The sequence below is a fragment of the Daphnia magna genome, linkage group LG8, assembly GCF_020631705.1.
Source record: "Daphnia magna isolate NIES linkage group LG8, ASM2063170v1.1, whole genome shotgun sequence".
Taxonomy (NCBI): Eukaryota; Metazoa; Arthropoda; class Branchiopoda; order Diplostraca; family Daphniidae; genus Daphnia; species Daphnia magna.
This window is the reverse complement of record NC_059189.1, coordinates 7,366,167-7,438,255: the sequence shown is the minus strand read 5'-3', so window position 1 is coordinate 7,438,255 and position 72,089 is coordinate 7,366,167. Positions and strand designations below refer to the sequence as shown.

General features: G+C 35.9%; 2 protein-coding genes and 1 pseudogene across 2 annotated transcripts; 2 read left to right on the top strand and 1 right to left on the bottom strand.

Annotated features, from left to right (window-relative positions):
- Positions 1 to 32,632: 32,632 nt before the first annotated feature.
- LOC116935017 lies at positions 32,633 to 40,532 on the bottom strand. The gene is made up of 4 exons (XM_045177981.1): positions 40,207 to 40,532; positions 38,279 to 38,814; positions 34,880 to 37,785; positions 32,633 to 34,756 (listed from the first exon to the last, which is right to left on the bottom strand). The coding sequence occupies exons 1-4, from the start codon at positions 40,530 to 40,532 to the stop codon at positions 32,633 to 32,635; spliced, it is 5,892 nt and encodes a 1,963-aa protein (XP_045033916.1).
- Positions 40,533 to 46,267: 5,735 nt separating this feature from the next.
- Positions 46,268 to 47,459, top strand: LOC116935387 (annotated as a pseudogene).
- Positions 47,460 to 57,723: 10,264 nt separating this feature from the next.
- Positions 57,724 to 61,801, top strand: LOC123475375. The gene is made up of 3 exons (XM_045177980.1): positions 57,724 to 58,083; positions 58,149 to 60,882; positions 60,945 to 61,801. The coding sequence occupies exons 1-3, from the start codon at positions 57,724 to 57,726 to the stop codon at positions 61,799 to 61,801; spliced, it is 3,951 nt and encodes a 1,316-aa protein (XP_045033915.1).
- The last annotated feature ends 10,288 nt before the right edge of the window (positions 61,802 to 72,089 follow it).

Sequence of the window (72,089 nt, the reverse complement as noted above, 5' to 3'; positions counted from 1 at the left end):
AAAGGTTAAGCCTTGCTGGCGGCAGGTTGAACCCTTTTCAGGTAGTCGAACCTTTTCACAGGTAGAAAAAAAGCACGTGACGCCGTCCAACCAATGGCAGCGTGCGCCTACACGACCTTGAACGGACAAACAAACAGACAGATACACACAAAAAACTCCGCCCACAAAGAACCCTTGCTGCTTTATAGAGTGAGTGATACTTCTACATGTAAACAGAATCAAATATACTTGTATTCAATGTGAATACACTGTTATACCATCAGTTTTTACTTCTATATTTAAACAAGATCAAATATACTTGTACTCAATGTGAATACTCTGTTATATTATGAGTTTATACTTCTACATGTAAAGAGAATCAAATAAACTTGTATTCAATGTAGATACACTGTTATACCATGAGTTTTTACTTCTATATTTAAACAAGATCAAATATACTTGTATTCAATGTAAATACTCTGTTATATTATGAGTTTATACTTCTACATGTAAACAGAATCAAATATACATGTATTCAATGTGAATACACTGTAATACCATGAGTTTTTACTTCTATATGTAAACAGGATCAAATATACTTGTATTCAATGTGAATACACTGTTATACCATGAGTTTTTACTTCTTTATGTAAAAAGGATCAAATATACTTGTATTCAATGTGAATAAACTGTTATATTATGAGTTAATACTTCTACATGTAAACAGAATCAAATAAACTTGTATTTAATGTGAATACACTGTTATATTATGAGTTTATACTTCTACATGTAAACATAATCAAATATACTTGTATTCAATGTGAATACACTGTGACACCATGAGTTAATATTTCTACATGTAAACAGAATCAAATATACTTGTATTCAATGTGAATACACTGTGATACCATGAGTTTATATTTCTACATGTAAACAGAATCCAATATACTTGTATTCAATGTGAATACACTGTGATACCATGAGTTTTTAATTCGATATGTAAACAGGATCAAATATACTTGTATTCAATGTGAATACACTGTTATATTATGAAATTATACTTCTACATTGAAACAGAATCAAATATACTTGTATTAAATGTGAATACACTGTTATATTATGAGTTTATACTTCTACATGTAAACAGAATCAAATATAATTGTATTCAATGTGAATACACTGTGATACCACGTTTTTTAACTTCTATATGTAAACAAAATCAAATATACTTGTATTCAATGTGAATACACTGTTATATGATGAGTTTATACTTCTACATGTAAACATAATCAAATATTCTTGTATTCAATGTGAATACACTGTGATACCATGAGTTTATATTTCTACATGTAAACAGAATCAAATATACTTGTATTCAATATGAATACACTGTGATACCATGAGTTTTTGATTCTATATGTAAACAGGATCAAATATACTTGTATTCAATGTGAATACACTCTTATATTATGAGTTTATACTTCTACATGTAAACAGAATCAAATATACTTGTATTCAATATGAATACACTGTGATACCACGTTTTTTAATTTCTATATGTAAACAGAATCAAATATACTTGTATTCAATGTGAATACACTATTATATTATTAGTTTATACTTCTACATGTAAACATAATCAAATATACTTGTATTAATGTGAATACAATGTGAAACCATGAGTTTATATTTCTACATGTAAACAGAATCAAATATACTTGTATTCAATGTGAATACACTGTTATATTATTAGTTTATACTTCGACATGTAAACAGAATCAAATATACTTGTATTCAATGGGAATACACTGTGATACCATGAGTTATTACTTCTATACGTAAACAGGATCAAATATACTTGTATTCAATGTGAATACACTGTTATATTATGATTTTATACTTCTACATGTAAACAGAATCAAATATACTTGTATTCAATGTGAACACACTGTGATACCATTAGTTTTTACCTCTATATGTAAACAAGATCAAATATACTTGTATTCAATGTGAATACACTGTGATACCATGAGTTTTAACTTCAACATGTAAACACGATCAAATATACTTGTATTCAATGTGAATGCACTGTTATATTATGAGTTTATACTTCTACATGTAAAAAGAATCAAATATACTTGTATTCAATGTGAATACACTGTTATATTGTGACGAAGGAAACCAACGATGAATTGCAGAGAGATCGGAACTGTGTATTTGAACTGTTCAAGCGAACGAACTAAAGACAACTACCAGGAAAACGCGCCTTTCCAATCGAGTACGTCCCTATTTAAGGGAACGGACGTCTAGGGGACGCGGGAAGTATGGTACCGAGATGGTCACGTAGATAATTTCCATGTGACCTTCGGGGGTAAAGGGTTACCAGGAGAAACTAGGCACGCTTATGCGTGGGTCTACAGATGGTCAAGTAGATAGTTCTACTTGACCTTAACAGAGTGAAAGCGGAAGGGTAAAGCTCGGTGGGGACGTTCCACGAGGAAGTCGTTAGCACGTGAATGCCCTTTCCCTCCTCGTGACAGATCCCCCCCGTTTGAAGGCAATCGCCCTCGATTGGTACGTTCTAGTTTTCGTATAATCGCACAACAAGGGAGGTAATTAAGTACTGCACTGGTGTTGATTTTAAAGTTCCACATCTTGGGAATGGATGAAGTTTTCTCCGGCCGGATCGGAATTTCGGCGTCGTGGGTGGTAGTTGGTCGTTTCGTATATTCCCATGTTGTTCTTTAGATGAATATTCAACCGTTGAGCGAGGCGTAGTGTGAATCCTGCTAGGCCACCTATCGCTAGGCTCGTAAAAATGAAAGCTACTATCCATTCAAACGGATAAGTAGCGTTGTTGCAATTTGTTGAAAGGGGGGAGTCTAGAAGTTTCATTATTTGATTGTGTGTCATAGCGGCTGTTGATTGCAATTTTTCCTGTTGGAGCAAGTGTTTGCTCACCTGATTGAAATGAGAAGTATTTAATGAAGGGAATTGAACGACTGTTGCCGTTTTTGGCTTGTAATGTTTTGTCGGAATTCCGCAAAGTCGGGCATTTTGATTGATACGGCGGCTGCCGTGGAGCTACCCTCCAGACTTGCGGGGAATATCCAATCCTCCGTGCGTGCTGTACAACCCGGTGGCACCTCAAAGTAGCCTATGGCTGGTAGCTGGAGGCGTTGTGGTGGTAAGTGTTTACTATCTGGTGGGCACGAAAAAACGACGTCATGCGGGCCTGACGTCGAAAATGCCCAACGATTTTGTCCTAAGTACGCTATCTCCGGGCCATTCCACTGTGTGAATTGCGTTTGGCAGCAGGCGTTTGCTTGTGTTTCGTCGTTTGTGAATAAGGCAATGGCACATGACTTCTTTTTCCCTCTTTTGGCAAATCCAGTATGAAATTTGCAAAGTTGTTTATCTAACTGGCGACAGTTAAGCATTTCGAGATCTGATAGTTCGATGAATGTATCTAGATCTGGTGATACTGCTAAATATTCTGGTAAATTGGTAAAACGCACTCCGTGCGTGCCGTTAGCTGTTGGTTTAGAAAGTTTGATGATTTGGAATAAATTAAACTGTTGAGCATGGTCGTAAATGGGGATCTCAATAAATAGGCGGAATTTATTGTGGATTGCTGCTACTGATACCCGTGCTTCCCGGTATATTACCCAAAGTTCTTCTGAAGGTATCGTCCATCCGAGGGGTAAATTATTGTTGATCTCTTTTATTACCCGTTGTAGTTCCGTGGGCGGAAACATCTGTGGGGATATGTGGCCACTTGCTAAAGTTGATAAGCCGATTTCCCAATCTTCGATTTGCTGTTGAAGCCAACGTATGACATGTTCTATCGTGTCAAATGTGGCGTCTAATTCTGCGAAGTATTGTTCCTGTTGTATGTGGACCAATTCGTAAGATTGAATGTAATCTAGAATGTAATCTACCCTCTTGTTTAAGATGGCGGACTGTTGTTGTAGCTCTTGTAGCAGAACTAGGTTCTCTCGTGTTAACTGTAAAGTTTCATTTACAATCGACGCGTGTTTATCCAAAACATGTATGATTTCTCTGTTTTGCTTCCCCATTGTTTCAATTTTGTTGTGGAGATCTAATAAATCTGCCTGCGTTGTGACCCCGAATAGCCATTTAAGCATACTACCGCCTGCGTCTAGTACTCCTCTCTTCGGTCTCCCTGCTCCTGAAAGGGTTAGTGCACATGTCGTGAGCCTTGACTTGGAATTGTTCACGGCCCTGCTCAATAATAGCACTTTTTTATCTATTTTATCCGCCGCCATGAAGCTGGTTGTGTCTCTCCAAGCCGTATGTGCGTCCATTTTTTCGAAATTCGCTCCATCTTTTCTGTGTTTGGCAGCTAATGAGGACATTTCCTCAAGGTGTTTTTCTACTATTACGATTGCTTCTTCTGCGACTTGTAATAACACATCTGCCACGATAGTCCATGAAGATTCACTGATTGAAATCCCAGGTTGATCCTTGAAGAGCACGGTGTCTCTTATCATGATTGCAGTAGAGCTGTCCATAATACCTAGTATCATGAGGGATAGAAAGTAAATCATTCCGGCCATAAAAAAGCTAGGTCTTCGGCGTATCCGCGGTGGTAGTTCGGTGGTCGTCTTCTGATTATTATCGTATAATTTCACGACATCTTGTTGGTTTTTCTGTTGCGTCGTGTTACTTGGTTGACTTTTTTGTGAATTAGAACATTCTTTTACTTCAACCCCTTCCTTTTGTACTTGGGGCTGGACCTGCGTCTCGGCCGACTGATGGCCTGTGATTTCTTGATGTGGCCTATTGTTTTTCTCTGCTTCTGTTTGGCTGTTAGTATCGTTTCGCCAGTTTTCGATTTCTTTGAAAGGTTTCATGCTGACTACATGAACGATGTCGGACTTGGTTTTCTCGTTCACCAATTTCACTTCATAGTTTACCGGAGATGTCTGGCGTACCACGATAAATGGGCCAACCCATCTACGGAGGAGTTTGTCTGACTTTCCTTTCTTCCTTATGGGTTTGTAGACTAACCCTTTGTCTCCTTTCTGGAATGTGACGTCTCGATGGTTTGCGTCGTAATCTCGTTTTTGTTTCTCCTGAACTTGACTCAGCCGTGTTCTCACGATGCTTCTGGCTGCCGGTATGGTTTGCCATTTCTCCGGGAGGATGGCGTGTCCTACTGACAATGTTTTCTTTGCCAATAATCCGGCGGACGGGGTAAAAAGGGCAGCCACTGGGAATGATGTGCATGGTCTGGTTGCCACTGGAATGACTGATAAGGTCGGAATCATGTGGCTGGTAGCCGCGACTACGCTACACTTGTGAAGACGGGAATTGTCCTGGGGATGTATTTCCTTGAAGGGTAATTCACCCAGAGTTACCAAGGTGGCATCTCCGGTGTAATCGATCTGTAGCTTCCCGAATTGTTTTAAAAAGTCATTTCCCAACAGTAAGTCGATGCCTTCCATTGCCATGATAACTGCCGTTCCTGCTGCCCATCTCCCTTTATGAGTGATGGTTATGAGTGCTGCCCCCAACGGAGAAGCCCTGGTTCCGTTAGCTAATATTATAGTTGGTCCTGACCATTGCTCCAGGCAGAATGGGGTTTGTTTTAATAAGTCTGGCGATAAGACACTTACTGCTGCTCCTGTGTCAACGACCGCCATTGTTGGAATATTCCCACACAAAACTGGTTCCCTTATTAGTCGAGACACCTCTGACAACAAGATAGGGAAAACCTTGTCAGTCCCGTTACTGGTCGATACTGTTTCCCCGTCGTTTCGTAGTCCTGACTTTGTTTTTGCGATTTGATTCTCCGTGCGATCTGGAAGGTTTACATTATTTACTTGCACCCACGGCGAATCTGTCGTGGTTGTCTCGCCCATGGCTGCTTCTGTTGAAATATGATTTACTGGCCATTGTCGGTCTTGCATCTCGCCTATGCCTGCTTCCGTTGACATATGATTTACAGGCCAATGTTGTTCTTGCGTTCTTTGCCTGCCAAACTCCGGACGTCCGCCTGGATATTGCTGTGGGGGGCTCCGTTGTTGATTTTGAGGTTGAGTAGCGCCCTTAAACAGCGAGGATGCCGGATTCTGGAAGCATCTGTAGTCCAAGTGTCCTACTTTGGAACAGAATCCGCAAATGTATCTTCCTTCGGTTGTTCTTCCATTCTTTCCTGAGCCGTTCCAGTGTCCCTGGCGCGGTCTCGACGGCGCTGAGTGGTTAGTCGGACCTGAAGATAACTGTAGCTGCTTGATGGTATGATTCAGTTGTTGGAGTATGCTCACGATTTCTGGTGTCATCGCCGCTGGTTGTGTGTTATTACCCGCGTTACTGAGTGTTGGCTCTTTGGAGACTGCTAGTATGGACTGTGACCAGACTTTCTGGTTGGCCAACATAGTGGCTTCCATGTGTAATTTTGCGAGATCCAAGAAATCTGCTGTAGAAGCTGGTTTTTGGGGGTAGATTTTTTGTAGCAACGAAGGTTTCAATCCCCGGTATAGGTATTCTAGCTGTTGTTCTTGCGACATGTTTGGATTTACTAGTCGGCACATATTTACGATGTCATAAAAGTATGACACCACGTCTTCTTCATTTCCTTGCGTTCGCTGTCGTAGCTTAGCTTCTTGTAACAGGGAAAAGTTCGCTTGTTGAAAGGCTGCTGAAAATTGTGTTTTGATCCCTGATTCTGCTGGTAAATGCGGCAGTGTGGGGTCAGTTGGGTCTGGTCGTGCTGGTAAATCCTCCCAATGGTTCGGATGAGTATTCACAAGAAACCATTTACGGGCTGGTCCTTCTAGATACATCACAAAATTTCTTGCTTGATCAGCATCTGTCCACCGATTATACGCTGCTGCAAGCTCAAATCGTTCTATCCAATCCACCACATCTTCTTCAGGCGATGCCGAAAAAACGGGGGGTGCAATGAACTTCTGAACGCTCGCCGCCATGGTTGTCAATGGAAGTATATGTAGAGGGGGCCGTAGTGGAGTTCTGATAATTGATGAATCGTTGTCGGAGTCTGCTGATAAACTATCTGAAGAATCCTCGTCGGTATCTTGTTGTATTGTCAACGACACTTCTTTTGAGCAAACAGCACCAGAAGAAGACGGTGGCCGAGGTGTGGACAGTTCAACGGTGTGCTCCCTACTCGTACCCGCTTCTACAAGTTGCGAAGGATGGGGTGATAGAAAAAGTTCAGGGTGTAGCCTTCGACTGGGAGTCCGTCCACACGTTGGATATCGCGAAGAGCGTTTTTTTATTTCACTCATGTGTAACACACCTCACCAAATCATAAATGTCGGAGATACCACTTCACCCAGTTCACGAAAAGTACGCACGAGGAAAATGCACGGGGAACTACGTAGTTTTTACTGATGGGGAATGCAAAGTACACCAAAGAATATTGGTAGGGGAGACAACGTTCCGTTTCGTTAAGAAACTAGAAATTATGGAAAAGAACAAAGTACACCAAACGAGCGAAATATAGATGAGGAAGAACGGATAACGGTTCAAAAAAAAATATGAACGGGGCTCAGAGCAAAACGACTTAAAACGGGGTAAAAAAGACGAACGGGGCTCAACGAAAGACGATTTTCAACGGGGTAAAATGGAATACGGGTTGGTTAAAAAATACGAACGGGGCTCACGAAAAACGATTTAAACGGGGTAAAAAAGACGAACGTGGCTCAACGAAAGATGATTTAAAACGGGATAAACGGAATACGGGTTGGGTAAGAAATACGAACGGGGTTCAACGAAATACGATTAAAACGAGGTAAAAAAAACAAACAAAAACAGTATGCTGCGAGAAAAAAGGGGGGGGGGGAAAGGGCAAAACGAAACTAGAATCAAAATAAGAAGACCGGACAAGAAAGCTGATGAGAATGTGAAGTTCCCAATAAAAGGTAAAAGAAAAAGAAAAAGGAGAAAATTACAAAAACAATTGCGACCTGCGTCTCCACCACTTGTGACGAAGGAAACCAACGATGAATTGCAGAGAGATCGGAACTGTGTATTTGAACTGTTCAAGCGAACGAACTAAAGACAACTACCAGGAAAACGCGCCTTTCCAATCGAGTACGTCCCTATTTAAGGGAACGGACGTCTAGGGGACGCGGGAAGTATGGTACCGAGATGGTCACGTAGATAATTTCCATGTGACCTTCGGGGGTAAAGGGTTACCAGGAGAAACTAGGCACGCTTATGCGTGGGTCTACAGATGGTCAAGTAGATAGTTCTACTTGACCTTAACAGAGTGAAAGCGGAAGGGTAAAGCTCGGTGGGGACGTTCCACGAGGAAGTCGTTAGCACGTGAATGCCCTTTCCCTCCTCGTGACAATATTATGAGTTTTTACTTCTATATGTAAACAGGATCAAATAATCCTGTATTCAATGTGAATACACTGTTATATTATGAGTTTATACTTCTAAGTATAAACAGAATCAAATATACTTGTATTCAATGTGAACACACTGTTATATTATGAGTTTTTACTTCTATATGTAAACAGGATCAAATATACTTGAATTCAATGTGAATACACTGTTATATTATGAGTTTATACTTCTATATGTAAACAGAATCAAATATACTTGTATTCAATGTGAATACACTGTTATACCATGAGTTTTTACTTCTATATGGAAACAGGATCAAATATAGTTGTATTCAATGTGAATACACTATTATATTATGAGTTTATACTTCTACATTTAAACAGAATCAAATATACTTGTATTCAATGTGAATACACTGTTATATTATGAGTTTATACTTCTACATGTAAACAGAATCAAATATACTTGTATTCAATGTGAATACACTGTTATATTAGGAGTCTATACTTCTACATGTAAACAGATTCCAATATACTTGTATTCAATGTGAATACACTGTTATACCATGAGTTTTTACTTCTATATGTAAACAAGATAAAATATACTTGTATTTAATATGAATACACTGTTATATTATGAGTTTATACTTCTACATGTAAACAGAATCAAATATACTTGTATTTAATGTGGAAACACTGTTTTATTATGAGTTTATACTTCTACGTGTAACAGAATCAAATATACTTGTATTCAATGTGAGTACACTGTTATACCATGAGTTTTTACTTCTATATGTAAACCGGATCAAATATACTTGTATTCAATGGAATACACTGTTATATTATGAGTTTATACTTCTACATGTAAACAGAATCAAATATACTTGTATTCAATGTGGAAACACTGTTTTATTATGAGTTTATACTTCTACGTGTAACAGAATCAAATATACTTGTATTCAATGTGAGTACACTGTTATACCATGAGTTTTTACTTCTATATGTAAACCGGATCAAATATACTTGTATTCAATGGAATACACTGTTATATTATGAGTTTATACTTCTACATGTAAACAGAATCAAATATACTTGTATTCAATGTAAATACACTGTTATACCATAAGTTTTTACTTCTACATTCATGCTTGCAAGTTTCTTTAGCAGGCATATGGGTCTATATCCTTTCATTTTGTTTGGACGGAAGGAATACTATGGTGCCTACCATACCCTCGTTTTCTTTCCATTCTTCTCTTCCTCTACGTTTCAGTTAATTTTCCTACATTTAATGTTGCACCTTTTTCGCGGGTTGAAAAGAAAGAGAAATAGGAATAGCATAAAGAGGTACGGTAGGCACCAAAGTATCCCCTCCATCAAAAAGAAATAGAAGGATATATACTGATTAGCCTGCTAAAGAAACTTCCAAGCATGACTGTATATGTAAACAGGATCAAATATATTTGTATTCAATGTGAATACACTGTTATATTATGAGTTTATACTTCTACATGTAAACAGAATCAAATATACTAGTATCCAATGTGAATACACTGTTATACCATGAGTTTTTACTTCTTTATTTAAACAAGATGAAATATACTTGTATTCAATGTGAATACACTGTTATATTATAAGTTTATACTTCTACATGTAAACAGAATCAAATATACTTGTATTCAATGTGAAAACACTGTTTTATAATGAGTTTTTACTTCTATATGTAAACAGGATCAAATACACTTGTATTCAATGTGAATACAATGTTATATTATGAGTTTATACTTCTACATATAAACAGAATCAAATATACTTGTATTTAATGTGAACACACTGTTATACCATGAGTTTTTACTTCTATATGTTAACAGGATCAAATATACTTGTATTCAATGTGAATACACTGTTTTATTATGAGTTTATACTTCTACATGTAAACAGAATCAAATATACATGTATTCAATGTGAATACACTGTAATACCATGAGTTTTTACTTCTATTTGTAAACAGGATCAAATATACTTGTATTCAATGTGAATACACTGTTATACCATGAGTTTTTACTTCTTTATGTAAAAAGGATCAAATATACTTGTATTCAATGTGAATAAACTGTTATATTGTGAGTTTATACTTCTACATGTAAACAGAATCAAATATACTTGTATTCAATGTGAATACACTGTTATATTATGAGTTTATACTTTTATATGTGAACAGGATCAAATATACTTGTGTTCAATGTTAATACACTGTTATACCATGAGTTTTTACTTCTATATGTAAACAGGTTAAAATATACTTGTATTCAATGTGGATGCACTGTTATATTATGAGTTTATACTTCTACATGAAAACAGAATCAAATAAACTTGTATTCAATGTGAAAACACTGTGATACCACGAGTTTTTACTTCTATTTGTAAACAGGATCCAATATACTTGTATTCAATTTGAATACACTGTGATACCATGAGTTTTCACTTCTATTCGTAAACAGGATCAAATATAATTGTATTCATAGTGAATACACTGTGATACCACGTGTTTTTACTTCTATATGTAAACAGGATAAATATACTTGTATTCAATGTGAATACACTGTGATACCATGAGTTTATACTTCTACATGTAAACAGGATCAAATATACTTGTATTTAATGTAAATACACTGTTATATTATGAGTTTATACTTCTACATGTAAACAGAATCAAATATACTTGTATTCAATGTGAATACACTGTAATACCATTAATTTTTACTTCTATATGTAAACGGGATCAGATATACTTGTATTCAATGTGAATACACTGTTATATTATGAGTTTATACTTCTACTTGAAAACAGAATCAAATATACTTGTATTCAATGTGAATACAATGTTTTACCATAAGTTTATACTTCTACATGTAAACAGAATCAAATATACTTGTATTCAATGTGAATACACTGTTATACCATGAGTTTTTACGTTTTTATTTAAACAGGATGAAATATACTTGTATTCAATGTGAATACACTGTTATATTATGAGTTTATAGTTCTACATGTAAACAGAATCAAATATACTTGTATTCAATGTGAATACACTGTTATATTATGAGTTTTTACTTCTATATGTAAACAGGATCAAATAATCCTGTATTCAATGTGAATACACTGTTATATTATGAGTTTATACTTCTAAGTATAAACAGAATCAAATATACTTGTATTCAATGTGAACACACTGTTATACTATGAGTTTTTACTTCTATATTTAAACAAGATCAAATATACTTGTATTCAATGTGAATACTCTGTTATATTATAAGTTTATACTTCTACATGTAAAGAGAATCAATTATACTTGTATTCAATGTAGATACACTGTTATACCATGAGTTTTTACTTCTATATTTAAACCGGATCAAATATACTTGTATTCAATGTGAATACACTGTTATTTTATGAGTTTATACTTCTACATGTAAACAGAATAAAATATACTTGTATTCAATGTGAATACAAAGTTATACCATGAATTTTTACTTCTATATGTAAACGGGATCAAACATACTTGTATTCAACGTGAATACACTGTTATATTATTAGTTTTTACTTCTACATGTAAATAGAATCAAATATACTTGTATTCAATGTTAATACACTGTTATACCATGAGTTTTTACTTCTATATGTAAACAGGATCCAATATACTTGTATTCAATTTGAATACACTGTGATACCATGAGTTTTCATTTCTATTCGTAAACAGGATCAAATATAATTGTATTCATAGTGAATACACTGTGATACCACGTGTTTTTACTTCTATATATAAACAGGATAAATATACTTGTATTCAATGTGAATACACTGTGATACCATGAGTTTTTACTTCTATATTTAAACCGGATCAAATATACTTGTATTCAATGTGAATACACTGTTATTTTATGATTTTATACTTCTACATGTAAACAGGATCAAATATACTTGTATTCAATGTGAATACACTATTATATTATGAGTTGATACTTCTACATGTAAACAGAATCAATATACTTGTATTCAATGTAAATACACTGTGATTCCATTAGTTTTTACTTCTATATGTAAACAGGATCAAATATACTTGTATTCAATGTGAATACACTGTTATATTATAAGTTTATACTTTTAAATGTAAACAGAATCAAATATATTGGTATTCAATGTGAACACACTGTTATATTATGAGTTTATACTTCTACATGTAAACAGAATCAAATATACTTGTATTCAATGTAAATACCCTGTGTTACCACGTGTTTTAACTTCTATATGTAAACAGGATAAAATATACTTGTATTCAATGTCAATACACTGTTATATTATGAGTTTATACTTCTAAATGTAAACAGAATCAAATATACTTGTATTCAATGTGAACAAACTGTGATACCATTAGTTTTTACCTCTATATGTAAACAGGATCAAATATACTTGTATTCAATGTGAATACACTGTGATACCATGAGTTTTAACTTCAACATGTAAACACGATCAAATATACTTGTATTCAATGTGAATACACTGTTATATTATGAGTTTATTCTTCTACATGTAAACAGAATCAAATATACTTGTATTCAATGTGAATACACTGTAATACCACGAGTTTATACTTCTATATGTAAATAGGATCAAATATATTTGTATTCAATGTGAATAGAAAGTTATACCATGAATTTTTACTTCTATATGTAAACGGGATCAAATATACTTGTATTCAATGTGAATACACTGTTATACCATTAGTTTTTACTTCTATATGTAAACAGGATCAAATATACTTGTATTCAATGTGAATACACTGTTATATTATGAGTTTATACTTCTACATGAAAAGAGAATCAAATATACTTGTATTCAATGTGAATACACTGTTATACCATGAGTTTTTACGTTTTTTTTTAAACAGGATGAAATATACTTGTATTCAATGGGAATACACTGTTACATTATGAGTTTATACTTCTACATGTAAACAGAATCAAATATACTTGTATTTAATGTGAATACACTGTTATATTATGAGTTTTTACTTCTATATGTAAACAGGATCAAATAATCCTGTATTCAATGTGAATACACTGTTATATTATGAGTTTATACTTCTAAGTATAAACAGAATCAAATATACTTGTATTTAATGTGAATACTCTGTTATATTATGAGTTTATACTTCTACATGTAAAGAGAATCAAATATACTTGTATTCAATGTAGATACAATTTTATACCATGAGTTTTTACTTCTATATTTAAACAAGATCAAATATACTTGTATTCAATGTGAATACTCTGTTATATTATGAGTTTATACTTCTACATGTAAACAGAATCAAATATAATTGTATTCAATGTGAATACACTGTGATACCACGTTTTTTAACTTCTATATGTAAACAAAATCAAATATACTTGTATTCAATGTGAATACACTGTTATATTATGAGTTTATACTTCTACATGTAAACATAATCAAATATACTTGTATTCAATGTGAATACACTGTGATACCATGAGTTTATATTTCTACATGTAAACAGAATCAAATATACTTGTATTCAATATGAATACACTGTGATACCATGAGTTTTTGATTCTATATGTAAACAGGATCAAATATACTTGTATTCAATGTGAATACACTCTTATATTATGAGTTTATACTTCTACATGTAAACATTATCAAATATACTTGTATTCAATGTGAACACATTGTTTTATTATGAGTTTATACTTCTACATGTAAACAGAATCAAATATACTTGTATTCAATAATGAATACACTGTGATACCATGAGTTATTACTTCTATATGTAAACAGGATCAAATATACTTGTATTCAATGTGAATACACTCTTATATTATGAGTTGTTTACTTCTACATGTAAACAGAATCAAATATACTTGTATTCAATGTGAACAGATTGTTTTATTATGAGTTTATACTTCTACATGTAAACAGAATCAAATATACTTGTATTCAATATGAATACACTGTGATACCACGTTTTTTAACTTCTATATGTAAACAGAATCAAATATACTTGTATTCAATGTGAATACAGTATTATATTATGAGTTTATACTTCTACATGTAAACATAATCAAATATACTAGTATTAATGTGAATACAATGTGAAACCATAAGTTTATATTTCTACATGTAAACAGAATCAAATATACTTGTATTCAATGTGAATACACTGTTATATTATTAGTTTATACTTCGACATGTAAACAGAATCAAATATACTTGTATTCAATGGGAATACACTGTGATACCATGAGTTATTACTTCTATATGTAAACAGGATCAAATATACTTGTATTCAATGTGAACACACTGTGATACCATTAGTTTTTACTTCTATATGTAAACAGGATCAAATATACTTCTATTTAATGTGAATACACTGTGATACCATGAGTTTTAACTTCAACATGTAAACACGATCAAATATACTTGTATTCAATGTGAATACACTGTTATATTATGTGTTTATACTTCTACATGTAAACAGAATCAATTATACTTGTATTCAATGTGAATACACTGTTATATTAGGAGTTTATACTTCTACATGTAAACAGATTCAAATATACTTGTATTCAATGTGAATACACCGTTATACTATGAGTTAATACTTCTACATGTAAACAGAATCAAATATACTTGTATTCAATGTAATAACACTATTATATTATGCTTTATACTTCTACATGTAAACAGAATCAAATAAACTTGTATTCAATGTGAAAACACTGTTATACCACGAGTTTTTACTTCTATATGTAATCAGGATCCAATATACTTGTATTCAATTTGAATACACTGTGATGCCATGAGTTTTCACTTCTATACGTAAACAGGAGCAAATATAATTGTATTCATAGTGAATACACTGTGATACCACGTGTTTTTACTTCTATATGTAAACAGGATAAATATACTTGTATTCAATGTGAATACACTGTGATACCATGAGTTTATACTTCTACATGTAAACAGGATCAAATATACTTGTATTTAATGTGAATACACTGTTATATTATGATTTTATACTTCTACATGTAAACAGAATCAAATATACTTGTATTCAATGTGAATACACTGTTATACCATGAGTTTTTACTTCTATATGTAAATAGGATCCAATATACTTGTATTCAATTTGAATACACTGTGATACCATGAGTTTTCATTTCTATTCGTAAACAGGATCAAATATAATTGTATTCATAGTGAATACACTGTGATACCACGTGTTTTTACTTCTATATGTAAACAGGATAAATATACTTGTATTCAATGTGAATACACTGTGATACCATGAGTTTATACTTCTACATGTAAACAGGATCAAATATACTTGTATTCAATGTGAATACACTGTTATATTATGAGTTTATACTTCTACATGTAAACAGAATCAAATATCCTTGTATTCAATGTGAATACACTGTTATATTAGGAGATTATACTTCTTCATGTAAACAGAATCAAATATACTTGTATTCAATGTGAATACACTTTTATACCAGGAGTTTTTACTTCTATATGTAAACAAGATAAAATATACTTGTATTCAATGTGAATAAACTGTTATATTATGAGTTTATACTTCTACATGTAAACAGAATCAAATATACTTGTATTCAATGTGAAATACTGTTTTATTATGAGTTTATACTTCTACGTGTAAACAGAATCAAATATACTTGTATTCAATGTGAGTACACTGGTATACCATGAGTTTTTACTTCTATATGTAAACAGGATGAAATATACTTGTATTCAATGTGAATGCACTGTTATATTATGAGTTTATACTTCTACATGTAAGAAGAATCAAATATACTTGTATTCAATGTGAATACACTGTTATACCATGAGTTTTTACTTCTATATGTAAACCGGATCAAATATACTTGTAATCAATTTGAATACACTGTTATATTATGAGTTTATACTTCTACATGTAAACAGAATCAAATATACTTGTATTCAATATAAATACACTATTATACCATAAGTTTTTACTTCTATATGTAAACAGGATCAAATATACTTGTATTCAATATGAATACACTGTTGTGTTATGAGTTTATACTTCTACATGTAAACAGAATCAAATATACTTGTATTCAATGTGAATACACTGGTATACCATTATTTTTTACTTCTATATTTAAACAGAATTAAATATACCTGAATTCAATGTAAATACACTGTGATACCATGAGTTTTAACTTCTACATGTAAACTGTATCAAATATACTTGTATTCAATGTGAATACACTGTTATATTATGAGTTTATACTTCTACATGTAAACAGGATCAAATATACTTGTATTCAAGGTGAATACACTGTTATATTATGAGTTTATACTTCTACATGTACACAGAATCAAATATACCTGTATTCAATGTGAAAACACTGTGATACCATGAATTTTAACTTCTTTATGTAAACAGGATCAAATATACTTGTATTCAATGTGAATACACTGTGATACCATGAGTTTTTACATCTATATGTAAACAGGATCAAATATACTTGTATTCAATGTGAATACACTGTTATATTATGAGTTTACACTTCTACATGTAAACAGAATCAAATATACTTGTATTCAATGTGAATACACTGTTATACCATGAGTTTTTACTTATATATGTAAACAGAATCAAATATACCTGTATTCAATGTGAATACACTGTGATACCATGAGTTTTAACTTCTATATGTAAACAGGATCAAATATACTTGTATTCAATGTGAATACACTGTTATACCATGAGTTTTTACTTCTATATGTAAACAGAATCAAATATACCTGTATTCAATGTGAATATACTGTGATACCATGAGTTTTAACTTCTTTATGTAAACAGAATCAAATATACTTGTATTCAATGTGAATACACTGTGATACCATGAGTTTTTACTTCTATATGTATACAGGATCAAATATACTTGTATTCAATGTGAATTGTTTGTTATATTATGAGATTATACTTCCACATGTAAACAGAATCAAATATACTTGTATTCAATGTGAAAACACTGTTATATTATGAGTTTATACTTCTACATGTAAACAGAATCAAATATAGTTGTATTCAATGTGAATACACTGTTTTACCATGAGTTTTTACTTCTATATGTAAACAGAATCAAATATACTTGTATTCAATGTGAATACACTGTGATACCATGAGTTTTTACTTCTATATGTATACAGGATCAAATATACTTGTATTCAATGTGAATTCACTGTTATATTATGAGATTATACTTCTACATGTAAACAGAATCAAATATACTTGTATTCAATGTGAAATCACTGTTATACCATGAGTTTTCACTTCTATATGTAAACAGGATCAAATATACTTGTATTCAATGTGAATACACTTTTATATTATGAGTTTATACTTCTACATGTAAACAGAATCAAATATACTTGTATTCAATGTGAATACACTGTTATATTATGAGTTTATACTTCTACATGTAAACAGAATCAAATATACTTGTATTCAATGTGAATACACTGTTATACCATGAGTTTTTACTTCTATATGTGAACAGAATCAATTTTACTTGTATTCAATGTGAATACACTGTTATATTATGAGAATTACTTCTAAATGTAAACAGGATCAAATATACTTGTATTCAATGTGAATACACTGTTATACCACGAGTTTTTACTTCTATTTGTAAACAGGATCAAATATACTTGTAATCAATGTGAATACACTGTTATATTATGAGTTTATACTTCTACATGTAAACAGAATCAACTATACTTGTATTCAATGTGAATACACTGTTACATTTTGAGTTTATACTTCTACAAGTAAACAGAATCAAATATACCTGTATTCAATGTGAATACACTGTGATAACATGAGTTTTAACTTCTTTATGTAAACAGGATAAATATACTTGTATTCAATGTGAATACACTGTGATACCATGAGTTTTTAAATCTATATGTAAACAGGATCAAATATACTTGTATTCAATGTGAATACACTGTGATACCATGTGTTTTTCTTTTTTGTGTAAACAGGATCAAATATACTTGTATTCAATGTGAATACACTGTTATACTATGAGTTTTTACTTCTATATGTAAACAGAATCAAATATACCTGTATTCAATGTGAATATACTGTGATACCATGAGTTTTAACTTCTATATGTAAACAGAATCAAATATACTTGTATTCAATGTGAATACACTGTGATACCATGAGTTTTTACTTCTATATGTATACAGGATCAAATATACTTGTATTCAATGTGAATTGTTTGTTATATTATGAGATTATACTTCTACATGTAAACAGAATCAAATATACTTGTATTCAATGTGAAAACACTGTTATATTATGAGTTTATACTTCTACATGTAAACAGAATCAAATATACTTGTATTCAATGTGAATACACTGTTTTACCATGAGTTTTTACTTCTATATGTAAACAGAATCAAATATACTTGTATTCAATGTGAATACACTGGGATACCATGAGTTTTTACTTCTATATGTATACAGGATCAAAATACTTGTATTCAATGTGAATTCACTGTTATATTATGAGATTATACTTCTACATGTAAACAGAATCAAATATACTTGTATTCAATGTGAAATCACTGTTATACCATGAGTTTTCACTTCTATATGTAAACAGGATCAAATATACTTGTATTCAATGTGAATACACTTTTATATTATGAGTTTATACTTCTACATGTAAACAGAATCAAATATACTTGTATTCAATGTGAATACACTGTTATATTATGAGTTTATACTTCTACATGTAAACAGAATCAAATATACTTGTATTCAATGTGAATACACTGTTATACCATGAGTTTTTACTTCTATATGTGAACAGAATCAATTTTACTTGTATTCAATGTGAATACACTGTTATATTATGAGAATTACTTCTAAATGTAAACAGGATCAAATATACTTGTATTCAATGTGAATACACTGTTATACCACGAGTTTTTACTTCTATTTGTAAACAGGATCAAATATACTTGTAATCAATGTGAATACACTTTTATATTATGAGTTTATACTTCTACATGTAAACAGAATCAAATATACTTGTATTCAATGTGAATACACTGTTATATTATGAGTTTATACTTCTACATGTAAACAGAATCAAATATACTTGTATTCAATGTGAATACACTGTTATACCATGAGTTTTTACTTCTATATGTGAACAGAATCAATTTTACTTGTATTCAATGTGAATACACTGTTATATTATGAGAATTACTTCTAAATGTAAACAGGATCAAATATACTTGTATTCAATGTGAATACACTGTTATACCACGAGTTTTTACTTCTATTTGTAAACAGGATCAAATATACTTGTAATCAATGTGAATACACTGTTATATTATGAGTTTATACTTCTACATGTAAACAGAATCCAAATATACTTGTATTCAATGTGAATACACTGTTATATTTTGAGTTTATACTTCTACAAGTAAACAGAATCAAATATACCTGTATTCAATGTGAATACACTGTGATAACATGAGTTTTAACTTCTTTATGTAAACAGGATCAAATTTACTTGTATTCAATGTGAATACACTGTTATACCATGAGTTTTTACTTCTATATGTAAACAGAATCAAATATACCTGTATTCAATGTGAATATACTGTGATACCATGAGTTTTAACTTCTATATGTAAACAGAATCAAATATACTTGTATTCAATGTGAATACACTGTGATACCATGAGTTTTTACTTCTATATGTATACAGGATCAAATATACTTGTATTCAATGTGAATTGTTTGTTATATTATGAGATTATACTTCTACATGTAAACAGAATCAAATATACTTGTATTCAATGTGAAAACACTGTTATATTATGAGTTTATACTTCTACATGTAAACAGAATCAAATATACTTGTATTCAATGTGAATACACTGTTTTACCATGAGTTTTTACTTCTATATGTAAACAGAATCAAATATACTTGTATTCAATGTGAATACACTGTGATACCATGAGTTTTTACTTCTATATGTATACAGGATCAAATATACTTGTATTCAATGTGAATTCACTGTTATATTATGAGATTATACTTCTACATGTAAACAGAATCAAATATACTTGTATTCAATGTGAAATCACTGTTATACCATGAGTTTTCACTTCTATATGTAAACAGGATCAAATAAACTTGTATTCAATGTGAATACACTTTTATATTATGAGTTTATACTTCTACATGTAAACAGAATCAAATATACTTGTATTCAATGTGAATACACTGTTATATTATGAGTTTATACTTCTACATGTAAACAGAATCAAATATACTTGTATTCAATGTGAATACACTGTTATACCATGAGTTTTTACTTCTATATGTGAACAAAATCAATTTTACTTGTATTCAATGTGAATACACTGTTATATTATGAGAATTACTTCTAAATGTAAACAGGATCAAATATACTTGTATTCAATGTGAATACACTGTTATACCACGAGTTTTTACTTCTATTTGTAAACAGGATCAAATATACTTGTAATCAATGTGAATACACTTTTAGATTATGAGTTTATACTTCTACATGTAAACAGAATCAAATATACTTGTATTCAATGTGAATACACTGTTATATTATGAGTTTATACTTCTACATGTAAACAGAATCAAATATACTTGTATTCAATGTGAATACACTGTTATACCATGAGTTTTTACTTCTATATGTGAACAGAATCAATTTTACTTGTATTCAATGTGAATACACTGTTATATTATGAGAATTACTTCTAAATGTAAACAGGATCAAATATACTTGTATTCAATGTGAATACACTGTTATACCACGAGTTTTTACTTCTATTTGTAAACAGGATCAAATATACTTGTAATCAATGTGAATACACTGTTATATTATGAGTTTATACTTCTACATGTAAACAGAATCAAATATACTTGTATTCAATGTGAATACACTGTTATATTTTGAGTTTATACTTCTACAAGTAAACAGAATCAAATATACCTGTATTCAATGTGAATACACTGTGATAACATGAGTTTTAACTTCTTTATGTAAACAGGATCAAATATACTTGTATTCAATGTGAATACACTGTTATACCATGAGTTTTTACTTCTATATGTAAACAGAATCAAATATACCTGTATTCAATGTGAATATACTGTGATACCATGAGTTTTAACTTCTATATGTAAACAGAATCAAATATACTTGTATTCAATGTGAATACACTGTGATACCATGAGTTTTTACTTCTATATGTATACAGGATCAAATATACTTGTATTCAATGTGAATTGTTTGTTATATTATGAGATTATACTTCTACATGTAAACAGAATCAAATATACTTGTATTCAATGTGAAAACACTGTTATATTATGAGTTTATACTTCTACATGTAAACAGAATCAAATATACTTGTATTCAATGTGAATACACTGTTTTACCATGAGTTTTTACTTCTATATGTAAACAGAATCAAATATACTTGTATTCAATGTGAATACACTGTGATACCATGAGTTTTTACTTCTATATGTATACAGGATCAAATATACTTGTATTCAATGTGAATTCACTGTTATATTATGAGATTATACTTCTACATGTAAACAGAATCAAATATACTTGTATTCAATGTGAAATCACTGTTATACCATGAGTTTTCACTTCTATATGTAAACAGGATCAAATAAACTTGTATTCAATGTGAATACACTTTTATATTATGAGTTTATACTTCTACATGTAAACAGAATCAAATATACTTGTATTCAATGTGAATACACTGTTATATTATGAGTTTATACTTCTACATGTAAACAGAATCAAATATACTTGTATTCAATGTGAATACACTGTTATACCATGAGTTTTTACTTCTATATGTGAACAGAATCAATTTTACTTGTATTCAATGTGAATACACTGTTATATTATGAGAATTACTTCTAAATGTAAACAGGATCAAATATACTTGTATTCAATGTGAATACACTGTTATACCACGAGTTTTTACTTCTATTTGTAAACAGGATCAAATATACTTGTAATCAATGTGAATACACTGTTATATTATGAAATTATACTTCTACATGTAAACAGAATCAAATATACTTGTATTCAATGTGAAAACACTGAGTTTTTACTTCTATATGTAAACAGGATCAAATATACTTGTATTCAATGTGAATACACTTTTATATTATGAGTTTATACTTCTACATGTAAAAAGAATCAAATATACTTGTATTCAATGTGAATACACTGTTATTTTATGAGTTTATACTTCTACATGTAAACAGAATCAAATATACATGTATTCAATGTGAATACACTGTTATACCATGAGTTTTTACTTCTATATGTGAACAGAATCAAATATACTTGTATTCATGGTGAATACACTGTTATATTATGAGTTTATACTTCTACATGTAAACAGAATCAAATATACTTGTATTCAATGTGAATACACTGTTATATTTTGAGTTTATACTTCTACATGTAAACAGAATCAAATATACCTGTATTCAATGTGAATACACTGTGATACCATGAGTTTTAACTTCTATATGTAAACAGGATCAAATATACGGATAAAGTCTATTTTACCCGACCAAAGTATACTGTATTGTTACTTTACTTTTACTGAATTCAGAGAAGCAAGTATACTGAACTGATCTGTATCTACTTGTAAACTGAATAAATGTTCTGCCTAAATTCCAATGTTGCCAACTGTTGAAATGCAATGTTGCCGTCATTAATTGGTAATATAGATTAAATACGTATATAGATATCGCAAAATATTTGTATGGAGTCATTACTCTGCTAGCTCAATGGTATAGCACTGGAATGTTAAGTGAAAGGATCTAGGTTCAAATCTAGTTGTTGAATGTAAATTTATTATTTTATGTTTAGTATTCAGTATATTTAATTGGTTATTAAGTTGATAAAGTGATTCTAGTATTTACTTTATTAGTATTACGACATTTTAAAAAGTATTGTTTAGTTAAGTATTGTAGGTCTTTGATAATTAAGTTAGAATTTTTTTTACTATACTTAATTAATTAATATTTAGGGGTGTGTTGTTACTTAATATTAGTATTGATTCAGGTATGGCTACTAATGTATCTATTTTCATGAGTTCCTCAAGTGATATTATTAAGAGTAATAGTGAAATGCTTGAAAAGTTTTATTTCAAATGCAAAAAAAGGAAATCCAGTTCAAAATCTAAAATACCATTTGATAAACTGTGTTGGACATCTTTTACCATAACAATGATTTGTTCTCTGCTTACTCCAATGGATTTGTACAAATACTTAGTGGAAATTGGATTTATTGATACCAGTGTGTCTTCGTATTGTCTTCAGTGTTCTGGGCAACTAACATTGGTAATTATTTACAATAAGCTATGTACTAAGATATTAGTTGTATTATTTACATTTATTAATAGATTCCTTCTACTACTGTCATTGATGGTTGCCAACTGAAATGTAATAATAGAATTGGAGTTAATGGTAGTTTTAACAAAACAAAGTTGTGTTCTAAAAAATTTACTATTAGAAGATATTCTTGGTTTCACAAATCTCATCTAACGATTCATGAGATCTTAACACTAACGTATTATTGGTGGAGTGAAATTTTTCAGAAGTATGTGGAAAATGATTTGGATTTAGGTATGTTATTTTTGTTTTATGTAGGTAACTATGTGTTAATTTACTGTGCCACCTATGTGTTACCTAATATGATTATACTGTACTGTTATTTTTTACTTTACTATACTATAATATACTATACTATACTATACTATACTATACTGTACTGTACTGTACTGTACTATACTATACTATACTGTACTGTACTGTACTATAACATACTATACTATACTATATTATACTATTTTTTTTTTTTATTTATTTTGAGGAGCTGCTCAAGCTATGGAGTTTGGCCCCGGATGACTCTGATTACAATTTATACTGGGTTTTGGATACATTTTCCTTTGGTTGGGAGGGATAGTCGTTTCGATCGGATAATGAAGGTGCATAATGCATTAAAAACTTTTTTGGATTTGTGAAACGTAGGGAGTGGGGGAGGCCAGTGGCTGAACTCTGAGGTACACAAGGAGATCAGTGTGGTACGAGTAAGAGCATATATAGGACAATCAAATATAAAATTCTGGACGGATTCTGAAGGAAATGTACATATACACGCTGGCGAGGTTACTTTTTTTAGAAGATATTGGTGGGCATTTAAAAGACTGTGACCCGTTAGGATTTGTATGACTTGGTGTGGAAGGTTGTGGATTTTAAGCTGAATGAAACAGGTCGGGAAGGGGAAAAACGAGCGAGTTGTGTCGCCTTGAAGAGAATCTATCCACTCACTCCTCCATGCTTGTTCTAGCGTACTTCTTATTGTGTATTTTATGTGTGACGGGCGTCTACTTCTCGGCGGATCAGAAGAAGCTAGATTGACGATGACTGCCTGGGTGTGGGTCGCGATGGATTGTAGGGCGCTTGGTGAAAAGAATTCCAGTTTGGATAGGAGGTGACGTCTCAGAGTGATTTCCGTAACTCTTAAGTCGGCCGGCATGGTTTCGGCTAGGACGGAGAGTGCTCCGGTGTCAGCCGTTTGGAACGAACTCGAGATGAGAATGTTGAATTGTCGCTCAATCGATCGTAATTTCTTTCGACCTAGTATACTAGGTCGAATAGGTAGGATAGTATACTATACTATACTATACTATACTATACTATACTATACTATACGATATCATACGATACTATACTATACTATTTGTAAATATTTTTTTTCTTAGCTCATGGAACTCCCATTGATTGGTACAATTTTTTCCGTGAAGTTTCGGAAGATGTAGTAATTAACACCGATGTCATTTTGAATTTTAAAATGTATTATTACTATACTTTTCTTATATGACTGAAATATAATTAGCAGAAGTAATTGAAATCGGCATTGTAATTTTTGTAAATAATTTATTAAAAAAAATAGAAATATATATAAGAAGTATTTTCTACTCCGTGGGACTGCCATCTAGCGATTTACAGGCATGGAGGAAAACTACACACCCGCAAGAGGCTCTCCTATCGGGTGGGAAAAAACAAAATTAATATAACACCCTGTCATTTGGTTGTTAGACTTTATGGTGTGTAGTTTTCATTTTTTAATACGGATAACTAATATTGATAAATATTTTATTTTTACGGTACTTAATATACCTAAACAAATTTCCTGTCTTCTTCGCTCCGCTTAGTTTCTTTAGTAGTTTAATTTTAAATTTAGTATTTTTAGTTAAAGTTAAGTTAAGTTAGTATATTAAAATTATTAAGTAAACTATATATACTTTCATTCACTGTACTTTACTAATATAGTATATTACTATACTATGATATAATTCACTTTACCAACCAAAATCCCTTATTTTTCTCGATTTATTCGGGGTTCGTCCCCTTTTAGTATCTTTTCTAGTATAATTAAAAGTTAAGTTTATTAAGTTTAAGTTAACATAGTTTAGTTAAATAAATTTATTATGTATAATTTATATATTTTCATTCACTTTACTTTACTAAATTATTACTTTATTTTACTGTACTTTACTTTACCCACCCAAATCCCCTATTTTCCTCGCTTTGCTCGGGCTCCGTCCCGTTTAGTTTCTTCAGTAGTATAATTATAAGTTAAGTTAATTAAGATTAAGTTAAGTTAAGTTAGTTAAGTAAAAATATTAAGTATACTTTGGTCGGGTAAAATAGACTTTTACCAAATATACTTGTATTCAATGTGAATACACTGTGATACCATGTGTTTTTACTTTTTTATGTAAACAGGATCAAATATACTTGTATTCAATGTGAATACACTGTTATATTATGAGTTTATACTTCTACATGTAAACAGAATCAAATAAAATGTATTCAATGTGAATACACTGTTATACCATGAGTTTTTACTTCTATATGTAAACAGAATCAAATCCCAGGTAGCACACAGAGCTGTTACAGACTCCTGTAACCGATCTGTTTCACATACTTGTGAAACAGATCCGTATCAGGCTTGTTACATCTCTGTTTTACAGGAAATTTGTCTGGAATTGCTCTGTTTTACAGGATTTGGTAAAAGTTTGTTTCACTGATCTGGAACAGATCTGTAATCTTTCTGTAATACATAATTCTGGTTTTTCACTGTACTACAGACCTGTTACAGATCTGTTTTTTACTTGAGAAAATTGTTTCTGATTTTGCTCTGTTTCCCATGTTTGTCACTTGTCTGTTTTTACTCTGTAAAAATACATTCTGTTTTTCTTCTGTCTAACACGTATGTTACATGCATGTTTTTACTCTGTATTACCGAGTGAAATATATTTCTGTTATGTGTCTGTACTACATGTCTGGTACGGGTCTGTATTTCCCTTGTAAAACATATGACAGAAATCATCTGTTCTCAGTAGGTACCCCCGATATGTTACAGGCCTGTGTTTTCTATGTAAAACATACTTCAGTGATTATCTGTTATGGGTTTGTGGCCCAGGTATGTTACGGGTTTGTATTTCCCTTGTAACACCTATGTCAGTAATAATCTGATCTGTGTCTGTATCCCCGGTATGGTACATTTCTGGATTCCCAATAGCAAACAGACTTAAATGTTTTCTCATATATTACAGTGTAATACCATGCAGCCAGATGACGTCTTATATAAGTCAGTGTTAGGCTAATGGTTAAGAGTTAAGCTCAGCACTCGAAAGGTTGAAGGTTCAAATCTTGGTCAAGGCAAAATGGAAACATTGTTAAAGGTCGAAAGAATATTTATAATTTGTTGAAAAGCTTCCGGTTTCCGGATATGGAAGTAGAAGATCGGTGGTAACTGTTAAAGATCGTGATAAGACCGTGATGACTGTTGAGAGGACAAGGGAAGAAAATAGAGATGACCCAGAGCTTCAAAATGAGTATATGCACACATTTTTAAAATGTTCCTCAACTTCTTTGTTGATGACTAACTGTTAAAAAATGACAACGTGATCAAAGTTAAATAAATGTATTCAAGTTAAAGAGATCACACTTGAAAACATAGATTTTGTCAGACTATGTTATGCTATATTTCATAGCATAACTACATTCATCATTCAAAATCACGTCAATAAATAAAAACCTTTGTGTTGGTCAGACTCGTCGGGCAAAACATGCCAATGTCAAATAAATAAAAATGAATTCACTACGTACACATGGGGTTGAGGGATGTCAAATGAATTAAAATAAATTCAATTTACGTGGTATGGAGTATGGGGATGACTAACCACCGTTCAATCATCCCATCGTGGAAAGGAAGAGTAATACATTTAGTAGATTTTTCTACAAAGTCAATAGGAATGAGTTGTCGTTGGGGTTTTAAGTCACCACTACGTTTTAAGACTCGCGTTTAGCTCTACCTTTATTTGCAATGAATTATTAAAAATATCTGTTAGGGAAAACTTTCCGAAATCCGAGTTGGATGAGGAATTTTTTAAAAACATATTTCCAATTGGCTGAATGGAAGTAAGGATACGAGGAAAAAAATTTAAGTGCTAAACGGGATTGAAAATTTAAAATTTCGTGTTATTAATTTAACTTAATACTTTTTCAAATACAATATTTCTGCATCTCCAATAAAGAATTTTTTTGTTTATTTCTTGTTGCTCAGGCTGTTTTATAAACGCTTTTCATGCCGTTTATAAAACGAAATAAAATTTTATACACACATAGAAATCGTGTTTATGTGGCAACGTCTTTGAAGATGAGTTTAGTCTATACCAGCGCCACCGCACCCACGCTGAGGCAGCTACGCTACCATTAGTCGCGTTTTGGCGAAGTTGCGAGAAGGAACTGCTGCCGGTCGTTTTTTTATTAGCTTTTGGTGACATTTTGTGTGAGTCGAAAAAGAAATTTGTGTGTGTGTGTGTGTTTATGGAAGGCGTTCCAGCTGAAATATTTTGGGAATTATGGTGAATATTTTGCGTGTGTGTTGATGGAAAGCGATTCCGGCGGATTGGGTGGCGAAACTGTGTGTGTGTTTGTTTATGGAAAGGGAAAAATCTATTAGCCCCCGCTAGGGGGACTCTCTCTTGCGCCTACCAGCAGCCGCCAGCCGGTCTGTTGTTGACAAGTGATAGTTCGTCGTCATGTCTTTTCATTGGAATTTTCATGTCTTCTCAGCACACTTGTAAGTTTTGGCATGTTAAAGTATTTTGTGTAATTGTTACATCATGATGAAAACATGTGCTACATGTGTGTTGATGGAAAGCGATCTGTAGGTTATATAATAGTTTTCATTATTCTTGGTTTATTTCTTATTTTGATTTTGCTTTAGATTTGCATTTAGACTGACTGAGAGCTATCAGTTTTTCCTTTCGAGAAAAATAAAAGGCCAACACCATGGTTAAAAAGGGTTTTTGTTAACCATGCTCAAAGTTGCCACTACTCGTGTATCATCCAAGCTATCATGTGTGTTGATGGAAAGCGATCTGTAGGTTATTGCAATAGTTTTCATTATTCTTGGTTTATTTCTAATTTTGATTTTGCTTTAGATTTGCATTTAGACTGACTGAGAGCTATCAGTTTGTCCTTTCGAGAAAAATAAAAGGCCAACACCATGGTTAAAAAGGGTTTTTGTTAACCATGCTCAAAGTTGCCACTACTCGTGTATCATCCAAGCTATCATGTGTGTTGATGGAAAGCGATCTGTAGGTTATTGCAATAGTTTTCATTATTCTTGGTTTATTTCTAATTTTGATTTTGCTTTAGATTTGCAATTAGACTGACTGAAAGCTATCAGATTGTCCTTTCGAGAAAAATAAAAGGCCAACACCATGGTCAAAAAAGGGTTTTTGTTGACCCCTTGGTTGCTACACATTCAATCCTCATATCCTTGGAATGGACCCACTCTTATTTAGAGGTATTGCTTTCTGTCGTTACACTTCCATGATATTTAAAAAATCTAAAGTCACTTCCATTCTCGTTTCAGGTTAATCCCTCGCCCCTACTCAATAGACGGAATTAATTGGCCGTGCATCACCAACTTATATCGGATGGGCGCTCCGTATTGAAAACTATTGCTAAATTTCATAAAGCTTTACATAATTTTGCTTGGACAATCAAGTGTAAGTGGTGTATAAAATGAAATGCGTGTTGAATACAAATTTTAAATCGCGTGAGTTGTATACTTGTATTATTAAAACGACGGATCTGTAAACAGTTGGTAGTACAAAGACTGTGGTACGCGTTATGTAACAAACCTGTTATACAGATTTTGTAAGTCAGGTCTGTAACAAACCTGTTATACAGATTTTGTAAGTCAGGTCTGTCACAGACCTGTGTGACAGTCTGTAAAAGTGGGACACTACAAACAATTTACAGACTCTCAAAAACAGATCTGTAACAGACCTGAAACCGAGTCTGTGTGCTACCTGGGATATACCTGTATTCAATGTGAATACACTGTGATATCATGAGTTTTTACTTCTATATGTAAACAGAATCAAATATACTTGTATTCAATGTGAATACACTGTGATACCATGAGTTTTTACTTCTATATGTAAACAGGATCAAATATACTTGTATTCAATGTGAATACACTGTTATATTATGAGATTATACTTCTACATGTAAACAGAATCAAATATACTTGTATTCAATGTGAAAACACTGTTATACCATGAGTTTCTACTTCTATATGTAAACAGGATCAAATAAACTTGTATTCAATGTGAATACACTTTTATATTATGAGTTTACACTTCTACATGTAAACAGAATCAAATATACTTGTATTCAATGTGAATACACTGTTATTCAATGTGAATACACTGTTATACCATGAGTTTTACTTCTATATGTGAACAGAATCAAATATACTTGTATTCAAGGTGAATACACTGTTATATTATTTGTTTTTACTTCTAAATGTAAACAGGATCAAATATACTTGTATTCAATGTGAATACACTGTTATACCACGAGTTTTTACTTCTATTTGTAAACAGGATCAAATATACTTGTTTTCAATGTGAATACACTGTTATATTATGAGTTTATACTTCTACATGTAAACAGAATCAAATATACTTGTATTCAATGTGATTACACTGTTATATTATGAGTTTATACTTCTACATGTAAACAGAATCAAAAATACTTGTATTCAATGTGAATACACTGTTATACCATGAGTTTTTACTTCTATATGTAAACAGGATCAAATATACTTGTATTCAATGTGAATACACTTTTATATTATGAGTTTATACTTCTACATGTAAACAGAATCAAATATACTTGTATTCAATGTGATTACACTGTTATATTATGAGTTTATACTTCTACATGTAAACAGAATCAAATATACTTGTATTCAATGTGAATACACTGTTATACCATGAGTTTTTACTTCTATATGTGAACAGAATCAAATATACTTGTATTCAAGATGAATACACTGTTATATTATGAGTTTTTACTTCTAAATGTAAACAGGATCAAATATACTTGTATTCAATGTGAATACACTGTTATACCACGAGTTTTTACTTCTATTTGTAAACAGGATCAAATATACTTGTATTCAATGTGAATACACTGTTATATTATGAGTTTATACTTCTACATGTAAACAGAATCAAATATACTTGTATTCAATGTGATTACACTGTTATATTATGAGTTTATACTTCTACATGTAAACAGAATCAAAAATACTTGTATTCAATGTGAATACACTGTTATACCATGAGTTTTTACTTCTATATGTAAACAGGATCAAATATACTTGTATTCAATGTGAATACACTTTTATATTATGAGTTTATACTTCTACATGTAAACAGAATCAAATATACTTGTATTCAATGTGATTACACTGTTATATTATGAGTTTATACTTCTACATGTAAACAGAATCAAATATACTTGTATTCAATGTGAATACACTGTTATACCATGAGTTTTTACTTCTATATGTGAACAGAATCAAATATACTTGTATTCAAGATGAATACACTGTTATATTATGAGTTTTTACTTCTAAATGTAAACAGGATCAAATATACTTGTATTCAATGTGAATACACTGTTATACCACGAGTTTTTACTTCTATTTGTAAACAGGATCAAATATACTTGTATTCAATGTGAATACACTGTTATATTATGAGTTTATACTTCTACATGTAAACAGAATCAAATATACTTGTATTCAATGTGAATACACTGTTTTACCATGAGTTTTTACTTCTTTATGTAAACAGGGTCAAATATACTTGTATTCAATGTGAATACACTGTTATATTATGAGTTTATACTTCTACATGTAAACAGAATCAAATATACTTGTATTCAATGTGAATACATTGTTATACCATGAGTTTTTACTTCTATATGTAAACAGAATCAAATATACCTGTATTCAATTTGAATACACTGTGATACCATGAGTTTTTACTTCTATATGTAAACAGGATCAAATATACTTGTATTCAATGTGAATACACTGTTATACCATGAGTTTTTACTTCTATTTGTAAACAGGATCAAATATACTTCTATTCAATGTGAATACACTGTTTTATTATGAGTTTATACTTCTACATGTAAACAGAATCAAATATACTTGTATTCAATGTGAATACACTGTTTTACCATGAGTTTTTACTTCTATATGTAAACAGGGTCAAATATACTTGTATTCAATGTGAATGTTTAATAGTTCGGGAGTAAGAGACCGGTCTAATCGTCAAGGATATGATTGTATTCTCGGACAATGGGTGAGGGGGAATGAGGATGAAATGACAAAGAAAATGGAGGGCACCTCACTTCGAGGTCTCGACTCAACACGTACAGAAAAATAGATACGTGTAGGAAAGGGAAGCTAACCTCACTTCGAGGCTGGAGAATAGCACTAAGTTACAATAGTACTATGGGAAAAGGACTCAACGTGGGCGTACACCACATAAAGACTGACTGGTGTCTAACTGCTGACTTCCAGCTTACTCTTCTGACTCTCGTCTCAGACTAACTGACGCCATTACATGTCATACAAGTTCAATACACAACAATACTAAAACGCGGAAAGAACATGCGGGAAATAGCGTCGCCAGACCATACTCCCCCGAATCGGATGGGTCGTTAGGGCGATCCAGCGGATGAGCCGGTCTCCAGCAGAGCTAGCTGTCCAATTCCTCGTCGAAATAGGCCTCTCTCAAATTGAACGTCCACGACACGAACTAAACCGTCAGCTCCGGGATAGGTTTTCGTAACCCTTCCAAGATTCCACTGGCTTCTTCTCAAAGAGCTATCGATTTCGAGTACCACATCTCCACCAGCAAAATTAGGTTTCGGGTTCTTCCATTTGGAACGGGAAACCAAAGACTGCAAATAAACTTTCTTCCAAATTTCCCAAAACAGATTGAGTACACGTTGCAAGTATCTGTATCTCTCTCGAGGTAGGGCGTCATCAAAGTGGCCGACGGGTGGGCACGCCGTGTTGACCCGGTTCAGAAAGTCGGCCGGAATTAACGGTCGGAAATCGGCTGGATCATTGCTCGCGGCTGTCAGCGGTCGCCCATTCAATAAGCCGGCTACTTCGTATAATAAAGTACGTAACGTTTCTTCAGACGGATACTGCAACTTCAATTTCTCTGCATCTAACGCTCGGTAGAGTGCCCTTTTAGTCGACTTAACGAAGGATTCGTGAGCCCCGCCGAAGTGTGGCGTTCTGGGAGGTTGGAATTTCCATTCCATCGGCTTGCTCCGGATGAAGTCTGCTAACTTTGGATCGGCGAATAGGGCTTCAGCTGCTTTTCTCAGTTCACGTTCTGCTCCTACGAAATTGGTCCCGTTGTCAGTATGGAAAACTCCGGGTTGACCATACAGACCAATGAATCGACGTAAGATGAGGAGGAAATCATCTGAAGATAAAGACGTCACCAACTCCAAATAAACGGCGCGGGTTACCAGGCACGTAAATAGAACTCCCCATCTTTTGGCGGTTCTATTTCTAGAGAGGCCTACGTCCAGTGGACCGAACAGATCGCAAGCTGTTCGGGTGAAAGGCGGGGTTCCTGCTTCCAAACGTGATATGTGAAGTTCCGCCAAGAGCTGCTCACCCGGTTTGGCTCGCTCTCTTCGACAAACGGTGCATTCCCGACGAACCTTCTTGACTAATTCCTGACCACGGGGAATCCAAAAGTGTTGTCTAATGAAACTAATTTGGTAGTCAGTCCCGACGTGTTTGAGCATCAAGTGGAAAGCCCTGACAACGTTCACGGTAAATTTATGTCCTGCTGGGAGTACAGGAGGATGAATTTCTTCGTAAGGCAGTTGAGCGCGTCCAGCTCTACCCCCTAGCCGAATTAATCCGTCCTTTCCGAGTATCGGTGATAACTTTAACAGACTTGAGGTGGAAGGGATCCACTTTCCCTTCTGTAGACAACTAAGCTCTGCAGAATACACCTCCTCTTGACACCGTCGTACAAGTTCGAGGAAGGGGTCTTGCAGCTTCACCAACGCTGGGATCTCCTCACCTGTAATCTTCATCTTCTCCCAGTCCAGCGCCGACGATTCGCACTGGACCACGTTAGCAAGAACCGGCCGAATCTCTTCAACCTCCAACATCCAGGGCAGATCAGCTGGCCAACGATCTTCGGGATGTTGTAGGAATTCTACGCCACACCACCAGTAAGACGGAAAGATCTCTTCTCCGAGCGTGGAACGGGTCGCAACGTCTGCCGGATTAATCCGACCTGGCAGAAACCTCCACTCCTGTGGCTCTGTCAACGTTTGAATCTCGCCTATACGGTGACTGACGTACACTTGGTATTTGGATGCAGTTGCTCTTATCCAGTTTCTAACGGTACTGCTGTCCGTCCACAAATAACGTGCGTGAATGGTACGAGTGAGAGCCATTTGTACGGTACGCACCAATCTAGCCGCCAGCAAGGCTGCGTTCAATTCGAGTTTAGGGATGGAAATCGTCTTTTTCGGAGCCAGCTTCGTCGACGCTCGTACATGTGGGACTAACACTGTTCCATCGACGTACACGTTTCTCAGGTAAACCACTGCAGCGTACGCCTCTTTTGAAGCGTCTCCGAAACTGTGCAACTCCGTCCGAACGATAAAATCTTCCCTCTCGAATAGACAACGTGGAATCTCTAAGTCGTTGAGCTGCTTCAATGTCTCGAACCATTTCTTTCTCCACTGCTCTGCCTCTCCTGACACCTCGTCAGTCCATTGAAGCCCTTGGATCTGAAGCTATCGGAGTTTCACCTTCGCCTTTAGTGTCATGGGAGCGGCCATCCCCTGCGGATCGAATAAGCTCGCCGTCTTGCTGGCTAGTCCAACTCGCGTAAAGACCACCGTATCTAAGCCACTCACTTTAAAAGTGAGCACGTCGGTAGTAGGATTCCAGTACACCCCAAGCACCTTTTCTTCATGATCTCCGTCAAGGGAACGTTCTTCAACAAGACTAGCTTTGACGTCGACGGACAGCAGGTTCAAGAACTCAACGGAATTTGAGATCCATCCTTGGAGATGTAGATCACCCGCCGCCAACGCCTCTTGAACTCCAGTCGCTTCTTGAATGGCAAGGTGGATTGCCTTCGCTGAACTCAAATAATCGTCCACGTACATCTTGTGTTCAATGGCTTTGGACACGAACGAGGGTCCGGCAAAATCAGCTGCTGCTCTTCGAGTAGTGGCGATTGCAATAAATGGGGAACAGGTGGCCCCAAACGGCAGTCTCCGCATCTCACATACTCGCGATTCCGTCTCCCCTCTTTGGTTCCACAGAAAACGAAAATAACGTGAGTCTTCGGTCCTAAGACGAATGCGACTGAACATCGCTTCTACGTCGGATGCCCAAGCGATTTCTCCCTCGCGAAATTTGATGATGACGGACGTTAACGAATTCTGTAGCGCTGGACCACTGTGGATGCTGTCATTCAAACATCTTCCATTGAATTTTGCTGCGGCGTCGAAAACTACTCGCCATTTTTTACCCTTTTTCACTCCGTGATGAGCTAGGTAATATTCCGAATGACTATCGGGTGGATCTTCGACGTAGACCGCATATCCCATCTTAAAATTCTTCTCCATCGCCAGGCGATAGTCTTCTTCAAATATGGGGTCTTCGTAGAATCGGCGTAGCAGAGATTTCATTCTTTTCTCTGCCAGACTTCGGTTATTCGAAAGGTTCGGCTCCCCGGTTTTCCACGTAATAGGGACCTCGTATCCCACGTCCAATCTTCGGGTGCCTGCCTCCAGTATCTGCACTGCTTGTTTCTCCGACTCGGACATGCCGGGAATCTGGTGTTCGGTGCCGAATTCTTCACTGTCACAGAATCGTTTCATCTGCTGAACTAGAACGTCTACGTCCTCGTCTGCTGCGAAAATGGCATGGCTCTTGACTACTGCTTCCAGAAGTCCACTTCCGAGTACTCCACGTACGATCCAACCCAATCGTGTAAGTATTGCAGTTGGCTCGAACTTCTTGCCGATTCGGGATTCCAGGGCAGTCGTGAAGTGAGCTTGATCACTCCCCAACAGAATATCCACTCTCCCTCCGCTTGGCTGCAACGGAAGGTCTTGTAGATGTTTCCACCTCTGTTTCAGTGCACTCCATTCCAGCACAGGAGCTGGACTCGCCACTGTAGGTAGGGTAGAACCCTTCAGTGTTTCTTCTTCTCCATCGAACAAACGGAGTCGTACTTGTACACGTCTGGATGCATATTTACTTCTCACGCCTCCGGCACCGTCGACTGAGAGCGTGTGTGGTGTCCCATCTAATCTCAGCTTCCGGATGAAACCTTCTCGGAAGAGAGTGCTGTCGCTCCCTTCATCCAGGAAAACATTGGCTAGGACGATATTCCCGTCGACGTCGTACACTTGCGCTTGGACCATCCCCACTGCTGTCTTGATTTGCGTCGCGTTGCACCGGGCAGTCGCCGAATTGGAGCCGTTCTCTGGTTTAACGTTAACATCGTGTAAAAGAACGTGATGCCAGTGCTTACATCCAGTGACGTTGCAATGTTTCTTGATCTTACATTCTCGTGATGTATGATTTGTCCCGAAGCAGTTGAAGCATAATTTGTGCCGCATACAAAAGAGCAGCCTGTCTTTACTGGGCAGCTCCTTAAACTGGGCACAGGTTTCCATCGGATGTCGGCCTTCGCATTTGAAACAATAGAAGGGTTTGGCTGCTTTCCCACCGCTCAGACTTCGATTACTGTCAGCATTGGCCGCATGCGATCTTGTGGAATACCTCTCCTTCGGTCGTGGTTGAGACTCTTGTGACTGTTCTTCTGCTATGGTATAAGCGTTTTGATAAGCCATAGCTCTCCGACATAGCCAATTGCCAAACTCATTCAGAGAACGTCGTTCCAGATCACCTCCCCGATCGGTGTTCCATAACAACCGGTCGGCAAAGGGCAACTTCAGACATAAACGTTCGATCACGTCCGCCGTTGCGGATTCTCCAATTCTGGACAGGTCGTAAAGGAAGGTACGGGTCTTCTCAGCAAATCTTCGGAAGGAGCTGGGATCCTGCTTGTAAATGCTGAGTTTCTCCAGTGCTTGCATCAAGGCAGCGCGCATGACGTCTCTTCTTCCGTAGTTCTCCTTTAAGCGACCCAACGCTTCGGCATATGCAGATTCGCCTCCTCCGAGTCCATAGACCACGTCCAACACTTCGCCTCGCAGATGCCTCTGTAGTATCGCCAACTTTTCTGCCGGGGCCTTCGGGGTATCGTGCATCAGGGCTCGAAAGAGGTCTATCCAACTAAACCACTCCAACGCCTTTCCATTGAACTCTCCCAACTCAGCTCTGATGGAAGAGGACGCACCAGAAAACTCTCGTCGGGTGGTGTACAATCGGCCGTCCCGGTAGAGGTCAATCCATGCGTCAGGGGCTGAATCTTCCTGTCTGCATAGCTGCTGTCCTTCAACCCACCTAAGGACTCTGGACTCTCCTTGTTCGTTGTCCGGTGTCGTAGTATTCCTTCCGGCCAACTCAAGTTGTTGAAGCGCTTCTCTGGCTGCATCTGCTTCATCGGAGGAGCTGCTCTCTTGCTGGGAGGGGTTAGGACATGAACGTGCTGAAGCTGGGCTGTGGCGAGAAGGTACAGGAGCTATACTATGATAAGACACGGCTTGGCTGCGTGGGGGTATCCTGGTGGGAAGTGGCGGCCTCTGGCTACCATGTGCTGCGGAAAACCCATGGAAAGAGCTTGCTTCTGTAGCCGTATCTGCCTTTCTTCTCTCCAAGTATTCTTTAAAATCTGACTCTATCAAGCCAACTTGTTGTACAGTATGTTCCAAAAAAATCCGACTACCCCCCTTTAAAAAAAATGCCACCTACTAGCGTGTGGTCAAATTACATGGAGTTTTTGGCCGAATATTGGGGTTGGATAAAATGCGGGAGGGCAAAAGTAAAAATTGCCATGGAAACGAGACATGCAAGTTGCCCTACCCTCCCGCTCTTAGTTTCATAATTTTTGTCTTTTGAAATTTATCTAAGAGCGGGAGGGTAGGGCAACTTGCCGTTAGGCATAGCCAACTATTTTTGCAAACTACTATTTTTTTTTTTCAACTACGCGACGAGACACAGACTTAGGAATGGGAAGTCTCGTCGCTATGGTAACCAGACATTTGTTGTAAGGGATATTCAGAACCAAAAAATAAATAATTAATTCAACAATTTGTTTTTGTTTATTTCATTAAAAATATTTACAAAGACAACATTTTGTAAATTTAATTTTTAATATTTTGTCCAAAAACCATTGGCCTCTACGACTAAATTTAACCGCTTTGGCATCGAATTAGATAGAATCTGCCAATAGTTTGGTCGCTGGTTATAACGGATCCAGTTATCACGGGCGTGATTGAAGACGTCGTCTGCGGTCCTGGCATGGCGGCAGTCAAAATCTTGAACAATGTCGCCCCACGCATTTTCGATGGGGTTCATGTCCGCACCCTTGGAAGGCCACGGCAGTAAGTCAATTTGAGGGTGCTCACGAAACCATTGAGGGATGATGCGGGCTGTGTGTATGGGAGACTTATCCTGCACAAAATGAACTTGTTGTTCGCCATAATGTTGGCGAACCCATGGAAGAAGTTCCTCTTCCAAAATTTCTATATATTTTTCTTTTACAAATCGGCCATTAATTTTTATAAATGGCCCCCAGTCGACGGACGAAAAACAAGCCCAAACGGGAACGGTTTTTCTGCCGCTGGTGTCATACACTTGAACGTGTTCGCGATTGAACCTCGTTCCATTTGGCCTATAGGCAAAAACACGGCCACACTCGTCAGACCTAATAACAACAACATTATTATCAAAACTATTATAAATTATGAGGATTGGAAAACGTCCGGCTGCCATTTGAGCGGGGGGTAAACGGGGTTGCCTGATTACCCCGTTTACCCACCCGCTCAAATGCCAGCCGGACGTTTTCCAATCCTTTTCCAGGTATTTTTTTCATCAACGCGAAATGCAAAATGGGTGTTTTATAAAGAAAACGGGATAAGTTAGTTAAAACAAATGTCTTAAATAGATAGATAAACTGTATTTCTCTACCCGAAAGTTTTTTCATCACTGAAAATAACATTGCCCCACCATTCTGCAGGGTAATTGCGGTATTGAAGAGCAAATTGAAACCGGTTCTCCGCATGTCTTTCAGTTAATGAAAACTTTCTGGCAGCGCGTCTCGGATGAAGATTTATCTCCTTCATTCTCCGTATAACGGTTTGCTTGCTTATGTTAACGGAGGCAGTGTCTGCATTGAAAAAATATATTTCTAAAATAATGCAATTAAATAACCATCATGGTTGCAACTTGGGCTCTGCCCCGTTTGCCTGCAACCCGGGTAACTATCGGGAGATAGTGGTGCGATACCAAATGTTGTATCGCACCGCTATCTCCCAATAGTTACCCGGGTTGCAGGTAATCGGGGCAGAGCCCAAGTTGCAACCGATTTATACTAAATAATTACCTGCAATTTCATCAGCTGTTGTGATTGGTTTGTTAGTAACAGCAGCAAAGAGACGCTGATCTTCCCGTGCTGTGGTTTTTTTTGGCCTTCTTGATCCCTCCTTACGTTTAATGTCTTCGGTTTCAGAAAAACGATTTTTCCAGAGCACCACGGTAGCCCTGCTGCAGCCTAATTGACGGGAAATTTGATTTATTGAGTGCCCGGCTAGGCCTAATGAAACCACTGAACCTCGTTCCGCAACACTTAATTTTTTTGCGCTATTTTCGCGAAACATTTTATAGAACTGAATCAGCCTTACAAGCCAACCCCCGCTTTTATATCAATTAGTAGCATAAGAACAAAGATTAGAAAAAACGGCGCGCATGCCACTATTAATTAAATTAGTTACCATAGCGACGAGACTTCCCATCCCTAAGTCTGTGTCTCTTCGCGTAGTTGAAAAAAAAATAGTAGTTTGCAAAAATAGTTGGCTATGCCTAACGGCAAGTTGCCCTACCCTCCCGCTCTTAGATAAATTTCAAAAGACAAAAATTATGAAACTAAGAGCGGGAGGGTAGGGCAACTTGCATGTCTCATTCCATGGCAATTTTTACTTTTGCCCTCCCGCATTTTATCCAACCCCAATATTCGGCCAAAAACTCCATGTAATTTGACCACACGCTAGTAGGTGGCATTTTTTTTAAAGGGGGGTAGTCGGATTTTTTTGGAACATACTGTACGTAGTTCAGGTGGATATCGTGTTGCTTGTCGACCGTGGCGTCGTCTACCACGTCGATCAACTGCTGCTGGAGCTTGCACGCAGTGTCCAGCAGGGACTTGGCATGGTTGACTAAGCCTTGTATAGCTCCTCTAGAGCCTTCTGCTTGAATGATGTTCGTGATCTTTCTACACGTTCTCGTAATCTGAGAACGTATGGCCTTGCATGTCCGTTGTGTTACAAAGGGATCGTAGGTCGTGGGGCCAACAACGTCTGCTTGCCCAACATCTGGCGGCGCTTGAGATGCCGTTGCTTCTCCTGGATTCGCCGTGGATCCGACCATGATGTTCCTATGTCCTTAATCGTTGACGATTCGGTTTCGCTCCGGTTTGAAGGACCAATGTTCAATAGTTCGGGAGTAAGAGACCGGTCTAATCGTCAAGGATATGATTGTATTCTCGGACAATGGGTGAGGGGGAATGAGGATGAAATGACAAAGAAAATGGAGGGCACCTCACTTCGAGGTCTCGACTCAACACGTACAGAAAAAAAGATACGTGTACGAAAGGGAAGCTAACCTCACTTCGAGGCTGGAGAATAGCACTAAGTTACAATAGTACTATGGGAAAAGGACTCAACGTGGGAGTACACCACATAGGGACTGACTGGTGTCTAACTGCTGACTTCCAGCTTACTCTTTTGACTCTCGTCTCAGACTAACTGACGCCATTACATGTCATACAAGTTCAATACACAACAATACTAAAACGCGGAAAGAACATGCGGGAAATGGAAGCAGCGTCGCCAGACCAGTAAATACCCTGTTATATTATGAGTTTATACTTCTACATGTAAACAGAATCAAATATACTTGTATTCAATATGAATACACTGTTATATAATGAGTTTATACTTCTACATGTAAACAGGATCAAATATACTTGTATTCAACGTGAATAGACTGTTATATTATGAGTTTATACTTCTACATGTAAACAGAATCAAATATACTTGTATTCAATGTGAATACACTGTTATATTTTGAGTTTATACTTCTACATGTACACAGAATCAAATATACCTGTATTCAATGTGAATACACTGTGATACCATTAGTATTAACTTCTATATGTAAACAGGATCAAATATACTTGTATTGAATGTGAATACACTGTGATACCATGAGTTTTTACTTTTATATGTAAACAGGATCAAATATACTTGTATTGAATGTGAATACACTGTGATACCATGAGTTTTTACTTCTATATGTAAACCGGATCAAATATACTTGTATTCAATATGAATACACTGTTATATTATGAGATTATACTTCTACATGTAAACAGAATCAAATATACTTGTATTCAATGTGAAAACACTGTTATGCCATGAGTTTTTACTGCTATATGTAAACAGGATCAAATATACTTGTATTCAATGTGAATACACTTTTATATTATGAGTTTATACTTCTACATGTAAACAGGATGAAATGTACTTCTATTCAATGTGAATACACTGTTATATTATGAGTTTATACTTCCACATGTAAACAGAAACAAATATACTTGTATTCAATGTGAATACACTGTTTTACCATGAGTTTTTACTTCTATATTTAAACAGGGTCAAATATACTTGTATTCAATGTGAATACACTGTTATATTATGAGTTTATACTTCTAAATGTAAACAGAATCAAATATACTTGTATTCAATGTGAATACAATCTTATACCATGAGTTTTTACTTCTAGATGTAAACAGAATCAAATATACTTGTATTCAATGTTAATACTGTTATATTATGAGTTTATACTTCTACATGTAAACAGAATCAAATATACTTGTATTCAATGTGAATACACTGTTATACCATGAGTTTTTACTTCTATATGTAAACAGGATCAAATATACCTGTATTCAATGTGAATACACTGTGATACCATTAGTTTTAACTTCTATATGTAAAAAGGATCAAATATACTTGTATTCAATGTGAATACACTGTGATACCATGAGTTTTTACTTCTATATGTAAACAGGATCAAATATACTTGTATTTAATGTGAATACACTGTGATACCATGAGTTTTTTACTTTTTTATGTAACCAGAATCAAATATACCTGTATTCAATGTAAATACACTGTGATACCATGAGTTTTAATTTCTATATGTTAACAGGATAAAATATACTTGTATTCAATGTGATGTTATATTATGGGTTTATTCTTCTACATGTAAACAGAATCAAATATACTTGTATTCAATGTTAGACACTGTTATACCATTAGTTTTAACTTCTATATGTAAACAGGATCAAATATACTTGTATTCAATGTGAATACACTGTGATACCATGAGTTTTTACTTCTTTATGTAAACAGAATCAAATATACCTGTATTCAATGTGAATACACTGTGATACCATGAGTTTTAACTTCTACATGTAAACAGGATCAAATATTCTTGTATTCAATGTGAATACACTGTGATACCATGAGTTTTTACTTCTATGTGTAAACAGGATCAAATATACTTGTATTCAATGTGAATACACTGTTTTCTTATGAGATTATACTTCTACATGTAAACAGAATCACATATACTTGTATTCAATGTGAATACACTGTTATACCATGAGATTTTACTTCTATATGTAAACAAGATCAAATATACTTGTATTCAATGTCAATACACTGTTATATTATGAGTTTATACTTCTACATGTAAACAGAATCAAATATACTTGTATTCAATTTGAATACACTGTTATACCATGAGTTTTTACTTCTACATGTTAACAGAATCAAATATACTTGTATTCAATGTGAATACACTGTTATACCATGAGTTTTAGCTTCTATATGTAAACAGGTTCAAATATACTTGTATTCAATGTGAATACACTGTTATATTATGAGTTTATACTTCTACATGTAAACAGAATCAAATATACTTGTATTCAATGTGAATACACTCTTATACCATGAGTTTTTACTTCTAGATGTAAACAGAAACAAATATACTTGTATTCAATGTTAATACACTGTTATATTATGAGTTTTTACTTCTACATGTAAAAAGATTCAAATATACTTGTATTCAATGTGAATACACTGTTATACCATGAGTTTTTACTTCTATATGTAAACAGGATCAAATATACCTGTATTCAATGTGAATACACTGTTATACCATTAGTTTTAACTTCTATATGTAAACAGGATCAAATATACTTGTATTCAATGTGAATACACTGTGATACCATGAGTTTTTACTTCTTTATGTAAACAGGATCATATATACTTGTATTCAATGTGAATACACTGTTATATTATGAGTTTATACTTCTAAATGTAAACAGAATCAAATATACTTGTATTCAATGTGAATACACTGTTATAACATGAGTTTTTACTTCTATATGTAAACAGGATGAAATATACTTGTATTTAATGTGAATACACTGTGATACCATGAGTTTTTTAATTTTATATGTAACCAGAATCAAATATACCTGTATTCAATGTAAATATACTGTGATACCATGAGTTTTAATTTCTATATGTAAACAGGATCAAATATACTTGTATTCAATGTGAATACACTGTTATATTATGGGTTTATTCTTCAACATGTAAACAGAATCAAATATACTTGTATTCAATGTTAGACACTGTTATATTTTGAGTATATACTTCTACATGTAAACAGAATCAAATATACCTGTATTCAATGTGAATACACTGTGATACCATGAGTTTTAACTTCTACATGTAAACAGGATCAAATATACTTGTATTCAATGTGAATACACTGTGATACCATGAGTTTTTACTTCTATGTGTAAACAGGATCAAATATACTTGTATTCAATGTGAATACACTGTTATCTTATGAGATTATACTTCTACATGTAAACAGAATCACATATACTTGTATTCAATGTGAATACACTGTTATACCATGAGATTTTACTTCTATATGTAAACAGGATCAAATATACTTGTATTCAATGTCAATACACTGTTATATTATGAGTTTATACTTCTACATGTAAACAGAATCAAATATACTTGTATTCAATTTGAATACACTGTTATACCATGAGTTTTTACTTCTACATGTTAACAGAATCAAATATACTTGTATTCAATGTGAATACACTGTTATACCATGAGTTTTAGCTTCTATATGTTAACAGGTTCAAATATACTTGTATTCAATGTGAATACACTGTTATATTATGAGTTTATAATTCTACATGTAAACAGAATCAAATATACTTGTATTCAATGTGAATACACTCTTATACCATGAGTTTTTACTTCTAGATGTAAACAGAATCAAATATACTTGTATTCAATGTTAATACACTGTTATATTATGAGTTTATACTTCTACATGTAAACAGAATCAAATATACTTGTATTCAATATGAATACACTGTTATACCATGAGTTTTTACTTCTATATGTAAACAGGATCAAATATACCTGTATTCAATGTGAATACACTGTGATACCATTAGTTTTAACTTCTATATGTAAACAGGATCAAATATACTTGTATTCAATGTGAATACACTGTGATACCATGAGTTTTTACTTCTACATGTAAACAGGATCATATATACTTGTATTCAATGTGAATACACTGTTATATTATGAGTTTATACTTCTAAATGTAAACAGAATCAAATATACTTGTATTCAATGTGAATACACTGTTATAACATGAGTTTTTACTTCTATCTGTAAACAGGATGAAATATACTTGTATTTAATGTGAATACACTAATATATTATGAGTTTATACTTCTACATGTAAACAGAATCAAACATACTTGTATTCAATGTGAATACACTGTTATACCATGAGTTTTTACTTCTACATGTAAACAGAATCAAATATACTTGTATTCAATGTAAATACACTGTTATACCATGAGTTTTTACTTCTGTATGTAAACAGAATCAAATATACCTGTATTCAATGTGAATACACTGTTATATTATGAGTTTATACTTTTACATGTAAACAGAATCAACTATACTTGTATTCAATGTGAATACACTGTTATTTTATGAGTTTATACTTTTACATGTAAACATAATCAAATATACCTGTATTTAATGTGAATACACTGTGATACCATGAGTTTTAACTTCCATATGTAAACAGGATCAAATACCCTTGTATTCAATGTGAATACACTGTTATACCACGAGTTTTTACTTCTATATGTAAACAGGATCAAATATACTTGTATTCAATGTGAATACACTGTTATATTATGAGTTTATCTTTCTACATGTAAACAGAATCAAATATACTTGTATTTAATGTGAATACACTGTTATACCATGAGTTTTTACTTCCTTATGTAAACAGGATAAAATATACCTATATTCAATGTGAATACACTGTTATACCATTAGTTTAAACTTCTATATGTAAACAGGATCAAATATACTTGTATTCAATGTAAATACACTGTGATACCATGAGTTTTTACTTCTATATGTAAACAGGATCAAATATACTTCTATTCAATGTGAATACACTGTTATATTATGAGTTTATACTTCTACATGTAAACAGAATCAAATATACTTGTATTTAATGTGAATACACTGTGATACCATGAGTTTTAACTTCCATATGTAAACAGGATCATTTATACTTGTATTCAATGTGAATACACTGTTATACACGTCGTCTGCTTCTAACTAGACGCGTTTCTCAGTGCTCTACTTTTCTGTAATCTTTGGAAAATCCAATCACCTACAGTCAAGTTACAGTGTCATATTTGTGTAGCGAAAAGTTCCAGGCTTCTTTTAAATAAAAAAAACCTGGCTCACTCTGTGATTCTACAAGTTGAGGAAGTGACTTGAAAATCAGCAAGCCAAACATAGCCCCCCTCCCCCTTCATACCTGTATCATCAGCTGGTTACAGCGTCGCGCCGGGAGCACCCGCGCAGGTTCTCAGAATCTGGGGCGTGGTGACAAAGCGGAGCAAAAAAAACGCGCGTCTGCTCCGGCCCCCCACCTGCTCTGCAACGCAGAGCATGGATTGCGGAAACGAGAGCGGACACCCAGCCGGCACAGGAGATAATGCGGAAGGCCACCAAGATCAATCCTTTTTATCTCAAGCCATAATAGGACAAAATAGGAAATGCACTAAATGTGACTTCCAGTTCAGCACCAAAGGGCTAGGAAGGGGCAACTATAAGGTATGCCCCAGCTGTCGAGAAACGGACCTAGCACTAGCAACAAGCTCGCAAGCAGCAGCCAAACAGCAAAAAAGAACCAGTGAAGAAATAGTGTCACCGTCAACACAGCAAGGGTCATCAAAGAAAATTCACTCTCTCCCACCTCGAGAACTTACAGCCTGCGAGGCAATTGAAAACGCTCTCTTCATCATTGATGAAGTAGAACTAAACGGCTTAAATAAAGACGAACTCATAGCAAGAGCCATCTCTATAGCCAAGAATGCCAAAAAATGTCAGGGTCAACTCCACCAGACACAATTGCACCTAAAAGCAGTGAAGGAACAATTAAAAGAGCAACATAATCTCCTGAGAGAAGCGAAGATTGCGTTCGCGGAAAAAATTCTTACCGCCCACAGTGAGAATAAGATCGGAGGCGTCAAATCGTATGCCACCGTCACCAAAGGTTCAACAGAAAACCACAAGCATAGTCAGATAACTCTGGCCTGCAAAATAAACACTCCAAGTTCTGATAAAGATTTTAACCTGAACCTTATGGACAAACTACTGAGTTCGAAAACATCCGGCAACCCAATCCCATTGAAGGTCAGCAGGAAGGACGACAAGGGTTTCATAACATTCCAGAGTCAGCAAGATGCAGATAAAGCACTGAACATCATCAAAAATAGCGAAGAATGCAAAGCAGTCATGAACGACTCAAAAACCCAAGAAAAGCTCTATCCAGCCATCGGTCTCTTTGCCCCCATTGGTGATAGTGCGGAATTAAAAGACGAAATTAACTTCAGAAACAGCTTCATCCGCGACACCCTAGTAAAGGTTATTCAAATTCACAAATGCAAAGAACCTGACCTAGGCCACGTCAAATTATTCTTTAGCTCAGCCGCTACAAGGGACGAGGCGCTACTCAGAAGTAAGATTCACACAAGCTATAAACCAATTAAAATTGTCCTGATTGACCCAAACAGAGAAGTAAGGAGATGCTACAAGTGCAACCGCTACGGTCACACCTCAACACGCTGTCCGGCACTGACCCCAACCTGTGGCAAATGTGCGTGCAACCATGACTCCAGATCTTGTACAGTGTCGACTTTCAAATGCCCAAACTGTACAAAAAACCATATGGCAGGCGACGCTAGTTTCCCAGAACAAATCAAGGCGGTCAAAAGGTTTTGTCAACTATTCAACCTCTAGATGAGTACAACTCCAACAACAACAAGTCAGCACCATAGCAAACCTACCAAAATTCTCCAGATTAATCTACGTCACTGCAAGGCTGCTTCCGCTCTACTACCGAAGACCATAGAAGACTATCAAGTCGATATAGCGATGATCCAAGAACCCTACGCTATAAAAAATATCCACGGTGTCGAACCAGCAAACGTCCCACCAGGTTTTTCCGCTTTTTACAATTTAAATGACAATCATCACTTTGGCTCCATGATTTTAGTCAAAAACAGCATCAAGGCAAGCATGGAAAAATGCTCGTCAAACGAGATAACCATCGTCAAAGTAAGCTCAAGTCCGTCAATGATCCTCCTAATCTGTGCCTACTGCCGTCCATCGTCTCTCACCATCTCATCCACCATCAAGAGTTATCTGCTGGCATATGAAGCGGATCTGAAGAAAGCCGTGATATGTTTGGATGCAAATGCTAAAAGTCCGGCCTGGAACTCACTAGTTCTTGACAAAAAGGGAAAAGAACTAGAGAACCTACTGTCTCGCTTCCACCTAAAGATAGCCAATGCCAAATTAGCTTCACTTATTTTCATTCCGGCGGGTACAGGGTTCGTAGACGTCACATTAGTTGGATGTGACTTAGAGCTGAATCACTGGTATTTTCTGCAAGACCACTCCCTATCCGATCATCCGTATATCCTTTTCGACCTTGCCAAAACTCTGCAATCACCTATTGGGCCGCGCAAATCAAAACTGCCAAGAGCAGACGACATCGACACCGGCCTCTTCAACAAAACCTTAGCAGATGAGCTAGCAGCTCTTGACAACCGTCATAAGGCCGTCAGCGAACGACATCGACAGTTACACCGAGTCCGTCACATCGATAATAATCTCCAGCGGCAGTCGAAGCAAAAAAATAACTCAGAGACGCAGCCCCCGCTCCATGGCCCCATGGTGGACAGAAGAGCTCGAAATCTTGCGGAAACGCACCAGGAAAGCATACAAAAAATGGTCTCGCTCACGCCGGACGGACGACAGGCTGTCCTTCAGCAACGCCAAGGGAGTGTTCCAATACCGCATCCGCAAAGCGAAAAATGATTCCTTTAAAAAATTCATTGAGGAAATGAACGGGAACCCGAACAGTGCGTTCAAAGAACTAAAGAAAACGGTAAATCCATCCCAGCCTGCACAATCTCAAATGGAAATAAACGTTAACGGAATTCCTACAACAGACTCAGCTATAATACTAACCCGCTTCGCCGAACACTTCTTCCCCATTGAAGGAGTCTCAGATGAATCGCACCGTCAAAGAGAACAGTCCGTCAAGAGCGCCTTGCAAGAGGCTGAAGCAGAGCCAACGTTGGCACCAACAATCACCCAAGGTGAGGTGCTAATAGCAGCCAAGTCTCTGAAAAAAAAGTCTGCTCCTGGATGGGATGAGCTTTCAACTGATGTACTTCTTCTAGCCCTACCAGTGCTAATGAACTATCTCTTAATTCTTTTCAACCTGTGTCTCATCCACGGGAAATTCCCAAACAGCTGGAAACAAGCAAGAGTTTGTATCATCCGGAAACCTGGCAAGTCCGACTACTCCGACGTGAATAGCTTCAGACCCATTAGCGTCCTACCAGCCATGAGCAAACTCTTCGAAAAAATCCTACTCAATCGCCTCCAACAGCTTGCCTCAATAGGAAACTGGATTCATCCTAACCAGCACGGCTTCCAACCCAAGCGATCAACAGAATCCGCCTTCCACTCCCTCGTTAGTGAAATTGAAAAAGGATTTGAGAAGAAGATGACTACGGCCTGCGCCATGATCGATATAAAGAGCGCTTTCGACACAGCATGGGCCCCCGCCATCCTATCAGCCGTGATCGCAAGGAAGTGCCCAATATTCCTCGTAAAAATCATCAGAGATTTTCTGACAAATTGGAAAGGTAAATTCCACCAACAAAAGAGTGTAGATCCATTTCCAATACCAACAGGATGCCCGCAAGGAAGCCTTCTCTCCCCTTTCTTATGGAACGTAATGATTGATGACATCTTGCGCCTTCCGTCCGACCATAACATGCCAGGCTTGGCTCTAGCATACGCCGATGATATATCGGCATCAGAACAGCACAAAGACGCGACAATTGCAGTAAGCTTACTGCAAACTCTAACTAACCGCATCAAATCTCAGCTAGAGAAACTCAAACTCAAAGTAAAAGCAGCGAAAACCGTCCTCATCATCTTTAACCGAAAGCGGACGCCAGTGGAAAATCTCCGCCTAACAGTTGACGGCCTCCAAATCCAACCGGTCAACCAGACGAAACTACTAGGCCTAACACTGGACGCGAAACTCAACTGGACGGCCCATCTGAACGAGAAAGAGCGCCAAGTTAGAAAAATCTTTTTCTCTCTCCGTTCATACACTGGAAAAACTTGGGGCCTCTCCGGCACCCGTCTGAGAGAATTGTACTCAGCCTTGGTGGAGCCGAGCCTTCTCTATTGCTGTTCTGTCTGGGCGTCCGTAATTAAGACCAAACAAGGTCGAAAGAAATTACGATCGATTGAGCGACATTTCAACATTCTCATCTCGAGGTCGTTCCAAACGGCTGACACCGGAGCACTCTCCGTCCTAGCTGGAACCATGCCGGCCGACTTAAGAGTTACGGAAATCACTCTGAGACGTCACCTCCTATCCAAACTGCAATTCTTTTCACCAAGCGCCCTACAATCCATCGCGACCCACACCCAGGCAGTCATCGTCAATCTAGCTTCTTCTGATCCGCCGAGAAGTAGACGCCCGTCACACATAAATTACACAATAAGAAGCACGCTAGAACAAGCATGGAGGAGTGAGTGGAGAGATTCTCTTCAAAGCGACACAACTCGCTCGTTTTTCCCCTTCCCGACCTGTTTCATTCAGCTTAATATCCACAACCTTCCACATCAAGTCATACAAATCCTAACGGTTAAATGCCCACCAATATCTTCTTAAAAAAGTAACCTCGCCAGCGTGTATATGTACATTTCCCTCAGAATCCTATTTACTTCTATGTGTAAACAGGATCAAATATACTTGTATTGAATGTGAACCCACTGTTATATAATGAGTTTATACTTCTACATGTAAACAGAATCAAATATACTTGTATTCAATGTGAATACACTGTGATACCATGAGGTTTTACTTCTATATGTAAACAGGATCAAATATACTTGTATTCAATGTGAATACACTGTTATATTATGAGTTTATACTTCTACATGTAAACAGAATCAAATATACTTGTATTTAATGTGAATACACTGTTATACCATGAGTTTTTACTTCTATATGTAAACAGGATCAAATATACTTGTATTCAATGTGAATACACTGTTATATTATGAGTTAATATTTCTACATGTAAACAGAATCAAATATACTTGTATTCAATGTGAATACACTGTTATATTATGAGTTAATATTTCTACATGTAAACAGAATCAAATATACTTGTATTCAATGTGAATACACTGTTATATTATGAGTTTATACTTCTACATGTAAACAGAATCAAATATACTTGTATTCAATGTGAATACACTGTTATACAATGAGTTTTTACTTCTATATGTAAACAGGATCAAATTTACTTGTATTCAATGTGAATGCACTGTTAAATTATGAGTTTATACTTCTACATGTAGACAGAATCAAATATACTTGTATTCAATGTGAATACACTGTGATACCATGAGTTTTAACTTCAATATGTAAACAGGATCAAATACACTTGTATTCAATGTGAATACACTGTTATACCATAAGTTTTTACTTCTATATGTAAACAGGATCAAATATACCTGTATTCAATGTGAATACACTGTTATACCATGAGTTTTAACTGCTATATGTAAACAGGATCAAATATACTTGTATTCAATGTGAATACACTGTGATACCATGAGTTTTTACTTCTATATGTAAACAGGATCAAATATACTTGTATTCAATGTGAATACACTGTGATACCATGAGTTTTTACTTCTATATGTAAACAGGATCAAATATACTTGTATTCAATGTGAATACACTGTTATATTATGAGTTTATACTTCTACATGTAAACAGAATCAAATATACTTGTATTCAATGTGAATACACTGTTATATTAAGAGTTTACACTTCTACATGTAAATAGAATCAAATATACTTGTATTCAATGTGAATTCACTGTGATACCACGAGTTTTAACTTCTATATGTAAACAGGATCAAATATACTTGTATTCAATGTGAATACACTGTTATACCATGAGTTTTTACTTCTATATGTAAACAAGATCAAATATACTTTTTATTCAATGTGAATACACTATTATATTATGATTTTACACTTCTACATGTAAACAGAATCAAATATACTTGTATTCAATGTGAATACACTGTTATACCATGAGTATCTACTTCTATATGTAAACAGGATCAAATATACTTGTATTCAATGTGAATACACTGTTATATTATGAGTTTATACTTCTACATGTAAACAGAATCAAATATACTTGTATTTAATGTGAATAGACTGATATACCATGAGTTTTAACTTCTATATATAAACAGGATCAAATATACCTGTATTCAATGTGAATACACTGGGATACCATGAGTTTTAACTTCTATATGTAAACAGGATCAAATATACTTGTATTAAATGTGAATACACCGTGATACCATAAGTTTTTACTTCTATATGTAAACAGGATCAAATATAATTGTATTTAATGTGAATACACTGTGTTGGGAATATAATCGCCCAACAGACGACGACAACCTGATCCGGCCGCCGGACGACTGCACCCGCGCATTTGCGCGACTATTGTCTGAGGGGCCCCCGATAGGTGGCCCCAAACCCCCATTGTTTCCCCTCCTTTAATTGTTACACCCCCACTAAGTGACTGTAAATCAATCAGTGTAAAACGAATAGACGGTTGGAACAGACACAGTTCTTAGTGTCAATTTAATTACTCAACCTAAACTGTAAGTACGGTACGACACGCCGCCAAAAGTATTTACAAAGTTCACATGGTCCTTCGAAACCTAAAAGCTAATTTAATCCAGTGAAGTACTGTGTCCTTCCCATCCATCACATTCAAAAATTTTAATTGTTAAGCTGTTTGTGGCCATTGCTAGAAAGGCCCCTCAAACGAGGGAAGTAACAATCCTTGAAAAAAAAAAATCTCTTTGAACAATTAGGTAAAGAGGGGCGGCCATTAACCACGCTTAAGTCGCGTGTAAGCCTAAGGCTTCCACTACCGCACACAGTTAATAGCCACCGTTCTTTTTCTCTTTCTTTATTTTCTGGGATAGTAATCGCCTCACACACAAAAAAAAACACAATCGCGTCTCTCTAACTTTCCCCTTCTGATTGTTGGCTATCTCGCCCTATTGTTATTTGAAATTGGTAATAACAAGCTCTATCTGTATCTCACCTGAGTACCGTAAGGTCTCCAAACAAAAAGCAAAATAGGCAAGAAAAGTCAGAGAATCAAAAGGGCGCAGTTGCGCCGAGACGGGCTTTTGCCCGCATGGGTTGAACCGCCCCGTCCTCCCCCGGCACGAGAGCGTATTCCGGACGAACAGTTGCCAGCAGGAGCTCACGCTCCTAGTCTACAACCATTCTTGGAAATTGCCCGTAGACTCATCACCGTCGAACAACTAGAAGAAGCGACCCGCCCACGATACTACGGTGATATCCGCTACGCGCCTCCAGGAATCCCGGTGGGTTACCCTGCACCGCAACCCGTGCCAGTGCCAGTACCTGCACCGCAACCCGTGCCAGTACCCGCACCGCAACCCGCACCAGCATCAGAACCGGGACCCGCGTCCCAGGATCCAGCAGCTATAGCTGCTGATCCAACCAAACCGTTAGTTTGTAGGCCAGTTGAGGAGGAAGACGAACTACAACTTTGTTGGATAAGTTCGTGTGACTCGTCGGAAGAAGACGATACCTCCACGGAAGAGGACCAAAGCGGATACAACCAGTCAGTGGGAAGAGCAGCTTATCTCAGAGCAGACCAGACAAGACAATTGCGTGACAACTTCACCGGTCGACAGGGTCCGGGCTGGACTTGAAGAAACACCAGAGGAAGGGAACAAAGGCGGTAATACCAGCATTGTATTCATTGGAGAGGGCAGCGAATGAAGACTGCTAAATACATCTGGTAAAATAAAAATTGCAAACGCCGTCCATTCTTCTTTAAAAAAAAAAGAATTTTTTCTAGTGTAAGGAGCCCGGGTAATCGGTGACTTCAAAAAAAAAAAAAATAAAATCTTCTCTCTCTCTTAAGTAGTGACCACCGCATGTGGCGCTACTAGTAAAAAAAAAGGTCTTCTCTCTCTCTTGTGTAGTGACCAACGCATGTGGCGCTACTAGTAAAAAAAAAAGTCTTCTCTCTCTCTTGTTGTAGTGACCACCGCATGTGGCGCTACTAGCAAAAAAAAAACACCACTTTCTCTCTCTTCACACTAGTGTTACAGCAACAAGCAGTACCATCTAAAAAAAAAAGGGAAAGTTTTCTTGGTTAAAACTAATTAAATTTTCTCCTTCTTTCTCAAAGCTCAATCTCAAAAGCTCCTTAGGAGCCACCCTCTTAGGAAAATGGCTCCGACAACAAAAGGCTCGAGAACGGCCGTTAAGGGCCACATAACAAAAACAATCAACCTAATCAATGGGTTGAAAGCTGTGATGACGCAAGAAGAGCTCAGCAATCTAGAAATCTTGGAAACTAAGCTTAAAGGATGCTACGAAACCTACAAAGAGTACTCAACAGCAATCCAAGACGAACTCAATGACGCGGATGCAGACCAGGCGGAATACGACGCCGAAACTGACATCACGTACCAAACACAAGATGAGGTATCAAATGCCAACGCAATCATCAAGTTAAAACGCCAGGAATGGCTAAATATGTTAAAGAAAAAAGAAAAAGAGGAAGAAAAAAGAAAACAAGAAGAAAAAGAAGAAGAAAGAGACAAACGAATTCTAGCCCTCATCCAACAACAAGTGATGAATCAGGCAACCATAACCCGCGACATAATTACACAAGTGATTGCAGCCATACCTACGCCTCAAGCGCCAGTGGTTAACGTAACCGCAGCAGCTCCGCCACAATCGACACATTCGATGAGATTGCCACAAAGGCAAATTAAACATTTCAAAGGGGACATTTTAGAATGGACCCAATTCTGGGAATCGTTTAATGCGGCGATTCATTCCTCAACCCTTACCAACGTTCAAAAGTTTGATTATCTCAAAGAGTATTTGAAAGGCGAAGCTAACTTAATTGTTAATAATCTTGAATTGACAGATGCTAACTACCAGGTAGCCATCGACGAGTTAACAAGAAGATATGGCAAAAAACAGGTTATGATCGACGCTCACTTCAACAAACTGCATACCTTGCAGCCAGTGAAAGACGGAAATGATGTGCCAGCCCTTAGGAGTTTTCAGCTGAATCTTCAATCGCACATCAGTGCCTTGGAGACATTAGGAGTCCCAACGTCTTCTTTCGGGGGACTCCTCGGTACTCAAATAATCAAATTTATTCCTTCAAGTTTGCAGCTAGAATGGGCAAAATCAGAGTCCAACAAATCAACGGACATTGAAGGAGTAATAAAATTCATCGGCGACCAAATCAATGCAGCCGATAGATTCAACAGGATTAGAGGAGTAGAAAAGGAAAAACCATCTCCAGCTCCTAAACAACCAAAGCCTTTCAGGCCACCTCTAGCAACAGCGTCCCAACTGGCTGTTTGCGCTAAATCAAATCCAGCTCTACAGTTCAAACCCATTTTAAAATCTAAAAGTGTTAAATTTAGCCCTAGTTGGATAGAATGTGAAAGGCCTTGTATATTTTGCGGGCAAATTCATTGGCCGACAAGATGTCCAAAAGACTTGGCGGAGAGAAAATCAATCATTAACAATTTAATAAAATGCATGAATTGTTTCGGAGGAAAGCACGAACTCAAGGCTTGCACATCCCCCCGGAACTGCAACAAATGTGGAGGGAGACACCATTCCGCCCTCTGCGACAAAGGAGACATAAGAGTCTGCAAACCATCAAAATCGGCAAGCATCGTGGCCAACAACTCCATCTCGGCCACTACAGCCTGCGCAAGTACGTTCGGGCAGTTAATGTTAAAAACGGCAACAGTGATTGTCAATGGACCAGACGGCAGCGAAACTAGAGCAATTTTATTTGCTGACGACGGAAGTCATCGATCATGGGTGCTAAAATCGCTCTCAACGCAACTCAAATTGAAAACAGTAGCGGTAGAAAATATCAGCACGAGAGTGTTTAAGAAAAAGGAAGCTAGCCAACCCGAAATGACAAAAACCGTTGAAATGCAAGTAAGGGGCACCTGGAAAGGCGCCCCAAAAATCACATTAATCGCTTTAGAATCAGACCACATTGCAGATACTGGCCCTTACATAGGATCTGAATTTGCAAGGAGCCTCTGGATCCAAAACGAAAAAATGGCTGACGACAGATTTGAAATGGCACATGGGGAAGAAGAGCCAAATGGAATTCTGGTTGGAATGGACCAAATGTTCCAGATCATGTCAAATGAAGCAGCAATTCAGAGTCCGTGCGGACTACGCGCATTCAAAACGAAGCTGGGAAGAATGATAGCCGGTCCCTCACAAGAAACTAATTCTAAGACAGGCAATCAAATAATCCAGCACCTAATTTTAACATCTAATTATCCAGTGCCGCAGATAACGTCGTCGTTCGCAACAAGCAGCCGAATCAAAAGGAAAGAAAGTCCAACCCAGTCAATCAGAACTCCAACAGAAAAGGAGCCTGGAAAAGCCAGCCTCCAAAATCCACAACCAGGAACATCATTTTCAGATGCACCAACCGGATCCTGCGGAGAAACAGACACTAAATGGGTTGAACACGACGAAATAACGGCTACCAATTTTGACCTCTCCCTCTTTTGGAGAATAGAAAATTTTGCGAACCTAGAAGGCGCTGAAGCAGTGGAGTCAGAGGATCGTTTCGACTCCTTCGACGAGAAAATAACAAGATGGCCAGACGGAAGATACTGTACACCAATACCTTGGTCGACAGATAAATTGAGACTCCAGAAAAACCTACCGTTGGCCACTGGAAGAGTAGAAAGCACGATAAGCAGATTGAGAAAAAATCCAGGAGACTTGGTGAATTATCACCAAGAGATCCAAAAACTGATCGATAGCAAATTCGTGGAAGAAGCAAATATGGACTACGAAGAGCCCCATACTTATCTTCCACATCATCCGGTCTTCCACATCATCCGGTCTTGCCTCGGAGCGATACCCCAAGGCATTTGAATCCCAGCAGCAGGACAACACAATCCAACCCAAGGAGAAAATCGCATCTCTTCTCCCAATCTGGGACCAAAGAGACAGACTCATCCGTATACAAGGAAAAATGTCACTTGCTTTAAGGGATCGAAATATCGAACCCCCAATTCTGCTTCCTGCAAAACATTTAGTAATCTCCTTTCTAATTACAGACAAACACGAGTCTTTACTACATGCAGGAGTAAAAGGAACACTATCGGAACTAAAGGAAAAGTTCTGGATAGTTGGAATGACCTGGCAATGATGTCTTCCCCCAGGGGGCCTGAGGTGGGGGCAGTGTGCAGATCTCATGCGTATGATACGTTCTTGCTCGTGTTGTTCTCTCGTGATTACACAGATTTGATCCCGACTTCTTTCCATGGCCCAGTTGGTAATCATCACCACCCCTCCTCCCGTGACTGTTTCCTTCGTAAGTCGACTAAACATTGTTCATATCGCCTTGTGAAGTTCTCGTGCACACTCTACCCTCTGACTTCCACCACGTGGTTGCGCACGGCACTACCAGCCTGCCACTCTAACTTAGCGGTAACCGCACGGCACTACCCCGCGTTTCGCCATTTACACTGCGTACCCTTACCTGAAATGTGGACGTGAACTCTTCTCACTCGAACTCAGCCATAACTCGCATCACATTTTCTATACGCCATTTTGTTTTTGTTTGTTCTGTTTTCGTCTTTGCGCGTTCCCGCCTACGGCCATTCTTTGTGTGGTGCGCTTCAGTGCTTCGTCATCCACCATGCCCCCAAAGCTATTCCAGCCCTACGGCTCCCCGCCACCGTTCGATTTTGACGAATATAAAGACTCCTTTGAGCTTTGGCTGCGGCAGTGGAATATATTTTTGGCCTTATCTACCATCGATACAGCCCTTCCTCAAACGGAGCGCGTGTCCTACAAGGCAAATATCCTCCTGTCCTGCTTATCAAAGCCCACGTTACAGGCCATTTGCACGATGGGCCTGTCTGACATCGAACTTGGGGACCCCGTTATTATTATCGATAAGCTTCGTGAACGGTGTAACGCTGGGAGGAATTGCCACGTTTGGCGTCATCAATTTGCCCTTCGTATCCAACGTGAAAAAGAATCCGTGGACAGTTGGGTTTGCGAGCTGCGTGATCTTGGCAAAAATGTGAATTCAACGCGGATTGTTGCAACAAATGCCAGGATACCCGTTTGCTAGGCCAAATCGTTTATGGCGTCCACAGCGACGAAGCTCAGCGCAAATTATTGCAGGAAGGTGCTACGCTATCCCTCAACCAAGCTTTATCAACACTGCGCACGGCCGAAGCAACACTGATGCAGGCAGCTAACCTGCGGCAGAAAGATTCACCATCTATCCAGCAAATAAAAAACAACACCACCAAAACCGACACAAAGTCCGCATCTCGTTCCCCACACCCAGCTCACCAACGCAACTTCCGGCGCGGCCCGCCAGCAGGTGCCCCACCGCACGGATGTTGGAACTGCGGAGCCGAATCGTTCCACCCAAAGTCTGAGTGCCCAGCTAATGGGAAAGAATGTGACAGCTGTGGCATAATGGGCCACTTTCAGAAAGTCTGCGCAAGAAAATCTTTGAAACCCGAAACAGCGGGAAGCATTGTCATCGGATCCATTTTACCAGGAGAACTTATTGAAGCCAGCGTCTCACCCGCAGACAGTGACACGCCTACAGCAGTATTTTTCCTGCCCGACACGGGCGCTTCAATCGATGCCGTGCCACGTGCACTCCACCAATCGCGGTTCACCGCGACACCACTTTTCCCTATCACTACGCGGGCAGTAACGGCGACTGGTGATGCCATAACGTCATATGGCACCTTTCAGGCAACTATCACCGTAGGACCCGTCAACGGAGGAACACCAGTACTTACCACCATTCACGTCCTTGAAAATCTCCAGCAACCGGTTCTATCAAAAGACACGCAAAAAAAACTCGGCATCCTTCCCCTGGATTACCCCCATTGGCGCGTTCAGCAAGTCACAACCTATCCTACGGATTTGGAGAAAGCCAATAGGCTCAAATCCTTAATGGCTGCTCATCCCCTTATCTTTGACGGTATATGTCGTCCCATGGTAGGCCCACCTTGCCACTTCCAGTTAGCCGACGGAGCCATACCATCCGCGATGAGAGGATCGCGGCCAGTCTCCATCCCATTGCTCCCAAAACTCAAAACAGAGCTGAATTCGCTCGAAGAGCAACAAATCATCCGCAGAGTCATTGAGCCGACGGTATGGGTCCACCCTATAGTCATTGCTCCGAAAAAGGACGGCGGCATACGCGTGTGCGTTGATTTTACCCCTCTTAACGCCTTCATCGTCCGGCCAAAATTCGAAACGGCCACCCCGTTTCAGGCTGTCCGCTCGATTCCATCCGGGATGCGCTTCTTCACTGTCATCGAAGCGTTAATGGGATACCACCAGGTGCCATTAGACGACGAGTCAGCGGCGATGACCACCTTCTCTACCCCGTTCGGCCGCTATATGTACCACCGGTTGCCTTTCGGAGTTTGCCACGCCGGCGACGACTACAGCCGACGCGTTTCAGCTGTATTCGATGATATCTCCAATTGCCGTCGGATAATCGAAGACATCCTCATATTCTCCGAAACGTACGAAGAACACGTTTCTCTCGTCAAACAAGTGTTCCAGCGCGCTGCCGACAATCAAATCGCCATCAACACCAGTAAAATCAAATTTGCGCAGCCGTCCATTCTGTTTGGCGGCTATATCCTGAGCAGCACCGGCTTCCGGCCCAACCCGGAACTCTTATCAGCCATAAGTCGGTTTCCTAACCCCACCAACATAACGGAAATAAGAGCATTCCACGGTCTATGCCAGCAGATGGGCAATTTCTCCGACAATTTAGCGGCAGCACTTGCCCCCCTCCTAAAAAAGAGTTTCCATTGGGAATGGACAACACAGCACGAAGCCGCCTTCAATGCTGCCCGCTCAGAACTATCGTCTTCCGCCGAGCTGTCTTTTTACGACCCAGCGCTACCCACGGCCCTCCATGTCGATGCCTCCCGCCTGAGAGGTCTCGGTTTCATCCTCCGTCAGCAAGGTCCAAATGGGAAATGGAACGTGGTCCAGGCCGGGTCACGTTTTCTTTCAGACGTGGAGACACGCTACGCCATGATCGAGCTGGAGTGCCTGGGCGCGGCATGGGCTATGCAGAAGTGCCGGCAATTTTTGGAAGGCCTCCCATCATTCCTCCTCCTCACGGATCATCGGCCGCTCATCCCGATCCTAAACGACTACAACTTAGATAAACTCGATAACCCGCGGATCCTGCGCCTGCGTCTAAAAATGCAGCGTTATGCGTTCACTGCCCGCTGGATCCCTGGAAAGGAGAATTTAATGGCCGACGCCCTCTCGCGTTCCCCTATCCACCCCGCATATCCAGTGGATGAACTGGCAGAAGGCCCAGCATCATTCTCCACCCGTGTGGCGCTGGTATCCACCATCGACGGCTCAGACCCCTGCACAAGCGACCCGCTTTTAGACAAAGTGTCAGCTGCCGCCGTGGTTGATCCTGTCATGATTGCTTTACGTGACGTCATCCGATCCGGTTTTCCCAACGAGAAATGCAACTTACCGTTGCCCCTTCGTCCTTTCTGGTGCGTCAGAAGCCTTCTCGCCATCGACAAAGACGACGATATCATCGTCATGGGCTGTCGTGTCGTCATTCCGGAGGCCGTTCGTCGCGAGGTCCTCCAAAATCTCCTCTTGATGCACCAGGGGGCAACAAAACTACGGCAACGGGCCCGCCGACGACCATGTATTGGCCGTCCATGGATAGTGAGATCATTACCGCAGCCCGTGCTTGCCACACTTGCGCTGAACATCGTCCCTCACATCCGCCGGAACCTTTGCTGCCACACCAGAAAGCGTCGCGGCCGTTCGAATTTGTCCACGCAGACCTAGGATGCCACAACGGTCGCGACTTCCTAATTCTCGTAGACCAATTCAGTGGATGGCCTCATGTCATCCTATTTCCGGACAAGAACACCTCTGCGCGCAAGGTGGTCGACGCTGTCCGCTCCTTTTTCTCCTTTGGCGCGGGTGCACCAATCAAATTTTGGTCGGATGGCGGAACCCAGTTTACTGCAGACGAATTTCAATCCTTCCTTCGTGAATGGGGCATCAGCCACGGCATTTCCTCCGCAGGATACCCTCAATCTAACGGCTTTGCGGAAGTATCTGTTAAGAGCATGAAAAAGCTCATCCGTGGATCGTGGTCAGCGGTCTCCTTCGACATGGACCAGTTCAGCAAAGGCCTCCTACTCTACCGCAACGCTCCGCTGTCTGGCGGAGCTTCTCCCGCCCAGCTAGTTTTTAATCGGCCCGTCAGAGATTGCCTTCCGGCCCACCGCCGCGCATTCGCACCCCAATGGCAAAAATCGGCTGTACAACTTGAGAAGCAGGCCTTGCGTGCCCGCACCCTTCGTGCTGCCCATTTCAACCTGCAGGCGCACCCTCTCCCTCCGTTTTCCATCGGTGATTCCGTTGTCATTCAAAACCACCTAACTAAACGCTGGTCAACCCCTGGTATCATCGTCGAAACCGGCTCATTTCGCGATTATTTAATCAAGACCCCAGCTGGTCGGCTCTTCCGCCGCAATCGTCGTCTTTTGCGTCGTCACTACCCCGCGGCGTCACCAGCCCCGCCTGTTCATGGCCCACCGGATTCTCCCGCACCCCCACCCCCCTCAACAACTTCCGCTCCCAATCCGCCAAAGCCGGATGGTCCAGCAACACCGGCAGCCGCCGCCCCTCGTCGTTCTACCCGGATCCGCAACAAGTTCAACAGAAAATAAATAGCATCGTGTTTATTGTCCCCTTATTATCTTTCTTTCCATCAATCCTCTGTTATGTCATGCTTGTCCCTTGTGCCATGTCAGAACCCAGCACACAGTCAAATTCAAAAAAAAAAAAAAAAAAATCGAAAACAAATGACATGGAATGACCTGGCAATGATGTCTTCCCCCAGGGGAGCCGAAGTGGGGGCAGTGTGCAGATCTCATACGTATGATATGGTCTTGCTCGTGTTGTTCTCTCGTGATTACACAGATTTGATCCCGACTACTTTCCAATAGTAAAGGGACGGCAGCAAGTAAAAACCGCTTGGTTCGCTTGTGTTGAATGCCAGAAACTAACGTCACCACCGTTCCAAGAACTAGCAGCCCCACTTCCGTTAAATCGACTCCGCCAGGCACAAGCATTCCATATAACAGGAGTGGATTTCGCTGGACATTTGTTTTACAAACCAGCCCCATCCAGAAGGAAAGCGAAAGCCCTGACTTCAGTCCAGCATTCGACTTCAACAGACGATCCAAATAAAGAGCCAGCTGAGGAGCTTCTCGCAGAAGAAGACGCTCCAAATGAAGCTCCGCTCGCAGGCGAAGAAACGCCAACAGAAAACGATATCTGCTCCAGATTTGTGGACGACTATTTACGTCAACTGGACAACTTTCACTCCAAGGGGAAGTCCGGAAGAAAAATCCGCCTAGGAGAAATCGTCGTAATCCACGACGAAAACTCCAAACGTTTAATGTGGCCGATAGGAGTAGTTAAGGAATTAATACCTAGCCGTGACGGACTTATTCGTTCCGTGATGCTTAAAATTCCCAACGGGAACATCATTAATCGAGCAATTCAGTCCCTTCACCCCACAGAACTAAGAGAAGATCGAGATGAGGACATCGAGATTGAAAATCCGGAGCCGACCCAGGAGCCGGATGAGGATCCAGCTCCACTCGTCCTAACACCGGAAATTGAGCCAGCGGTCAGAAATGCGGTACCGGTCGCCGGAGAGACGGACAACGTCGTCGGAGAAGTCGAGCCAGATGCTACGGGCTCTAGTGGGGAGTATGTTGGGAATATAATCGCCCAACAGACGACGACAACCCGATCCGGCCGCCGGACGACTGCACCCACGCATTTGCGCGACTATTGTCTCAGGGGCCCCCGCTAGGTGGCCCCAAACCCCCATTGTTTCCCCTCCTTTAATTGCTACACCCCCACTAAGTGACTGTAAATCTATCAGTGTAAAACGAATAGACGGTTGGAACAGACACAGTTCTTAGTGTCAATTTAATTACTCAACCAAAACTGTAAGTACGGTACGACACGCCGCCAAAAGTATTTACAAAGTTCACACACTGTTATATTATGAGTTTATACTTCTACATGTAAATAGAATCAAATATACTTGTAGTCAATGTGAATACACTGTTATACCATGAGTTTTTACTTCTATATGTAAACAGGATCAAATATACTTGTATTCAATGTGAATACACTGTTATATTATGATTATGAGTTTATACTTCTACATGTAAACAGAATCAAATATACTTGTATTCAATGTGAATACACTGTTATACCATGAGTTTAATTCTATATGTAAACAGGATCAAATATACTTTTATTCAATGTGAATACACTGTTATATTATGATTTTACACTTCTACATGTAAACAACATCAAATATACTCGTATTCAATGTGAATACACTGTTATACCATGAGTTTTAACTTCTATATGTAAACATGATCAAATATACTTGTATTCAATGTGAATACACTGTGATACAATGAGTTTTAACTTCTATATGTAAACAGGATCAAATATACTTATATTCAATGTGAATACACTGTTATATTATGAGTTTATACTTCTACATGTAAACAGAATCAAATATACTTGTATTCAATGTGAATACACTGTTATATTATGAGTTTATACTTCTACATGAAAACAGAATCAAATATACTTGTATTCAATGTGAATACACTGTTATACCATGAGTTTTAATTCTATATGTAAACAGGATCAAATATACTTTTATTCAATGTGAATACACTGTTATATTATGATTTTACACTTCTACATGTAAACAACATCAAATATACTCGTATTCAATGTGAATACACTGTTATACCATGAGTTTTTACTTCTATATGTAAACAGGATCAAATATACTTGTATTCAATGTGAATACACTGTTATATTATGAGTTTATACTTCTACATGTAAACAGAATCAAATATACTTGTATTCAATGTGAATACACTGTTATACCATGAGTTTTTACTTCTATATGTAAACAGGATCAAATATACTTGTATTCAATGTGAATACACTGTTATATTATGAGTTTATACTTCTACATGTAAACAGAATCAAATATACTTGTATTCAATGTGAATACACTGTTATACCATGAGTTTGAACTTCTATATGTAAACATGATCAAATATACTTGTATTCAATGTGAATACACTGTGATACAATGAGTTTTAACTTCTATATGTAAACAGGATCAAATATACTTATATTCAATGTGAATACACTGTTATATTATGAGTTTATACTTCTACATGTAAACAGAATCAAATATACTTGTATTCAATGTGAATACACTGTTATATTATGAGTTTATACTTCTACATGTAAACAGAATCAAATATACCTGTATTCAAAGTAAATACACTAAGATACCATGAGTTTTAACTTCTATATGTAAACAGGATCAAATATACTTGTATTCAATGTATATACACTGTTATACCATGAGTTTTTACTTCTTTATTTAAACAGGATCAAATATACCTGTATTTAATGTGAATACACCGTTATATTATAAGTTTATACTTCTACATGTAAACAGGATCAAATATACTTGTATTTAATGTGAATACACTGTGATACAATGAGTTTTTACTTCTATATGTAAATAAGATCAAATATACTTGTATTCAATGTGAATACACTGTTATATTATGAGTTTATACTTCTACATGTAAACAGAATCAAATATACTTGTATTCAATGTGAATACACTGTTATATTATGAGTTTATACTTCTACATGTAAACAGAATCAAAAATACCTGTATTCAATGTGAATACACTGTGATACCATGAATTTTAACTTCTATATGTAAACATGATCAAATATACTTGTATTCAATGTGAATACACTGTTATACAATGAGTTTTTACTTCTATATGTAAACAAAATCCAATATACTTATATTCAATGTGAATACACTGTTATATTATGAGTTTATACTTCTACATGTAAACAGAATCAAATATACTTGTATTCAATGTGAATACACTGTTATATTATGAGTTTATACTTCTAAATGTAAACAGAATCAAATATACCTGTATTCAATGTAAATACACTGTGATACCATGAGTTTTAACTTCTATATGTAAACAGAATCAAATATACTTGTATTTAATGTGAATGCACTGTGATACCATGAGTTTTTACTTCTATATGTAAACAGGATCAAAATTACTTGTATTCAATGTGAATACACTGTTATATTATGAGTTTATACTTCTACATGTAAACAGAATCAAATGTACCTGTATTCAATGTGAATACACTGTGATACCATGAGTTTTAACTTCTATATGTAAACAGAATCAAATATACTTGTATTCAATGTGAATACACTGTGATACCATGAGTTTTTACTTCTATATGCAAACAGGATCAAATATACTTGTATTCAATGTGAATACACTGTTATATTATGAGTTTATACTTCTACATGTAAACAGAATCAAATATACTTGTATTCAATGTGAATACACTGTTATATCATGAGTTTTTACTTCTTTATGTAATCAGGATCAAATATACTTGTTTTCAATGTGAATACACTGGTATATTATGAGTTTATACTTCTACATGTAAACAGAATCAAATATACTTGTATTCAATTTGAATACACTGTTATACCATAAGTTTTTACTTCTTTATGTAAACAGGATCAAATATACCTGTATTTAATGTGAATACACTGTTATATTATGAGTTTTTACTTCTACATGTAAACAGAATCAAATATACTTGTATTGAATGTGAATACACTGTTCTACCATGAGTTTTTACTTCTTTATGTAATCAGGATCAAATATACTTGTTTTCAATGTGAATACACTGTGATACAATGTGTTTTACTTCTACATGTAAACAGGATCAAATATACTTTTATTCAATGTGAATACACTGTTATACCATGAGTTTTTACTTCTATATGTAAACAGGATCAAATATACTTGTATTCAATGTGAATACACTGTTATATTATGAGTTTATACTTCAACATGTAAACAGAATCAAATATACTTGTATTTAATGTGAATACACTGTTATATTATGAGTTTATACTTCTACATATAAACAGAATCAAATACACCTGTATTTAATGTAAATACACTGTGATACCATGAGTTTTAACTTCTATATGTAAACAGGATCAAATATACTTGTATTCAAGGTGAATAAACTGTGATACCATGAGTTTTTACTTCTATATGTAAACAGGATCAAAATTACTTGTATTGAGTTTGAATATACTGTTATATTATGAGTTTATACTTCTACATGTAAACAGAATCAAATATACTTGTATGCAATGTTAATACACTGTTATACCATGAGTTTTTACTTCTATATGTAAACAGGATCAAATTTACTTGTTTTCAATGTGAATACACTGTTATATTATGAGTTTATACTTCTACATGTAAACAGAATCAAATATACTTGTATTCAATGTGAATACACTGTTATACCATGAGTTTTTACTTCTATATGTAAACAGGATCAAATATACTTGTATTTAATGTGAATACACTGTTATATTATGAGTTTATACTTCTACATGTAAACAGAATCAAATATACTTGAATTCAATTTGAATACACTGTTATACCATGAGTTTTTACTTCTTTATGTACACAGGATCAAATATACCTGTATTTAATGTGAATACACTGTAATATTATGAGTTTTTACTTCTACATGTAAACAGAATCAAATATACCTGTATTCAATGTGAATACACTGTGATATCATGAGTTTTAACTTCTATATGTAAACATGATAAATATACTTGTATTCAATGTGAATACACTTTGATACAATGAGTTTTTACTTCTATATGTAAACAGGATCAAATATACTTGTATTCAATGTGAATACACTGTTATATTATGAGTTTATACTTCTACATGTAAACAGAATCAAATATACTTGTATTCAATGTGAATTCACTGTTATACCATGAGTTTTTACTTCTATATGTAAACAGAATCAAATATACTTGTATTCAATGTGAATACACTGTTATATTATGAGTTTATACTTCTACATGTAAACAGAATCAAAAATACCTGTATTCAATGAGAATTCACTGTGATACCATGAGTTTTAACTTCTATATGTAAACATGATCAAATATACTTGTATTCAATGTGAATAAACTTTGATACAATGAGTATTTACTTCTATATGTAAACAAAATCAAATATACTAATATTCAATGTGAATACACTGTTATATTATGAGTTTATACTTCTACATGTAAAAAGAATCAAATATACTTGTATTCAATGTGAATACACTGTTATATTATGAGTTTATACTTCTACATGTAAACACAATCAAATATACCTGTATTCAATGTAAATACACTGTGATACCATGAGTTTTAACTTCTATATGTAAACAGAATCAAATATACTTGTATTCAATGTGAATACACTGTGATACCATGAGTTTTTACTTCTATATGTAAACAGGATCAAAATTACTTGTATTCAATGTGAATACACTGTTATATTATGAGGTTATACTTCTACATGTAACCAGAATCAAATATACTTGTATACAATGTGAATACACTGTTATACCATGAGTTTTTACTTCTATATGTAAACAGGATCAAATATACTTGTTTTCAATGTGAATACACTGTTATATTATGAGTTTATACTTCTACATGTAAACAGAATCAAATATACTTGTATTCAATGTGAATACACTGTTATATTATGAGTTTATACTTCTACATGTAAACAGAATCAAATATACCTGTATTCAATGTAAATACACTGTGATACCATGAGTTTTAATTTCTATATGTGAACAGGATCAAATATACTTGTATTCAATGTGAATACACTGTGATACCATGAGTTTCTACTTCTATATGTAAACAGGATCAAAATTACTTGTATTCAATGTGAATACACTGTTATATTATGAGTTTATACTTCTACATGTAAACAGAATCAAATATACCTGTATTCAATGTGAATACACTGTGATGCCATGAGATTTAACTTCTATAAGTAAACAGGATCAAATATACTTGTATTCAATGTGAATACACTGTGATACCATGAGTTTTTACTTCTATATGTAAACAGGATCAAATATACTTGCATTCAATGTGAATACACTGTTATATTATGAGTTTATACTTCTACATTTAAACAGAATCAAATATACTTATCTTCAATGTGAATACACTGTTATACCATGAGTTTTTACTTCTATATGTAAACAGGATGAAATATACTTGTATTCAATGTGAATACACTGTTATATTATGAGTTTATACTTCTACATGTAAACAGAATCAAATATACCTGTATTCAATGTGAATACACTGTGATGCCATTAGTTTTAACTTCTATATGTAAACAGGATCAAATATACTTGTATTCAATGTGAATACACTGTGATACAATGAGTTTTTACTTCTATATGTAAACAGGATCAAATATACTTGTATTCAATGTGAATAAACTGTGATACTATGAGTTTTTACTTCTATATGTAAACAGGATCAAAATGACTTGTATTCAGTTTGAATACACTGTTATATAATGAGTTTATACTTCTACATGTAAACAGAATCAAATATACTTGTATTCAATGTGAATACACTGTTATACCATGAGTTTTTACTTCTATCTGTAAACAGGATCAAATATACTTGTTTTCAATGTGAATACACTGTTATATTAGGAGTTTTTACTTCTGCATGTAAACAGAATCAAATATACTTGTATTCAATGTGAATACACTGTTATACCATGAGTTTTTACTTCTTTATGTAAACAGGATCAAATATACCTGTATTTAATGTGAATACACCGTTATATTATGAGTTTATACCTCTACATGTAAACAGAATCAAATATACTTGTATTCAATGTGAATACACTGTGATACAATGAGTTTTTACTTCTATATGTAAACAGGATCAAATATACTTGTATTCAATGTGAATACACTGTTATATTATGAGTTTATACTTCTACATGTAAACAGAATCAAATATACTTATCTTCAATGTGAATACACTGTTATACCATGAGTTTTTATTTCTATATGTAAACAGGATCAAATATACTTGCATTCAATGTGAATACACTGTTATATTATTAGTTTATACTTCTACATGTAAACAGAATCAAATATACTTGTATTCAATTTGAATACTCTGTTATACCATGATTTTTTACTTCTTTATGTAAACAGGATCAAATATACCTGTATTTAATGTGAATACACTGTTATATAATGAGTTTTTACATCTACATGTAAACAGAATCAAATATACCTGTATTCAATGTGAATACACTGTGATACCACGAGTTTTAACTTCTATATGTAAACCTGATAAACATACTTGTATTCAATGTGAATACACTTTGATACAATAAGTTTTTACTTCTATATGTAAACAAAATCAAATATACTTATATTCAATGTGAATACACTGTTATATTATGAGTTTATACTTCTACATGTAAACAGAATCAAATATACTTGTATTCAACGTGAATACACTGTTATATTATAAGTTTATACTTCTACATGTAAACACAATCAAATATACCTGTATTCAATGTAAATACACTGTGATACCATGAGTTTTAACTTCTATATGTAAACAGAATCAAATATACCTGTATTCAATGTGAATACACTGTGATACCATGAGTTTTTACTTCTATATGTAAACAGGATCAAAATTACTTGTATTCAATGTGAATACACTGTTATATTATGAGTTTATACTTCTACATGTAAACAGAATCAAATATATTTATCTTCAATGTGAATACACTGTTATACCATGCGTTTTTACTTCTATATGTAAACAGAATCAAATATACTTGTATTCAATGTGAATACATTGTTATATTATGAGTTTATACTTCTACATGTAATCAGAATCAAATATACCTGTATTCAATGTAAATACACTGTGATACCATGAGTTTTAACTTCTATATGTAAACAGAATCAAATATACTTGTATTCAATGTGAATACACTGTGATACCATGAGTTTGTACTTCTATATGTAAACAGGATCAAAATTACTTGTTTTCAATGTGAATACACTGTTATATTATGAGTTTATACTTCTATATGTAAACAGAATCAAATATACTTGTATTCAATGTGAATACACTGTTATATTATGAGTTTATACTTCTACATGTAAACAGAATCAAATATACTTATCTTCAATGTGAATTCACTGTGATACAATGAGATTTTCTTCTATATGTAAACAGGATCAAATATACTTGTATTCAATGTATATACACTGTTATATTATGAGTTTATACTTCTACATATAAACAGAATCAAATATACTTGTATTCAATGTGAATACACTGTTATATTATGAGTTTATACTTCTACATGTAAACAGAATCAAATATACCTGTATTCAATGTAAATACACTGTGATACCATGAGTTTTAACTTCTATATGTAAACAGAATCAAATATACTTGTATTCAATGTGAATACACTGTGATACCATGAGTTTTTACTTCTTTATGTAAACAGGATCAAATATACGTGTATTTAATGTGAATACACTGTTATATTATGAATTTTTACTTCTACATGTAAACAGAATCAAATATACCTGTATTAAATGTGAATACACTGTGATACCATGAGTTTTAACTTCTATATGTAAACATGATAAATATACTTGTATTCAATGTGAATACACTGTGATACAATGAGTTTTTACTTCTATATGTAAACCAAATCAAATATACTTATATTCAATGTGAATACACTGTTATATTATGAGATTATACTTCTACATGTAAACAGAATCAAATATACCTGTATTCAATGTAAATACACTGTGATACCATGAGTTTTAACTTCTATATGTAAACAGAATCAAATATACTTGTATTCAATGTGAATACACTGTGATACCATGAGTTTTTACTTCTATAGTTAAACAGGATTAAAATTACTTGTATTCAATGTGAATACACTGTTAGATTATGAGTTTATACTTCTACATGTAAACAGGATCAAATATACTTATGTTCAATGTGAATACACTGTTATATTATGAGTTTATACTTCTACATATAAACAGAATCAAATATACTTGTATTCAATGTGAAAACACTGTTATATTATGAGTTTATACTTCTACATGTAAACAGAATCAAATATACCTGTATAAAAAAAAATACACTGTGATACCATGAGTTTTAATTTCTATATGTGAACAGGATCAAATATACTTGTATTCAATGTGAATACACTGTGATACCATGAGTTTCTACTTCTATATGTAAACAAGATCAAAATTACTTGTATTCAATGTGAATACACTGTTATATTATGAGTTTATACTTCTACATGTAAACAGAATCAAATATACTTGTATTCAATGTGAATACACTGCTATACCATGAGTTTTTACTTCTATATGTAAACAGGATCAAATATACTTGTATTCAATGTGAATACACTGTTATATTATGAGTTTATACTTCTACATGTAAACAGAATCAAATATACCTGTATTCAATGTGAATACACTGTGATACCATAAGTTTTAACTTCTATATGTAAACATGATTAAATATACTTGTATTCAATGTGAATACACTGTGATACAATGAGTTTTTACTTCTATATGTAAACAGCATCAAATATACTTATATTCAATGTGAATACACTGTTATATTATGAGTTTATACTTCTACATGTAAACAGAATCAAATATACTTGTATTCAATGTGAATACACTGTTATACCATGAGTTTTTACTTCTTTATGTAAACAGGATCAAATATACTTGTATTCAATGTGAATACACTGTTATATTATGAGTTTATACTTCTACATGTAAACAGAATCAAATATACTTGTATTTAATGTGAATACACTGTTATACACTGAGTTTTTACTTCTATATGTAAACAAGATAAATATACTTGTATTC

Bases quoted from the DNA above. Each gene is read 5' to 3' on its own strand.
- LOC123475375 (XM_045177980.1), top strand. From the start codon at position 57,724: ATGCCCCCAAAGCTATTCCAGCCCTACGGCTCCCCGCCACCGTTCGAT. The intron at 58,084-58,148 runs GTTTGCGAGCTG...AACAAATGCCAG, and splicing joins AAGAATCCGTGGACAGTTGG to GATACCCGTTTGCTAGGCCA. The intron at 60,883-60,944 runs GTTCGAATTTGT...TAATTCTCGTAG, and splicing joins CACCAGAAAGCGTCGCGGCC to ACCAATTCAGTGGATGGCCT.
- LOC116935017 (XM_045177981.1), bottom strand. From the start codon at position 40,532: ATGGTCGGATCCACGGCGAATCCAGGAGAAGCAACGGCATCTCAAGCG. The intron at 38,815-40,206 runs GTATGTTCCAAA...TGTTGTTATTAG, and splicing joins ATCCACCTGAACTACGTACA to GTCTGACGAGTGTGGCCGTG. The intron at 34,757-34,879 runs GTGAGTGGCTTA...AAACTCCGATAG, and splicing joins CCGACGTGCTCACTTTTAAA to CTTCAGATCCAAGGGCTTCA.